The following is a 69646-nucleotide window of genomic DNA, read 5'->3' as shown; positions in this document are numbered from 1 at the left end:
GCTGGAGTTACAAGTAGGCTCTGACGTGAATGCTGTGAACCAAACTCATGTCCTCTCCCTCACTGCTGAGCCACTTCTCCAGCCCCAGCTTTAACTGTGAGAGACAGAGTCTGGCTACGTAGCCCAGGCTAGCCTTGAACTCACCCTGTAGACTAGGGAGCTTTCAAAACTCCTTATCTTCCCATTTCAGCATCTGTAACGGATCACAGGTGTGTGCCACTAGGTCCCTCGTTGATAATTTCCTCTTGTTATTCCTTGCTTCTCTGACATCAGGGATTCACCTTTTTCAGAGCAGAGTCCGAAGCTCCTACAATGAAGTCTAGAACGTACTAGAAACACAGTCAATAATGCCAGAGGCAGAGAGCCCTTGCTTAGAATCCTCTGGTGAGGAGCTAGGAACTTGTCTTAATGATAAAGCACTTGCCTAGCGTGTAAGAAGCTTTGAGATCCATGTCCAGAACCACAAAAACAATAAACAACAACAAAAATAGCTGCCGAGTGACTGGAAAGAGGAATAAACCGGACACAGCTGGAATCTGGTCTTGTGTTTGGTTGAGGGGTATGGCTGTGGGGTTCAAGCTGGTCTGAACTGATGAGCCTGTTAGAGAAGCTCATGTGGGGGCATCTGTGGTGCCTGAGGTGGTAGTTCCACTCCATGGGTTATGGCATTTAGTTTTCTTCTTCTTTCTTTTTTTTATGATTTTATTTATTTATTATTTATACAGTATTCTGCCCCCATGTGTGCCTGCATGCCAGAAGAGGGCACCAGATTTCATTGTAGATGGTTGTGAGCCACCATGTGGTTGCTGGGAATTGAACTCAGGACCTTTGGAAGAGCAGGCAGTGCTCTTAACCTCTGAGCCAACTCTCCAGCCCCGGCATTTAGTTTTCTAGAGCTGGAAGGAACCCACAGCCTCTTATATGCCAGGCAAGCAGCAGCTACCAGAAAAGTCTTCTCAGGGTGGTGCTGAGTGAGGTTGTGTTTCTCCATAGATAAAAGTTCTTTGCCAACCAAATGCCAAGCTGAGCACAGTGGTGTGACCAGTTGTCCCAGCAACGAGGAAGCAGAGGCAAGAGGACTGGTGTGAGTTCAAAGCCAGCCTGGGATGGTCAGAGAACCTTGTCTCAAAACAAAACAAAAAACCCCAAAACCCCAGGAACTAGAGAGATGGCTCAGTGAGTCAGAGCTCACCATTCCTCCAAAGGACCATAATCTGTTTCCCAGCACCCATGTCCAGGGATTGTAACCCTAGATTCAAGGAGAACTTCATACAGACACAGAGATGAAAGTAAACCTGAGAAGAAACTAACCCTTCCTTTTTGCAAAGGAAGAAAAAGAAAAAGAAAACAAAGGCGGCATAGCGGTGCACGCTTTTAATCCCAGCACTGGTGGAGGCAGAGGCAGACAGATCTCTGTGAGTTCAGGGCCAGCCCAGTCTACAGAGTAAGTCCAGGACAGCCAAGGTTACACAGAGAAATCTTGTTTCAGAAAGAGGGAAGGGATTGATTTATAAGAGTGTTTGCTTTGCAAGTGTAAGGGACCTAACTTCAAGTCCCCAGCGTCCATGTAAAAGGCTGGGCATGCAAGGACAATACGTGCAGTAAACTTCAAACCCCTACCCAGATCCAGCCGATGGACAGGACATTCTCCGCAGTTGAGTGGAGAGTGGGGACTGACTTTCACACGAACTCTGGTGCCCCATGTTTGACTATGTCCCCTGGATGGGAAGGCCTGATGGCACTCAAAGGAAGGATAGCAAGTTACCAAGAAGAGACTTGATACCCTATGAGCATATACAGGGGGAGGAGGTCCCCCTCAGTCACAGACATAGGGGAGGGGAGTAGGGGGAAAGCGGGAGGGAGGGAGGAATGGGAGGATACGAGGGATGGGATAACAATTGAGATGTAATATGAGTAAATTAATAAATTTTTTTAAAAGGCTGGGCATGACTGTGTGTGCCTGTATCCTCTGCACTATGAGATGGAGGCAGGCACCAGCCTAGCAGAAATAACATGCTCTGTGGTTATTGAGGGACCTTGTTTTGTTGAAATAGATGGGAAGCAGTAGAAGACATCAGATGTCTTGTTTGGCCTTCACATACATAGCTGAAAACGAGAGGGGGAGGGGGACGGAGAAGGTGGGGGAGAGAGAGACAGAGAGACAGAGGCAGAGAGAGTCCAGGCCCTGACTCCAGGATGCAGAGGTGACAGCAGAAGGGTCAGGAAATTAAGTTCACCCATCCCCCTTAAATCCAGCATGGTGACACACGCCTTTAACCCTAGAGCTGGGAAGGCAAAAGTAAGCAGGCAGAACTCTGAGTTTGAGGCCAGCTTGGCCTACAGAACAAGTTCCAGAACACCCAGGGATGTAAAGAAAAACCTTGTCTTGGAAAACAAAAACAAACAAACAAACAAACAAACAAAAAACCAGGTTTAGTGGCACAGGACTTTATCTTAGCACTCAGGAGGTAGAGGCAGGTGGACTTCTGTGAGTTCGAGGCCAGCCTGGTGTACAGTGAAAGTTCCATGACAGCCAAGGCTGTTACACAGAGAAACCCTATCTTAAATAACAACAACAACAAAAACCCAAACAAAACAACCAAACAACAACAACAATAAAAAATAAAATAAAGGCTCAGTGTGATAGCATACGCCTTTAATCCCAGCACTTGGGAGGCAGAGGCAGAAGCAGTTGGATCACTGAGTTCGAGGCCAGCCTGGTCTACAAAGGGAGTCCAGGACAGCCAAGACTACACAGAGAAACCCTGTCTCGAAAAACTAAAAAAAAAAAAAAAAAAAAAAAAAAAAAAAAAACTAAAAAACTAAAAAAAAAAAGGAAAGAACACACGCACACACCCCAAACCAAAAATCAGCCATTTTGCCTCACTTTCCTTGGCTATTGGGTGAGTCTGAGTCTGAGGCTAGCCTAGGCTACAAGAGACCCACAGAAGCAAAACAGGGCTAGAGAGATGATTCACTGGTTAGAGTGCTGAGCTCTGCCTGTTCTTTCAGAATACCCATTTGATTCCCAGCATCCACACAGTGGCTGACAACTGTCTGTAACTCCATTCCATGGGACCTGATGCCCTCTCCTGACCTTAGTAGGCACTACACATTTGCAGGCAAAACACCCATACACATAAAATAAATACATCTTAAAAAATCAACAGCCAGGAGCAGGGTGTGGTGGTGCATGCCTTTAATCCCAGCATTTGGGAGGGCAGAGGCAGGTGGATCTCTGTGAGTTCGAGGCCAGCCTGGTGTACAGAGTGAGTCCAGGACATCCAAGGCTATACAGAGAAACCCTGTTTCTTGGGGGTGGGGGGAGGGAATCAACAGCCAGGAGAGGGAGCATGTATTCTGTGGGATAGATTTACCTAACATCAATACTAAATGTTATCACTCACAGGCTGCAGAGTCCAGGAGCTCCAGGTCAGCCTGGGCTACTTAGCCAGAACAAATTTGGCAGGGGTGGGTAGACTCAGGGACAGAGCACTTGCCTAGTTTCTCTGCTGCGAAGAAACATCATGACCAAAGAGCAAGTTAGGGCAAAAGGGTTTATTTGGCTTACACTTCCCGATCACAGTCCATCATTGGGGGAAGTCAGGACAGGAACACAAGCAGGGCAGGACCAGGGAGGCAGGAGCGGAGGCAGGGGCCACGGAAGGATGCTGCTTACTGAGTTACTTCTCCTGGCTTGCTCAGCCTGCTTTCTTATAGAACCCAGGACCCCTAGGCCAGGGATGGCCCCACCCACAATGGCCCTCTCCCATTGATCAGTAATTGAGAAGATGCCTTCCAGCTGGATCTCATGGAGGTGTGTCATCAACTGAGGCTCCTTCCTCCCTGATGACTCCAGCTTGTGTCAAGTTGGCACACAAAGCCTGCCAGTACACCTAGCATATCTGAGGCCCTGGGCTCCATCTCCTCACAACAAAACAAAAAGGAATAATGCGTAAAGGTAAGGGAAACCTGGTCTGGAACCCATGGTGATGCTTCATGCCTGTTCTCTGTTTGTTTGTTTGTTTGTTTGTTTGTTTGAGACAAGGTCTCTTTGTGTAGCTTTGACTGTCCTGGACTCACTCTGTACACCAGGCTGGCCTCGAACTCACAGCGATTCGCCTGCCTCTGCCTCCCGAGTGCTGGGATTAAAGGCGTGCGCCACCACGCCCGGCCCCCATGCCTGTACTCTTACACCAGGGAGGCCGAAGCAGGAGGACCAGAGACTGAAGGGAAGCTGAGGCTGAGGGAGACCCTGTCTCAACAACAAATCCACATGTAAGGAATGCCTTGCTTGGGTACAGGCTGAAAGCTTGGGAGTAAACCCTGTGTGGACAGGGATTCCTGAAAAGAAGTTGTGATTATAAAGGCTGACTAGGGGCTGGAGAGATGGCTCAAGAGGTTAAGAAGCACTGTCTGTTCTTCCAAAGGCCCTGAGTTCAATTCCTAGCAACCACATGGTGGCTCTCAGCCATCTATAATGAGATCTGGTGCCCTCTTCTGGCGTTTAGGCATACGTGCAGGCAAAACACTTTATACGGTGCACGCCTTTAATCTCAGCAGAGGCAGGCGGGTTGCTGTGAGTTTGACACCAGCCTGGTCTACAAAGCGAGTCTAGGACAGCCAAGACTACACAGAGAAACCCTGTCTCGAAAAATCAAAAATATATAAATAAATAAAGGCTGACTGATTAAAACTCCAGTGCCTGTGCAGAATGCTGGCCGTCCAGAACCTCATCACAGGTCCTCTTGGGCTATCCTTCAACCTTAAAGAGCCATCCTCACCCACCAGAATGTCAGACCTAACATCCCGATAAACTGATTAAAAAAACAAACAAACAGGGAATGTATTAGCATAGAAACTCTCTTAGCTTAGTGGAAAGCTAAGCATGCTGACAGCGTCTGAGGCCTGTCTGCCTGGTGGTGACGGCTCTAATGTTTCCACTGTACGTATTTAAAATGCCTTCATTGGGATGGAGAGATGGCTCAGTGGTTAAGAGCACAACCTGTTCTTCCAAAAGTCCTGAGTTCAATTCCTGGCAACCACATGGTGGCTCACAACCATCAATAATGTAACCTGATGCCCTCTTCTGGCCTGCAGGTGTACAAGCAGACAACACTGTATGCATAATAATAAATAAATCTTTTTTTAAAAAATAATAAAATAAAATGCCTTCATTTAGCCAGGTGTCATGGCACAAGCCTTTGCTAGCAGCATCTGGGAGGCAGAGGCCAGGAGATCTCTGTGTGTTCAAGGCCAGCCTGGTCTGCATAGTGAGTTCCAGGACAGCCAGAACTACATAGAGAGGCTTTGCCTCAAAATAAAACAAAACACAAGAAACAGAACAGTAGCAAATAAAATATAAATGCCCTGATTTATAACTTTTTGTTCTGTTACCATAAAACCTCTGTGCGGCTGCTTCCATGTTGGAACACCAGACTTCGGAGCAACCTAAATCTGTGTTCCCCGGGCCAGAGTCACTCAGATTGGGCTCCAGAATAAACTATCACTTAAGCCGGGTGTGGTGGTGCACACCTTTAATCCCAGCACTCGGGAGGCAGAGGCGGGTGGATCTTTGTGAGTTCGAGGCCAGCCTGATCTACAAAGTAGTCCAAGACACCCAGGGCTACACAAAGAAATCCTGTCCTGAAAAAAACAAAACAAAACAAAACAAAACAAAAAACCACTATCATTTCTTTTGGGTGAGAACTTTGTTTTGAGGTTGACACCATACCAGCATTCCAGCCTGGGCTACATGTAGAGACTGTCACAGCCAAAAAGGAAACAAAACAAGCGATGCCTGGTGGCACACACCTTTAATCCCAGCAGAGGCCGACTTGCTTGAGGCTTGTCTGGCTTACTGAGAAAGTTCTAGGACAGCCTGGGCTACACAGAGAAAAAAAGCTGTCTTGAAAAACCAAATCAAACCAAACTAAACAAACACAAAAAGCCTAAATGTGTGATAAAAGCGGCTCCGGTCACGGGTTCCTGGCAGGCTTCAGTGGCTTGTGTTCTCTAGCACCCGAGCAGCAGGGCTGTAGTCACTGGCTAGAAGGCTCTGTGGGGACACAGGTGACCCCAGTCCAGGAGACTTTAGAATTCACTAGTTTAGTCCCCTCCCTCACTCCCCCACCCCCCTCCCCAGACAGGGTTTCTCTGTGTTAGCCTTGCTTGTCCTAGACTCGCTTTGTAGACCAGGCTGGCCTCAAACTCACAGCGATCCACCTGCCTCTGCCTCCTGATTAAAGGCGTGTGTCACCAAGCACATGTGTTTTGAAGTCAGAAGACGACTAGTAGGAGCTGGGTTTTTCCTGGGATTGACCTCTGGTTCTCAGGTTTGGCGGCATTCATCTTCAGCCACCATGGTATCTCACCAGCTCTGGAGCCAGTTTTCACATTAAAAAAAAAAAAGAACCACTCTTGTCTTTACTCGGCCTGCTCTACTGTAAACTCTGCTGCGCTCTTCCCAGGCCACAGAGGCCCCCTCACTATAAATGATCCTGCTCTCAGACTTCCCACATCTCCCTCCACTCAACATGGGTGGCTCCTTTGTTTGTTTTGGCTTTTTGGTCTTGGTTTTTTGAGGCAGGGTTTCTCTCTGTAGCCCTGGCTTGTCCTAGAACTTGCTCTGTAGACCAGGCTGGCCTCAAACTCACAGAGATCCACCTGCCTCTGCCTCCCAAGTGCTGGGATTAAAGGCGTGCACCATTGCCCGGCTCCGTAATTTTAATTTATGTACAGGTCTATGGCCCCGATCCCAGAATAATGCATGTGTGTTTACACACAGGTTATGATAATCATTTGCTGGAAACAACAAATACAGGACCATAAATGTTGAAATCAATATAGGGATACTGCAGCTGGGCGTGGTGGCGCATGCCTTTAATCTCAGCACTCGGGAGGCCAGCCTGGTCTACCTAGGGAGTCCAGGATAGCCAAGGCTAAACAGAGAAACCCTCTCTTAAAAAATATACTGCTTGATAAACAATAACATTTGTAACTTTTGCTACCTATGTCAGTTGGATTCACCGGTTTAATCCCTTGTAAAACTCTGTTAAAGATTTCTATAAGGTATCCTCTATTCCTTCCCCATGTGATGCTTTCTGTGCTGATCAATAAAAGAGGGTCTAGCTCTTTGTTATGGACACACACAGGGGCTGACTCACAAGACAGCCTTCAACTTAGGCAGATTCATGCTCTGACAACAAACAGACAGCGATGTCAGAAGACAGAGGAAAGCAAGGGAGAGAATTCACATCTGGGCTTGCTCTGGACTTGATGACGCCACAGGGGAAGCGCTTTGGGTTCTTCCTTACTGCCACACAGATGCGTTTACTGCTGACTCACAGCTAATTATTAATTTGTTCAAACCAACTGCACTTTTGAGGACAGGATCTCACTGTATGCCCAGGTTAATCTGGAAGTTATTTATTTGTTTATTTTGGGTTTTCGAGACAGGATCACCAAGATCCCCCTGCCTCTGCCTCTCAGAGCTCTCTCAATGGCTAACAGCCTTTGTTGCCTTTGGTTCCCAGAACCCATACCATAGCTCACAACTGTTTCTCTTATTCCACAGGATCCAAAGTCATCTTCTGACCTCTGAGGGTACCAGTCACACATATGGTGCACATGCATACATGCAAGCAAAAGGCTCATACACACAATATATATATTTTTAAAAATCTAAAAAAACCAAACCGCCAAACAAAGTCAAACCAAACAACAAAACTGGGACTGTCGCTCTGCAGCAAAGGGCTTGCCTGGCAGGTGCGAAGCTCTGATTCCATCCGCAGCACACTAAATAAGGAAAATGAAAACACTGACAACCTGATAATTGGAAAGCACCCAATCTAGCTGGGCAAGGCAGAGGCAGGAAGATAGGAAGTTCGAGGCCAGCCTGGTCTACAAAGTGAGTCCAGGACAGCCAAGGCTACACAGAGATACCTTGTCTCAAAAAAAAAAAAAAAAAAAAAAAAAAAAAAAAAAGAAGAAGAAGAAGAAGAAGAAAAAGAAGAAGAAGAAGAAAAGAAAGAAAGAAAAGAAAACCTCCCAAAAAACGTATGTTTGACGTGGCAGCACACAGGTAGACTCCAGCATTCAGGAGCAGAGGCAGGTGAATCTATCTGTAACTTGACTTTACTATTTTGTAGGTGCTTTTTTCTTCCATCTTCCTTCATCACTTTTCTTCCACCCTTTCAACCCCTGAACATTAGATAAGAGAGGAAAAAAGACAGAAAGGAAAAGAAAGCGATCCTTGAATAAAGTCAGGGGCTGGAAAGGGGGCGACGACTTCCTGCTCGTCAGGGGTGGCGAGCTCCTTGAGGCGAGTTTGATCTTTGCTGTCAGGAGATCTTATTTCTTCTTCATGACTACTTAACAAACCACAACCAACAACCAACCAACATACATACATAAATGCTTTTTCTTCTGAAAAGTCCCTAGAATTCGAAATGTCACTTAATTCAGAAACTATCTGCAGCTGGCAAAATCATGCCCCTGCTAGAGCAAAGCAGGCCCGTATTCTGACACCTAGGATTAACATGAAAACATGTTCTTATAATATTTCTTTTCTTTTCTTTTTTTTTTAAAGAAACCCAAATCCCAGAATTCTCACTACATGGATCTCTAAGTCTGAGGCCAGCCCAGTCTACAGAGTGAGTCCCAGGATAGCCAGGGCTACACCGAGAAACCTTGTCTAAAAAATAAAAAAATAAAGTTAAATCAAAAATAAGATAAAATAAAGCCAGGTGTGGTGGCACCGGCCTTAAATCCCACATTGAGAGGCAGAGGCAGGACCCATCATGGTTGTCATAGTAAGCCCCAGGCCACCCAGGGTTGGTTGACTAGTGAAAGCTTGTCTCAAAAATAAATAGGAGTCAGGTGTGGTGGCCTACCCGTTTAACCCCAGCACCCAGGGGGCAAAACCAGACATAGTCCTTTGAGTTTGAGGCTAACCTGGTGTACATAGTGATTTCCCAAAGCAGCCAGAGTTACACGGTGAGACCCTGTCTCCATAAACAAGTAAATAAAAGCAAAGAGCCAGTGAGATGGTGCTTGCTGCCAAGGCCGAAGGACCTGTGTTTCATCTTCAGGACTCACTGACCTCCACACACACTATGGCATGTGCTCCTTTGCCCTCAAAAACAACAAAGAAATGTAAAAAACAAAAACAAACAAACAAAGAACCACACACACATAAAACCCACTCTCAGTAATCCCAGGCCTCAAATTTAGGACCGCCTCTGGCGCCCAAGTGCTAAGATTAAAGGCTTGTACCACCACCACCACCACCTGGCTGAATGCTTTCCTTGATGAGTTGCTGTGGTTAAGAGTAGTTTTGGGGGGCTGGAGAAATGGCTCAGAGGTTAAGAGCACCGTCTGATCTTCCAAAGGTCCTGAGTTCAATTCCCAGCAACCACATGGTGGCTCACAACCATCTATAATGAGATCTGGTGCCCTCTTCTGGTGTACATGCAGGCAAAACACTGTATATATAATTAATAAATAAATCTTAAAAAAAAAAAAGAGTAGTTTTGGGGGGCTGGAGAGATGGCTCAGAGGTTAAAAGCACTGACTGCTCTTCCAGGGGTTATGAGTTCAATTCCCAGCAACCGCATGGTGGCTCACAACCATCTATAATGTGATCTGATGCCCTCTTATGGCATTAAGGTGTACATGGAGGCAGAGTACTGTATATGTAATAATAATAAATAAATAAATCTTTTTTTAAAAAAAGAGTAGTTTTGGTTCAGCAGGACTGGAACCCTGAATCCCCGGCATACTGGGCCAGTGCTCTGTCACTCAGCTGCAACCCAGATCTATTTGGGTAGGGGTTTTTTGTTTGTTTGTTTGTTTGTTTTTAAGACAGTCTATCTTGAGCCTGGCGGTGGTGGCCCACACCTTTAATCCCAGCACTTGGGAGGCAGAGGCAGGTGGATGCCTGTGAGTTTGAGGCCAGCCTGGTCTACAAAGTGAGTCCAGGATAGTCAAGGCTATCTTTAAAAAGACTTCTCTTACTTTTTTTTTTTTTCTTCTCGAGACAGGGTTTCTCTGTGTAACAGCTCTGGCTCTCCTAGACTCGCATTGTAGACCGGGCTGGCCTTGAATCACAGATATCCACCTGCCTCTGCCTCCCCAGTAGTGGGATTAAAGCCGTGCGCCACTGTGCCTGGCAAGAGAAGTCTTTTACCAAAGTAGTAGCTACTGCATGATTTCATTTAGGTGAACAAACAAAATTAGTCTCAACCTAATTCAAGTCACTTCAACGTTAATCTCTTCATCCTCAAAGCCTTTTCTGAGCTCCAGCGGGTGAGAGGATCAGGTGGCGGCGGATTAAAACGCAAGAGCCAGGGCTTTGCCACACCTTTAGTCCCTGAATTCCGGAGGCGGAGGAGGCAGGCGGATCTCTTGAGTTTGAGACCAGACTGATCTACACTTAGGTCGAGTTCCAGGACAGCCAGGGCTACACAAAGAAATCCTATCTCGAAGAACCAGGCTAGAGAGGTGGCGCAGAGGTTAGCATCACTGGCTGCTCTTCTAGAGGTCCTGATTTCAATCCCCAGGAACCATATGGTGGCTCATGACTATTGAGATCTGGTGCCCTCACCTGGCGCGCAGGCACACATGCAGACAGAACGTTGTATACATAAAAAGTAAGTAAATCCTAAAAAAAGAAGAAAGAAAGAAAGAAAACTGAGCAAACAACCCCCCACCCCCGAAAAAAAAAAATCAGGACTACGCCAGCCAGAAAGGGACACTTTAGAAGGGTGGGGCACACATAGGCGGGGTAACCTGCGGTTGCTAGTGTGGTAGCATCCATTCAACCTCACCTCACGTGACTGGGCGGGACCGCCGCTTAGCCCACGCCCCCTCGGAACACGCCCACTTTACGACTGCCCAATGAACATGAGGCTCTTAGGTACCGCCCCCTCCCAACCTCTTCGCCAATAGGCGGCCGACAGCGTCCTTATATTCCAATCATCACTCGCTCCTCTGTTGAGTGATTAGCCAACAGCCCAGTGAGCAGGACCGGAGTCGGCTCCTGGCAGGAAGCGGTGCATCTAGCCTCCAGGGGCGCGACGTACAACCAGACGGGTGGCTCTCCTCGCAGCTCGCGGAGTTTAACCGGGCGCCAGGTGAGTGGCGGGTGCCGACGTCCGGGGCCTTCGGTGCGGGGCTGTGGGCTAGCTCAAAGGGACTCTGCGGGGCGCGGTACAGCGGGGAGGGGACAGGGCGCGCGGCGGCGGGGCGGTTAGGCACCCACCTGGAGCCGGCGGCCGTTGGGCTCCCGTGAGCATGCGCCAGGGGCGGGCCAGCCGTTAGTGCGTCGGCTTCCGGGAACTGTGTGTCATGGCGGCGCTCCGAGGCCGGCCTGTGTACCGTGGTGGGCTTGAGGCAAAGGGCGGCTCCACGCCGGGGCGCGGCGGGAGGATCCAGGCTTCCTGCGGACAGACGTCCCGCGTCTGCAGTCCGCTCCGCTGCTCTCCCCAGGAAGCCTCCCCTCCAGAAGGCCGGTGTGGTGGCCCACAGGACCGCGGTCATTCACCCGGTGTGAGCCGGTTCCGTCCCGTCGCATCTCGTCTTCTCTGGGAACTTTAGGTCTGGGACAGCTAGTTTCTGGGTTCAGTTATTTCATTCTCCTGATGGAACCAAGGCCTGATTTTATTTGGGGGCATCCGTTCCGAGTCGCACCCCAGCTCGTTCCTGGAGCGTTTTGTGTATCACACACAATTCGTTTTTTATAGACAGTTCCGGCTGGCCTGGAATTCACTCTGTGGACTAGGCTGGCCTCGAACTCAGAGATCCGCCTTTCTCTGCCACTGGAGCGCTGGCGTATTAAAGGCGTGACCACCACACCTGGCTTCACATTAATCCTTTACTCAGAGCAAGAAACACGTTTTTAGAGTTGTACTGCCTAAAATCAAGAGGACACGTGTGAGAGGCCATAGGACAGGTTCTCACGAAGTCGAGGCTGCCCTTGAACTTGCGTGTGTATAGTGTGCATTGGACTGAAGATAGCAGAGCCATTGGATCTAGAGTTACAGACAGCTGCCAGCTGCCATGTGGGTGCTAGAAACTGAACCCCTGGTCCTCTGCAAGAACAACCAGTGCTCTCATTCGCTGACCCACCTCTCCAGCCCCTGAACTTTTTAATTTAGGTGTATATGTGTGGATGAATCACCTGTGTGCAAGTGCTTATTAGGGGCCGGAAGCAGGGGTCCTTTACCTGGAGTTAGAAGGTTGTGGTGAACTGAGAAACCTCACTAAGGTACTCTGAAAAAGCATCAAGCCATCTGCCAGTCGCCCGGCCAGTCTTGAACTTCTAAGTTTTGGGGGATTTTGTTTATTTGTTTTGTTTTTTTATGTTGATAGACAAGCACTCACTATGTAACTCTGGTTGGCCTGTAACTCCCACAGATCTGCCTGCCCCTGCCTCAGGCATTTTAAATACATTTATTTTAATATATATGAATAATCTGTCTTCACACACGCCCAGGAGAGGGCTTCAGATCCCATCACAGTTGGTTGGGAGCCACCATGTCGGTGCTGGGAATTGAACTCAGGACCTCTGGAAGAGCAGCCAGTACTCTTAACCACTGAGCCATCTCTCCAGTCCTGCCTTAGGCATTTACAGAGTTTAATATACTCTCAGCATTTGGAAAGTGGAGGCAGGAGGATAGGAAAATCAAGGCTGGTCTGAGCTACATAGCAAGTTAAGTTAGAGTGGCTGCATGAGACCATGTCCCAAATTTAAATTAAAAAAAAAAAAAAAACCACAGTATCTTGACCTTTTGGTTGTTTGAGCCCAGAGGTGTCTGGTTCTTCTCTACCCAAGAATGGTCCTGGTCATCTCTCCTTCAGTGCCACACTGCAGCTAGTCCCCTGCTGTTGGTCTCTTAACCTCTACTCCATCTTGTTGTTCTTTTTGGTTTTTCATGACAGCTTTTCTCTGTGTGGCAGCCCTGGCTGTCCTAGTCTCACTTTGTAGACCAGGCTGTCCTTGAACTCAGAGGTCCGCCTCCCAAGTGCAGAGATTAAAGATGTACACCACCATGCCTGGCTCCCTCCACTCCATCTTGAGCAAATTCTTACTGACCACTCAACCCCAAGCGAGGGGGGGGGGGGCCGGGCAGGGGGAGAATAAAGTTCTTTCCATTATGTGGATTTTGGGGGATCAAACCCTTACTATGGGGCTATGTTTCTGGACTGGCAAATTAACCTGTCCCTTTGCTGTGGTGGACATTTTCAGGACTGTTGTCAGTTTGCTGTCTAAGGCCTCAGTTGTGGTTCTGTTCATTTACCTCTACTGCTGACTGCCAGGTCCTCTTCTAGACATAATTGGGCTGCCTAGGACACTGCTTTTAAGTTGCTTCTAGAAGGAAGTACACTTCTGGAGAATAAGCACTTAGCTAAATGTGTGTTGGAGAGGGGAGGTCAGTGGCCCAGATGCAGGCAGCAGCCGCTCTGGTGGTAAGGAGTGTGGAGGTTTTGTTGAAATAGGTCTCACGCCGGGCGTGGTGGCGCACGCCTTTAGTCCCAGCACTCGGGAGGCAGAGGCAGGTGGATTGCTGTGAGTTCAAGGCCACCCTGGTCTATAAAGCCAGACCAGGACAGCCAAGGCTACACAGAGAGACCCTGTCTCAAAAAAAAGAAAAAAGAAATAGGTCTCACCATGTCGCCCTTGGCTATGCAGAGCAGCTCTGCCTGCTTCTGTCTCCTGAGTGCTAGGATTAAGAATGCGCCACCAGCCGACCTATAATGCCAGCACTCTGGGAGGCAGATCTCTGTGAGTTCAAGGTCAGCCTGGTCTACAAAGTGAGTCCAGGACAGCCAAGGCTACACAGAGAAACCCTGTCTCAAAAACCAAACAAAGTCCCACCACTTGGCATTTTGAAAAGGTGTTATTTGTGAGACTCTAATGGTCCATAACTTTAATCCCAGCACTTCTAGCATTGGAGAAGCAGGATCTCTGAGTTTCAGGACAGCAGGGCTACCCAGAGAAACCCTGCCTTAAAAAGACAAAAAAAAAAGTTTGTGACTATTTTACCTGCATGAGTATGTGTGTACCACATGAAGTGACTGGTGCCCAAAGAGGCCAAAAGGCATTGGATTCCCAGGAACTAGAGTTAAGATGGCTGTGAGTAGCAGTGTGTGGGTACTAAGAACCAAACTCCCTTCTCTCCAAAAGCAGCAGCTGCCGAGCCGGTCCTCCAGGTGCAAGCCAGGAATGCTTTAGTGGGATTGGGCTCCTGCCTGCTGTGGGAGTTGTGTGGCGCAGAGGGGTCAGTGGACACCAGAAGGCTGTTGGTGTAAACCAGACAGAAAAATGTTACCCCAGTGGCACCATGTGATACGCTTATATGCAGGAATATTGTTTGGCTATAAATAGGAACGAAGCATTCGTGTTTTATTGTGGATGAGTGTTGAGAATGGTGCAGAGTGAAGGAATCAAGAAGTAAAAGGCCACATGATGCTGTCTGAACCTATTTATAGAAAATGCCCAGAAAAGGCGAGTGTGCAGAGATGAGAAGCAGATTAATGGTTCTGGGAGTTAGGTCATGACTAAAGGGTACAGAGGTAGTTTTGCTTTGTGGTTTCAACCCTGGGGATGAAGTCCAGGGCTTTCTCACAGGCTAGGCATCCGTCACTGAGCCACACCCCAGCCCCAGAGCATTTAAGATTTATTCATTTTATGTAAGTGTTTTGTTTGAATGCGTTTATATTCGCTGAGTGAATGCTTTATGCCGATGGAGGCCAGGAGAAGTCGGATTGGAACTGCAGGTATGGATGGTTGTGAACCATCATGTGGGTGGTGGGAACCCCAGCCCTCTGAAAGAGCAAGTGATCTTTTCTTTTTTTTTTTCTTTTTTCTTTTTTCTTTCTTTCTTTCTTTCTTTCTCTGTTTCTTTCTTTCTTTCTTTTTCCTCCAAGACAAGGTTTCTCTGTGTAGCTTTGGCTGTCCTGGACTCACTTTGTAGACCAGGCTGGCCTCGAACTCACAGCGTTCCACCTGCCTTTGCCTCCTAAGTGCTGGGATTAAAGGCGTGCACCACCACACCTGGTTTTTGATTTTTGTTTGGGTTTTTTGTTTTTTGTTTTTTTGGGTTTTTTTGGTTGTTTGTTTTTTGAAAGGTGGTAAAAGGTGACTATGCTGGTGCCAGCATGTTAGCGACTTGTGATCGTGTACTTTGGTGAATTGCATACCATATAAGTATTTCGTAATGTGGTTGCAATTTTATTTTTTTAATGTGCCTTTTGTCTTTTAATTTCCTTTCTGGTTCAACATCTCCCCCTCCCCCTCTGCGTCCAGTTACCCAGAAAGGCCAGGACTGGGCTCTTAAACAAGAGCCCTCAAAAAGCCAAGGCCAGCCCGCCCAAGATTAGCAGGCTCCCTCCAACAGGCCCCACGGTCTGGATGCTAGTGTGGCCACCCAGAGCCTGGTAGTGAAAGCTGGTACAGAATAAGGTGGTTCCAGAAGCTACCAGTAACTCTGCCCAGAGGGGCCTTCTGCAGTGGGGTACCCCTTACAAGGCAGGCTGTGTAAAAAGTGGTGTTTGTTGGCCTTGTCAAAAAGCCATCCTGGAGCCGGGCGTGGTGGCGCACGCCTTTAATCCCAGCACTTGGGAGGCAGAGGCAGGCGGATCACTGTGAGTTCAAGGCCAGCCTGGTCTACAAAGGGAGTCTAGGACAGCCAAGGCTACATAGAAACCCTGTCTCGAAAAAACAACAACAAAAAAGCCATCCAGAAATTGGGCGCCACGTGCCCTGTAGGTGGCCAAACCCAAGGCCTCAGTCCAGACAAGGCACCTAGACGGCAGAAAGCAGCCCTACCCACCCCCCACCCCCCCATGGCTGTGGGTGATCAGGCACGGAACTAACACCTCCCTGGCCACCGAAGAAGCCAGCCAGTCTGGATTGCCCATGCAAATAAAATCGCAATTTTAAAGAAACAACAAAAGACTGCTTCAACTTGGGGCCAGCATGGTAGCCTGTGGGAGGAGAGGCTAGGTAGGCCTAGCTGGATTTCATGAGTGGCATTCACCACATAGTGTTGGTCAGTTGAGACTGCCCCTGAGAATGCAATGTTTCTGAGATGGGGTGCAGACCTTGGGGAGAAGAAACAAAAGGCTTTGCTGTAGGCCTCTTGAGTTTAACTTGTAAGGATATGGTAAAGCAGTGGCAACTGGAGTAGAAAAGGCAGTGACTGGAGACAAAGTTGGGGGATCTCAACATAGATGTGGCTGGATGTCATTGAATAAACCATGGAGAGACTGCATGAGGCAGCCAGAAGGGGCCTAGTGTGTCAGCATCTGACCTCAGGAAGATGGAACTATTTCAGCAGGCTAGGGAGGACAGGAGGCACGCCTGCCTGGTATATGCCTTGTACTTCTAATAAAGTGAGGTGAGCGCTCCTCTCCTGCGAATTCCAGTTAGCATCTTGGCTGGCTGGCTTTCTTGCTGGTCTGGCCCATTGGGAATCCTCTCCATAAGAGCTCTTAACTATTCCCCTGTGTAGACCACAAACAGCAGGGGAGGCTGGGCTAAGCTGGGCATGGCCGCCTGCTCCTTTGCCCGCCACTTCTGTCTCAGCACCCGATAGCCACAACTTCCGTGTGGGTACCAGGAGGTTCTTGGGAGGGTTGTTTGAGAAGCCTTATTAGTGCCAAGACTTGAATGCCAGGGAGGACACATGAGCCAGGCAAGGTGGTGTCTGCCTATAACTTGAACATTTGTGAGGTGAAGGCAGGAGGATCCTGCAAGTTCTGGACCAGCCAGGACGGTGTATTAAGGTCTTAAAAACAAAGGCTGAGGGTGTTCCTTGGTTGGTGGAGTGCTTGTCAAGAACACATACCCCTAGCAGGGTATAAAAACAGAAAACATGAGGTGGCACACACCTGTACTGCTGTCACTTAGGATGCAGAGCAGGCAGATCTTTGACTTTGAGGCAACCTGTTAAACAAACCAAGTCTCAAGCGGCAAGGGTAATATAGTGAAATCCTGTCTCAAAAACAATTGTGTGTGTGCAGAGACTTGAGGACAGGGTACCCTTGGGTGGAAGTCCCATGGACTGATCAGATGATGCACAGGGAAGTGAGCAAGGTCCAGGCCGGGACGGCCATAGCGAAGAACCCTTGTGATCACCATCCCTGTCTGATCTGCGTGCTGGGGACAAAACTTCCTAGGTAAAGGCTTTGGACTGATCCGTGTCCCCAGCTGTAATATGGAATTGGTATTTCACTGAAGACCTTAGAATGCTTATAGTAGGTGGGTGGTATTGGATGAGAAAGTGTGGTTTGTAGCAGGTGGGAGGTTGCTGAGAGGGGCAGGGGATGGTATTGTCCAGGTGCACCGCCGAGCTCTGCCAACTCCCTTCCTGACCTGCTTTCCTGTCTTGTGTTCTCAGTGCCATGGCAGAACAGGATGTGGAAAATGAGCTTTTGGATTATGATGAAGATGAAGAGCCCCAGGCACCCCAGGAGAGCACTCCAGCTCCCCCGAAGAAAGATGTCAAAGGGTCTTACGTCTCCATCCACAGTTCTGGCTTCCGGGACTTCCTGCTGAAGCCGGAGCTCCTGAGAGCTATAGTTGACTGTGGCTTCGAGCATCCCTCAGAAGGTATGCTACCCTGGTGTCAGTCCCAACCACGCCCTCTTCCCAGAGCTAATCCTGCCCATCTTGAGCTTCTTCCAGGCCTTGGGTAAGGGGTATGCCCTCACGTGAGTCCATTACATTAGCAACCCTGTGCAAGCAGGTGGTTGGAGCCTGACCCTACAGAACCTCCTCTGATAGAGGAGTGTGCAGGGAGGCAGCATCCAGGCTCTTACTCAAACACTGTTTTCTTCCTCAGTCCAGCATGAGTGTATTCCCCAGGCCATTCTGGGTATGGATGTCCTGTGCCAGGCCAAGTCTGGGATGGGCAAGACAGCTGTGTTTGTGCTGGCCACCCTGCAGCAGATAGAGCCCGTCAATGGCCAGGTAGGTGTAGGCTCCTTTCTGGGCTGGGGTCCCATGTGGCAGTGCAGCCTTGGATCTCTGAAACTGCTTCCATATTCCTTTTGCGGGCTTTTGGATTTAAGCTGGGAAGTGAGACTAAGCAAGGTGTTCTAATGCCACCATTATAGGTAAATCCTAGGGTCTTAAGAGAGTTAAGAGCATGCTGGGCGTGGTGGGGCACGCCTTTGATCCTAGCACTTGGGAGTCAGAGCGGATCTCTGAGTTCAAGGCCAGCCTGGTCTACAAAGTGAGTCCAGGACAGCCAAGGCAACACAGAGAAACCCTGTCTCAAAAATAAAAATAAGAAAATTATGTGTTGGAGTCCAGTATAGGAAGCTGAGGCAGAATTGAGAGTTCCAGACCATAGGAAGACCTTGCTTAATAACAAAAATTTCATGTGATGGTAGGCTGGAGTGTGGCTGTGTGGTAGCACTCTTGGGTGGCATGTGTGAGGCTTTGCTTTGTATTCTTGTCTGCTTGTGTTTCCAAGGCCTGGTGTGAGCATGAGGATTCAGGGAAGGGCTGTGCTCTGGGGGTCAATGTTGCCCTTCTCTCTCCCTGGCCTCTTGTGGGAGACACGCCTTGTTAGCCATGAGAAAGTTTGAGGATAGGTTAAGGGTAAGAGACCTGGAGTTGTTTGAGCCTTCAGATGGAAGAAGCTATTTTAATAGGTACACTGTGGGCTGGGGTGGGTAGAGGTGGATTCTGGGAAAGAAGACCTATTCCTTGCCCACTCTGCAGGTATCAGTGCTGGTCATGTGCCACACGAGGGAGCTGGCCTTCCAGATCAGCAAGGAGTATGAGCGCTTCTCTAAGTACATGCCCAGTGTCAAGGTAAGCCTCCTCAGGGAATGGGCTAGGGACCACGCGGCCATCTAAAGCCTTGCTGGCCTCAGCTCCAGCCCAGACAGCATTTAGCAAGCTTGCGGTTTGTGGTAACTTAAATTCCTTAAAAGCCTGACGAGTTATGCCCAGCCCCACATGTGTTGGTCCCACATATTCTCCCCAGCAGAGCAGCCTCTTGGTCTTACCCCTGCTACTCTTCAGGCTCCCCTGTCCCCTGAGGGAGAGAGGTTAGAGTGTCAGGTGCCCTTGGGGTGGCCGGGACTGATGCTGTGGATCACCGCCCCCGTGGGTGGAACAGCTTCCTTTCTGTCCCCCACAGGTATCTGTGTTCTTTGGAGGCCTCTCCATTAAGAAGGATGAAGACGTGTTGAAGAAGAACTGTCCCCATGTTGTGGTGGGGACACCAGGCCGGATCCTGGCGCTTGTACGGAGCAGGAGCCTCAACCTGAGGAATGTGAAGCACTTTGTGCTAGATGAATGTGACAAGATGCTGGAACAGCTGGGTGAGCATCTACTGGCCTATCCAGCCAGTTCCCCACTCACAGAGGCATGGCCATTTTTCTAGGGGGCCTGGTACGGCAGGCAGTGGCTCTCACAGTGGGTCACATGGGCGGCCAGAACTAGGGCTCCTGGGGAGCCTGCGGGAAAGTTGGGGTGTTGACAGTGTGTGCTGCTTCTGAGCCCAAGTTGGTTGGTACCATAGGCCCCACGAGCTGCCATCCCTGTAGGACATGTAGGCACACCCAGGGGATCTGGAGGAGTAGAGTGGCCTCTGCCACACATCAGGGGCTGGGAGAGATGGGCATGTGTCCTGGGAAGCAGCTGCAGCTCTCACGCCAGCGGCTGTCTCTGCCTCAGGCTCCCTTTCCCGAAGCGTGGCTCAAGGCGCACTGGCAGGGCCGCTCCATGCTGGCAGCGAGTAAGTGGACCGCGGCTCCTCCCATGCCTGCGCTCCCGCACGCCCGCCCATCCGAGCCCAGTCCCTCAGGCAGTGGGGACACACCCCTGGCCCCACTCCACCATGGCTTTGGTGCCATTGTTCTCTGGCCCAGGTTGGGAAGGGCTGGTTCCTCTCTGGTGTGGGTCTGCTCAGTCAGACAAAGCACTCAGGCTTGCTGTATGTTGGCATCCTATGCAGACATGCGTCGTGATGTGCAGGAGATCTTTCGCCTTACACCCCATGAGAAGCAGTGTATGATGTTCAGCGCCACCCTGAGCAAGGAGATCCGGCCAGTCTGCAGGAAGTTCATGCAGGATGTGAGTAGGGTGATGTCCCAGCTGGCCACCTGCCCACCGTGGCTGACACCTCAGCGCAGCAGCTTTGGTCCTCCCTGAGGGCCTGGGCCACTCGCGACACCCACTGCTCTCTCATGGCCTGGAGGATGCTGGGAGGCCGGCGTAGCTCCTTCAGACGGGGAGCTGAGTGTGTTCCACAGCTGAGCCAGAGCAGAGCTTACATCCGGCTTTTGGGAGAGAATTGTTTACTGAGGTTGGGTACAACAGGCCCTCTGGGAATCATCAATACAGAGGAGCTGCTCCCTGGAAGGTTGCGGGCACATGAGACGCCCAGAAGTGAGCTCTACTCGCCCCTTCCTGCTTCCCTTCCCACACAGCCCATGGAGGTGTTTGTGGACGACGAGACCAAGCTCACATTGCACGGGCTGCAGCAGTATTACGTCAAGCTCAAGGACAGCGAGAAGAACCGTAAACTGTTTGACCTCCTCGACGTGCTAGAGTTTAACCAGGTGATGCTGACACTTGCTCACACCAACATCTGGGCCTGGGGGGTGATTCTGCATGGGCCTAAACAGCACTCTGCTTCCTCGTCAGGTGGTGATCTTTGTCAAGTCTGTGCAGCGCTGCATGGCCCTGGCCCAGCTTCTGGTGGAGCAGAACTTCCCAGCCATTGCTATTCACCGCGGCATGGCCCAGGAGGAGCGGTGAGTACATAGCTGCCATGGCCAGGGTTGAGTATGTGATGCCCCCCATGGCCAGGGTGGCCCCAGGACTGTGTGTGATGCCTCTGTCTCCCGTTCTAGCCTGTCCCGCTACCAGCAGTTCAAGGACTTCCAACGTCGGATCCTGGTGGCCACCAATCTGTTTGGCAGAGGTATGGACATTGAGCGAGTCAACATTGTCTTCAACTACGACATGCCAGAGGACTCGGATACCTACCTTCACAGAGTGAGTGCTTCCTCCCAAGGGGGCTGGGTCAGGGCCCCATCCTTCCTCAGATCACAAGGAGTGCCTTCTCCTGACCCCCATCTCCCTGCAGGTGGCTCGTGCTGGTCGCTTTGGTACCAAAGGCCTGGCAGTCACTTTTGTATCTGATGAGAATGATGCCAAAATCCTTAATGATGTTCAAGACCGGTTTGAAGTGAATGTGGCGGAGCTTCCAGAAGAAATAGACATCTCCACATACAGTAAGTGGCTAGGGCTATCCTTGGTACAGAAGATCTGGGCTTCAGGATAAGGCCCTCCTCCTCACTGCCTCACTCTTGTCTTTACAGTTGAGCAGAGCCGGTAACCACGCGTAGCCAAGGCACCCGACCACCCTCTTTCCCACCTGCTACTTCAGATCCTCTTCATAGATGACAAATAAATGTCTCTTTTTATTGTTCCAAAGCTGTGTAAGAATAAATTTTTATTGTGGATCCCTGGCTTCCAGTCTCATCCTGTCAACTCCTTGTGGACCCGGGGGCCAGCAAACCCCTCCTCCACAGGCAAGCCATCTGTTTTTCATCAGTATGCTATTTAATTTTGTGCGTCAACATGAAAGGCTTACAGGTTTAAAACTTTACAAAACATAACCTTTTAACTATGAGACCATTCTGCCCTGGATGTGGGGCAACTGGGCCTCTGTACCGTGAGTGAGCCTCAGCAGCAGGCAGGATCCTTGATCATGGCATCAGTCTTAGCTTAAGGAAATTGAACCCAGCACGCCTCTTAGGCGCCAAGAGCCCAGGCCAAGGGACCTTCACCTCTGTCCTAGGTCTGCTCATCTCTTGTACCAGGTCAATGGGCTCGCTGGCTTCTCTTTCTGGGGAGGCAGTAGCTAGTGGGGCAAAGAGACAACCGGAAGCAGGGCCAGTGGCTCCTTTGTCCCACTGCAGGGCTCAAAGCCAGGTATAATCAAAATGGAGCCAAAGATCAGAAGATGGCAGGAACACAAGGCAGAAGAGTATGTGCTGCTGTCTTGGCTGGAACTTCCTTTCACATCCCTGATTCTGAGGGCCTGAGAGCCTGCAGAGGAAGGAGCCTTTGAGGCTAAGCTCACCCAGGCCTGCCCTCCCAGCCCTGCCCCAGGCTAGCCCCTTACCCGTGTCTGACTCTGGCTTGTGCCAGTCCCCATTGTGGAAGAGCTGAACTCTGAGTACTTGTTCCCAGCAAGCAAGCAGGCCCACTTGCGGTATTCCTCTCTCACCTGTGAGCCCAAGGTGCCAGGTTACAAGGAGAAAGGAGCTGGGCTTGGGGCTCAGGCCTGGGCCTGCCTCCCTCCCCACCCCTGCCACACTCTTCCCATAGCTGGCTCTGGTCGGCCTACCTTCTTATTGAGCAGGCAGAGCATCACGTACAGGTAAAGGCCCTGCAGGCAGTTGAGCAGGGTAAAGATGTAGGATAGCCATTGGCTGTGGGGGTTGAAGAGGAACAGGCCGAAGACCCAGGTGCAACCCAGCACGAAGAGTTGGGCAGTGGCTGTGATGGTTAGCACCCTGCGGGGGTGGGCAGTTGCAGCTAGCAGCCTGGTCTCCAGCCCTCGCCTGCTCAACCCTAGCCCTCCTCTATATGGCTCTGTCCAAAGCCTCCCTCCCCTCCCCTCTCACCTCGCCTTCCTTAATTTCTTCATGTTTGGGTTGATTTCAGAAAACTTCATCATGAGCTTCCAGACAGTGATCACAAAAATGGCAGCGTTACACTGGGAAGGGACCATGGAGCTTAGGTTAGGGGGTGCACATAGGTAGGTAGTAATAGTCTCATTGCTTAGGCCTCCAGCACCCAGAGACTGCTTACCAAAATGATGAAGGCCAGGGGTCCCACAAAGCTCCAGAGAAAGCCATCCTTCTTGTAGTTAAGCCAGCAGCTGAAGGAGGAGGAAGTGTTGCGTCAGTGCCCCGTCACCAGGCCCCAACACCCAGCTGTGGCCTTACCTCGACATGCAAACACTCACTATGTCGGATGCCCATATCCCTCTATTTTGACAGCAGCTGAGATGGCCACAATGAGGAGGGGCACCCCGTAGCCAGTCAGGCAGCGACACCATGTATTCAGGCCTTGGCCCTGGAACACGCGCACCACAAGGAAGTAGAGCTCAACGCCCTCCAGGGCCATCCAGCAGAAGGCTGCCAGGAAGCAGTAGTGCAGCAACACTGCCACCAGGCGGCAGCGCAGGCTCACCTGTGGGTGCAGAGGATTGGGCCCTGTCAGCGCAGGCCAAGCCTCACAAATGCCCCCTCGCAGCTTTGCCTCCATCAGGTCCTGTTTCCACACTGAGCCCCAGGCTACCCAGGGCACGACATACCTCACCCCCTTCATTCTCGACGCCCACCAGGAATATGACAGAGCCCAGGAAAAGGCAGATGCACAAGTGCAGGTGCACCATGGTTCGAGAACTCTGGATGGGCTTCACCAGCAGGAAGGTCAGGATACACAGCAGCAGGCAGGCCAGGGAAATGGACAGCCCCACCTTGGTGATGAAGGCCAGCGTCGGGTCCTAGGGGCAGGCAACTCAGGATGAGTGGCGGTCCCTCACCCCCCTCCCGGGGCAAGTCAGCCCGCACTCCTGCCGTAGACCACAGCTAATTTCAGATGACCATGTGGCTCCGGTTATGGCCATGTTCAGACAGCTGTACTTCCTGGGATAGTCTATTCCAGGTCTTTTTTTATTTTTATTTTTAATGACATTTATGTATTTGTGGGGGGGGTCTGGAGCTAGACCTCAGGTTATTAGGTTGGCTGCCTGCAGGCACCTTTACTCCTCTGACCCATCTCATCTGCCGGAACTGGTGCGTTTTTAGCAGTCCTGCACAGGGATTCAGGCAGAGGTCATAGGAACTGAGAAGCAAGGCATGGGACCATCCGAAGCGACCTATTTTGGTTCTGCCTCCTGCCTGGCTGTCTACGGGTCCAGGGCTTACCGCTTACCTGCACATTGTATTGGGCCATTAGGATGGCGAAGCTGGTCAGGTGGTTGCAGTGGCAGAAACCAGTGCTGTTCATCGAGCAGCCGTCGGTGGCCCAGGCCCCACTCCCATTGTCATGGGCTCTCCAGAAGGCACATATCAGCTCTTGGCGTGGCTTAATGGACTTCTGTGGGCAGAGAAGTGGGGAAGGTGTCAGGAGCACACTTAGGGTCAGGGCCTGGTGTAAGCAGAGACCCTCGCTTTTGGCTGCATAAATAACATATCTACTGTGTACTTGGAGAGCACAGAGAGCCAGCCATGGAAGACAGAGGACACCAGTCCCTGCTCTGAGTTGAAGCAAATCACAGGCAGCAACAGGTAATAAAAACCAGTGGGGAATGGTTGCTTACAGATTGTAATTTAAAGACACAAACCAGGTTTATGGAATGTTCTACAAGTGGAGGGTCCCCAGCTATATGTATATAGTCTCATATATTCCAGGGTGCCCTCACAGTCACTGTGTGGCTGAGAATGACGCCTACCCTTTTCTTCCTGCTTCTATCTTCTGAGCGTTTATGTAGTACGCTAGACTTTGAATCCAGGCCTTCATGCATGCTAGAAAAGCACTCTACCAGCAGAGCTATCCCACCAGCCTAAACTAATTTGTTTTTGGTTTTTTGAGACATGGTTTCTCTGTGTAGACCAGGCTGGCCTCGAACTCACAGCGATCTGCCTGCCTCTGCCTCCCAGGTGCTGGGATTAAAGGTATGCGCCACCACCGCCTGGCTAAACTAGTTTGTTTTTTTTTTTTAACTTTGAAAGTTAACATGTATGTAGCTAGGTATGGCACACACCTTTAATCTAAACCCTGAGAGTAGGTATAGGTGGGTCTCTGAGTTCCAGATACACAGTGAGACCTTGTCCCATAACAAGGGTTGGAGGTGGGAGGCAGGCCTGGAGAAACGTCTCAGGAGTTAAAGGAGTATTGGCTGTTCTTCCAGAGGACCCAAGTTTACGTTACAGCACTCACATGGTAGCTCACCCACAACTGCCTTCATTCTCGTTCCAGGGAGTCCTCTTCTGGCCTCCAAGGGACTAGACATACACACAGCTCACAGATAGACATGCAGGCAAAACACCTGAACACATAATTTTTTTAAACTGCATTGATAAACCGGGCGTGGTGGCGCACGCCTTTAATCCCAGCACCCGGGAGGCAGAGGCAGGCAGATCGCTGTGAGTTCGAGGCCAGCCTGGACTACAAAGTGAGTCCAGGGCAGTCAAGGCTACACAGAGAAACCCTGTCTCGAAAAACAAAACAAAACAAAACAAAAAAGGGCCGGGCGTGGTGGCGCACGCCTTTAATCCCAGCACCCGGGAGGCAGAGGCAGGCAGATCGCTGTGAGTTCGAGGCCAGCCTGGTCTACAGAGTGAGTCCCGGATTGCCAAGGCTACACAGAGAAACCCTGTCTCAAAAGACAAAAAAAAAAAAAAAAAAAAAAAAACAGCATTGATGGGGGCTGCACTTGTATTCTAGCATGCATATGGAAGATAGAAGACACACTTTTAGGAGAGCCACCAGTTTTATCCTGCTATGATGTAGGTCTTGGAGATCCGACTCAGGTTGGGAACTAAAATTGAGGCTTAGTGAAAAGGACCTTTGTCCACTGACCCATCTTGTCAGGCCTAGACTGAGAAAACAATAATTTTATGGTACTGAGTGAGGATCAAACCTCAGGCCTTACCATGACAGGTGAGCATTTTACAATCGAGTCAACAACTACTGGCCTTGCCTGCCAAGTATGTTTGTTCATTCATTCATTTATTCACTCACTAATTCATTCACTCATCCAATTCAACAGTGGGGCTGAGCCCAAGGGCTTTCTGAGTGCTAACCAAGTGCTGTACCATTGAGTTTGAAGAGAAGACCCGGCCAAGTGGCTCAGGCTGGCCTTCACTCTAGTTCAGAACCTTTGAGTCTCCCTGCCTCCCAGAAGCTGAGAGTAAAGTGCCTATGCCACAAGATGAAGCTCAGGTTTGTTCTTTTTGCTGTTTATTTTTTGAGACAGGGTCTCTCTAGGGAGCTCTATCTTGAACTAAAGGTGTGTGTCACCACACCCAGCTGTAACTTTTATGTATTTTTAGTGGTTTTTTAAAAATTAAATTGTGTGTGTGTGTGTGTGTGTGTGTGTGTGTGTGTGTGTGTGTATGTATGAAGGAAGGAGTCAGGACAACTTTTGGGAGTTGGTTCTCTCCTACCATGTAGGGCAAGAAGAGACAGTTTAGGGGGCTGGAGAGATGGCTCAGTGGTTAAGAGTGCTGTCCTGCTCTTCCAAAGGTCCTGAGTTCAATTCCCAGCAACCACATGGTGGCTCACAACCATCTGTAATGTGATCTGATGCCCTCTTCTGGCCTGTAGGTGTACATGCAGGCAGAACACTGTATATATAATAATAAATAAATAAATCTTAAAAAAAAAAAAAAAAGAGCCAATTTGACTCTGGCTGCCGTCCCAGCCCTTACCTCCCATTCAGGAGTCACAGAATAGAAGTTGAGCGTGACATTTGAGGCGAGCTTCTCAGTGTCCGTGTTGGTCAGAAAGATGGAACTGATGTTCGAACGGAGCTCAAGTGAAACATCGAGAACTGGGCTTCCGAAGCGTTCCTCCAAGGCATCCCACCTCCTGTCCAGGCTCAAGGAGGCATTGGCCAGCAACTTCTGTATATTTAGACTGGACAGGATGCCTGCCACGGAGTAGCCTGGGGGCAGACATGGAGGCTTGCCCCTGTCCTCTCTGTACTCCATCCTCCCAGCCCTAGTTTGTCAAGTTCCTCCCGATGGGCTGGTGTCTACCTTCCCTACACACCAGACCTCACCCTGGCTTCCCTGGGTGGCGCCCTCTCTGGACCCCTACCATTTCCTGAGCTTTTGGCTCCAGCTGTCACAGCCCAGTCCAGCATCATCCAACCTTGTTTGGAGTGCACTGTGGTAACATCTTTGTTGTTTTGCTCCTTGATCATTAGGGACAGTTCTGAAGAGACAGGGACAGTGACTGGGGAAACCAAGGACAGGATGGTGTCTGGGGGGTGGAGCAAGAGGAGGACAGCTTACCAGTGTTTGAAGGGGACATATAGGTGAAAGGGCCTTTGGGTAAGAACTTAGCCAAGGTCCGAAGGCTTTGTTCCATGATTGAGAGCAACTGGGTGGCCACTTGGTGGCGGGCTAGATGCTCGATATCCATGGGGGCTTCCAGCAGCTTGTCCAGGGCCTCAATGAGTTTCTAGGAGGATGAATAATAGAGTCATTAAGGTTTTGAACCACAGAAACCGACCAAAGGACCCATCCCACCAGCAGACAGTGGAGAGCCACATGGGCTGCCTGGGCAACCAGCTGGAGGAGTACATGAAGACTTATACAGTAGGGGCTGGAGAGATGGCTCAGCGGTTAAGAGCGCTGGCAGCTCTTCCAGACGTCCTGAGTTCAATTCCCGGCAACATTTATAATGTGATATAATGCCCTCTTCTGGCACACAGGTGTACATGCAAATAGAGCACTCATACACAATAAATAAATAAAATCTTTCTTTTTTTTTTAATTCTTGGTTTTTCGAGACAGAGTTTCTCTGTGTAGCCTTGGCTGTCCTGGACTCGCTTTGTAGACCAGGCTGGCCTCGAACTCACAGCAATCCTTTTGCCTCTGCCTCCCGAGTGCTGGGATTACAAGCGTGTGCCTGGTTTTAACTCTATTCTTAACTGCTCCAGTCACTGCCATTATAACCCATGTGTCATAGCCACACACATGGCTGCACATGTCAGACCCATGTATCCCAAACCAGAAGTACTACTTGGATGGATGGAACTGTCAGTCTACACCGAAGCCTGTGGCTCGTTCCCCACTGCACTGGCATCCCCAGAGTCCCCCTCACCTTGATGGTGTAGTTGGCCGTAGCTGGATTGAAGTCTCTAAACAGACTCTGGACTTCAACAGAGAAGCGAAAGAGACTCTGAGAAGGGAAATGGTGGGTCAAGGATGGGCAGCAGCACAGTTGAAAGGACCCAACCTCCTGGTCCCCACTGGCTACTCACCTGACTATGGGCTTTGGGCAGCAGTGTCCACTTAGGAAAGGGTAGTTCTGTGGAGACAGGACTATGGTTCAATAACCTCAGAAGTGCATTTGCAGGGCATGGAGGTGCTGGGTGGCTAGGTCAGGTACCTTGGCACTTGGTGTCCATTGGTCTTCTGAAGGACTCAGTAATTTTCTCCCAACCCGGACGGCAGTGGCACTTATAAAAGCCCTGGGTGTTGATGCAGATGGTGGAATTGTGACACTGATGCTCCCCAGAGCTGCACTCATCTATATCTGGGGATACAGACACACACACACAAAAAAAATAAGGGCTTGGATCTTTTCCTGTCTGGCCCCAATCCCTGGCCTGAGGTACTGATCTCTGATGACCTCGGCGAGTGGTACGTGATGGGTGGGGGGTGTGCAAAGGCCTAAGGTGTGTAGACGTACGACTGAAAATATGGACTAAGGACTTTTTAGTAACGGAAGGCCAGCTGGGGTCTCCAGCGCCTTTCCTGGACGCCACAGCTTTTTCCAATTCTGGCCCAACAGAGAGCTTCCTTTCATTCCTTTGGTTAAGCACCGGGCTGAAGAGATGGCTCAGAGTTAGCCTTTGGGTTCAGTTCCCAACAAGTGCATCAAGTGGCTCACACCCACTTCCGGGGGACCTGAAACCTTCCTCTGGCTTCCTTGGGCACCTATACCCATGCGGTGCTCATAGATACACTCAAGGCACACACATATAAAATTGCCCTAAAATTCACTCTATATAGACCAGACCGTGCTGGATCTGCCTGTCTCCTGCTTGCCTTCCAAGTGCTGCAATTAAAGGCATGTATCACCACACTTGGCTAAGATTAAACCAAACAAACAAAAACTCCAGCTACGTGTGGTGGCGCACGCCTTTATTTGTTTGTTTGGTTGGTTGGTTTTGGTTTTTCGAGACAGGGTTTCTCTGTGTAGCCCTGGCTGTCCTGGACTCACTTTGTAGACCAGGCTGGCCTCGAACCCACAATGGTCTGCCTGCCTCTGCCTCCCATGCCACCGGGCGTGGTGGCGCACGCCTTTAATCCCAGCACTTGGGAGGCAGAGGCAGGCAGACCGCTGTGAGTTGGAGGCTAGCCTGGTCTACAAAGTGAGTCCAGGACAGCCAGGGCTACACAGAGAAACCCTGTGTCAAAAAACAACAACAAAAGGTTACATCTGCACCTTCGCACATTGTGTTGGTTGGGCCATTGGGGGATCCAGGAACAGGTTTCCAGCCTTTACGACAGATGCAAGAATAGTGGCCCAACTTGTTGATGCAATGCGTGGATTTGTGGCAGTTGTTTTGCCCAGTGGTGCATTCATTCAGATCTGGGAACAAAACCAAAGGGTCACTCCTGCCCCGACTCACAGCTCCGTGCACTGTAAGCAGTGCTCCGTCTTCTCACTACCCAAAACTCAACTTTACCTGCAGGGTACCTTATGGTGGCCTCTGCAGGACACTCCCCTGCAAGGATCAGGGGAGCCAGCTTATGCGTCGTCCCCAGGAAGGGGACTGGACTCTTGTTGCTTTCTAATCTTCCTCAGAACAGGATGCAATACTGTTCTCACAGTTGAGGAAGAGCTCAGATCCGGGGAGGCTCCACAGAGCTCCTGGCCTCAGAACAGCCTAGAGCCTCACTACCACGTAGAAGAAACATGTTGCTGGAAGCTGAGTCTTCAGAGGAATCTTCATCGCTCTTGGGGCTCCTGGGACCTTGCAGATCTTCTCCCTCTTCAGGCTACCAACCTGCCTTGCCTCCTCCCAGCTCCTGTCCACTCTTGCAGGTTCTTCTGGGGGCGCTTACACCTGTGCGTACCTTTGGGGGCTTCAGCCTGGCCTTGAGGTCAGGTGACACCCACACGAGCAGCTGCCCTGGGTGTTGGTGAAGATGCTGTGCTCCCAGAGACTCTAGGCCTCTGACCCTCATCTACCTCATGAGAAAAAGCAGAGGGATTGTGCGCTTGATGTTGAAGCCTCCGGCTCAGGGTTGGCCAGGTTTGACGACATAGAAGTATCTGGAACATTCCAGTCTTCCCTTGAGGGAAGAGCCCTTCTAATTCATATGAAGGCATCACAGGAGGTCCAGATGTGGAGGGAAGCAGAAGAGGGGGGTCCCCTAACTGCCAACAATCAGGGTGTGGCAGCTAGCAGTGTCCCAGCCTGAAGATCTGGAGCAAAGGCACATAGGACTCTCAGGAGCCAGGGCAGGGGGCACAGCCTCTGTCCAATTCTTACAGGGCACTGTTCCTTTGCAGAATCCCACATGGAATTCCAGGAACCTTGGGGACCGTGCTGCCTCACTCACACTAGGTGCCAGACCTGCCCTGAAAGGATTGAGACTTGCTCCCGAGCCACACTCCTCCCTCTAGAAAGAAACTCCACGGGAAGGTCACTAGATAGGCTTTGGTGCCACATAGTGCCCAGAGAGGGAGCTGTGCCCATGGGGCTAAGAGTAATAGGTATTTCTGTCTTCTCGCCTGTCATGGCCGCAGCCCATTTCCTTCTTGTACTGAACTGCCTGGCCTGGCAGCTGTGGGTTGACATCATGAGGTATGGGTAGGTCCCGGAGCAATGGTCCTTCATGACCCCCTTCTCTTGCCTACAGCTCTCTGAGTGCCTGTGGTGTGTGTGTGTGTGTGTGTGTGTGTGTGTGTGTGTGTGTGTGTGTGTGTGTGTCTCGGGGGTGTCGATATCACCTTGCCCGCCCAATCTGGCTACACCATTCCATGCTGTATTCAAGGAACCAGAATTGCTAGAGATAGTCAGAATGGTGATTGGGCAGAGAGCAATGAATGAAGCTGACCAAAAAGGGAGTCCAGGTACCAAGTGCTGTCTTCCGGCAGGAGTAATAGCAGGGAATGTGACCTACCCTTGGGTGTCCTTTCTCCTGAGCCTCTAGACCTTAGCTGTGTCCACGGGTGCACTGTAGCTGGCTGCTCAGGGAGACTTCCAGGCGCAGTAGCAACTGTGTGGATCCCAGAGGGGACAGATGTCATCCCAGTGTCCACTGATGCTGGGAAGAGGACAGATACTGCAGTGGAACGTGATTGTGGTAGAGGCAGAGTATTTCTGAATGCCGTCCCGTTGGTTGATGCAAATGAGATGCAGATGGAGGTTCATGCAAATGAGATGCAGATGAACAGAAGAATGGTGGCTTATGAAAATGAGATGCAGATGAGCAGAAGGAGGTTCTGATCTTCTAGAACCGAGTAGTAGAGAAGGAGCAGAGGCTATGGCCCAAGGAATCCTCCCATCCTTTGGGATCCAGGTGGGCGTGTCTTCCAGTCCACGCAGGATGGCTCAGCACCATAATGAGTTCTTTTCTTCTCTAAGCTGGACGTTTTCTGTCACCCTCCTTGGGGCCCACAGAGACTCTCCCACGTGTCATCTCATATAGTGATACAATTTTTTGAAAAATCCATCTCTCTCTTTGAGACAGGGTCTCGTTAGGTAGCTCTGGCTGTCCTGGAACTCACAAAGTAGACTAGGCTGGCCTCAAACTCTGTCTGCTTCTGCAGTGCTAGGACTCAAGGCATGTGCCCCACACCTGGCTTTGAAAATGTCTCTTACATTCAAAGAGAACAATCTGCCTTGAGCTCACTTAAGACTATGTCCTACTGTGTGCTCAGTCTGTAACCTACTACCCTACTGTGTGTGGCCTGTTTAGTTTAGCCTGCCTTTAGGAGAACAGTGTAAGCAACCTTACTTGCCTTAGATTTCCCACATATTCAGGGGTTTTTTTTGGGGGGGGGAGTTGGGTTTTTTTTTCCGAGACAGGGTTTCTCTGTGTAGCCTTGGCTGTCTTCGACCAGGCTGGCCTCGAATTCACAGTGATCCCCCTGCCTCTGCCTCCTGAGTACTGGGATTAAAGGTGTGCTCCACCATGTATTCAGTTTTACAACCTAAGCTCAATGCATAGCTTTAATCTTAAATTAGCTCCTGGCCCAGAATAACATATGTGTATGTGTGTCTTCGTGTTTCTGAGTGTGTGTTGTGGTAACCATTTGCTGAAAACAACCACTGGGCTGAAAAAAAATGTGACTCAACAAATACCCACCAGAAATGCTGCAGACAACATGTGGCTATAAGTCAGTAATGTCTGTTTGCCATTATGTTTGCTGTTCTGAGTTAAGTAAAGTTATTTTTCCTTTGTCAAATTCTGTTGAGATTTCTGTTGAGAATCCCTAATTCTTTCCCCATGCTGTGCTCTCTGTGCTATTTAATAAATACAGAGCAAACCCCGCTGTTAGGGACAGACAGAAGACACGGGGAGAGAAGCCTGGAGACTTCTTTTTGTTTGCTTGCTTTGTTTTTGTTTTTCAAGACAGGGTTTTCCCATGTAGTCCTGGCTGTCCTGGAACTCGAAATCTGGCCTCAAACTCAAAGATATCCCCCTGCCTCTGCCTCCCGAGTACTGAGATTAAAGGCGTGCGCTGCCACTGTCAGCGCCACCAGGCTATTTTTGTTGTTTTGAGATGGTGTCTTTCTATATAGCTCTGGCTGTCCTGGAACTCACTACATACGCGTTACGTTCTAGCCTCACGTTCCAGTCTCAAACTCCAGAGTGTTGGAGCATAGATGTATGCCACAATACCAACTAAACAGGGCCAGAGCAAACCACAGGGGCCCTGCCTTATGGCTGCTCTGGTAATTACAATGGTGACAACGAAGCTGACAGTGGCACGGTGACATCAGCAGGCTCTTACCTCGACATGTGTTCTCACTCTCGTTAGCAAAGACTTGTGCTCCAGAAAGGAGCCTATATCCTGGGAAGCAGATGCAGTGGTAGCTTCCAATTGTGTTTTCACACTTGGCAAATGGTCCACAGGACAACTTCAAACACTCGTTGACATCTACAAGACAACAGGGGTCACATCCTGAAGCTACAAGACTCCCATCCCCACCTGACTGCCAATACGTGAACTGCTGATGACTTAGTATCTTTTGGGGGAAAAGTATGGGCCGTACTCAGGAAGCTGTGCGAGAGCTTAAGCAAGCTATCCCTGAAGGCTGATTGGTCAGCTCTGCTCCTCCCAGTCCTCTGGATGGAATCCTGGGTTAGGACATTACCAGTGTTGACGTAGAATGGAAGGCCAACCTTCTCCTTCCCAGGCCTAAAGCCATATTCAGGCACAGGATCCCGGGAGCCCAGGCCACCTCTCTCAGGAAACCCTAATTGTTCACTCCTTGCCTCCCCGTCTTGGGTTCTTTTTCTGTCTTTGATGAAGACTAAAATCCGCACCCTCCCCCACCCCAGGCCACACCTTATCAGCTCTCCACGTGTCCATCTCCCAAGCCTTTGTACCTTGACAGCTCCCCGAGGGTTTGTTCACGACGATCCCCGATGAAGAGTTGAAGCCTGCCTTACAGTGACAATCTCCATCGACACATTCAGAATTTTTAGGGCACCAAGTGGGACAACTTTCTGCGGGGGACAGATACTTCAGTAAGAAAGTAAAAAGGAAGCCCAGGAGAGGGGAAGTGCTGCCTAGAACAGAAATTTTAGGAAGGTATGAGAAAAGCCTAAACTTCCCCAGCGGCCACCCACCTCCTTGCAAGGCTCTGTGGTTGGCAGTGGGACACCCCACCCCACCCCCGCTCTGGCTGGGGAGCCCTTGGCTCCAACGGACTTACTGTTCTCATTGTTTTGTGTCCTAGCTCCCGACAGACTCAGTAAGATGCACACCACTGCAACAAAGCAGAAACTGGTCAGTTAGAACCCAGAGCAAGGACAGGAGGCCAATGTTGTGCATCTGTGGGCACTGGGTGCTGACCCTGCCAAAGGCTGAGGTTCTGTAGCTAATACTCAAAAGCAGACCAAGGAGCTGGGTCTAGTGACACTTGCTTATAAGTCAATCCCTCAGGACGCTGAGGCAGAGGGATTAGGAGTCATCCAACCCTGGTTCCATCTCAAAAGAAAAAAACAAAACAACAAACAAACAAACAAAACCACCCAACCAGCCAGGGCTGGAGATATGGATCAGTGGTTAAGAACACTGGCTATTCATCCAGAGGACATGAGTTCAGTTCCCAGCACCAGCATGGCAGCTCACAACCATGTGTAATAGGATCTGACACAGTCTTCTGATGTGCAGACATACATGCAGACAAACATCCATATACATAAAGTACATAAATAAATAGACCTTTTTAAAAATAAAACAACTCCCCACCCTGAGGATATGAGAACAGGAGAGCTGGTCCTGCCCTGAGAATATGGGAGCAGGAGAGCAGGCCCTGCCCTGACGACAAGGGAAGGGGCCGTGATCTAGGGTTCTGAGTCAACCTCACCCCAACATCTACCCCTGTATGTATGTATGACCTGCTGGAACACATGAAGGGGCCAGACCTGCAGATTCAAAGATTAAGAATCTCCTTGACACACAGTAACAACAGGATATCTGACAGCAGTCCCAATGAGGATCCGGTAACCATAGTGTAGGCCTCAAAACAGACCCATGACTCGTAGCAGTGAACATTTGAAAGTAAGCATATGTGAAGCCGGGCGGTGGTGGCACACGCCTTTAATCCCAGCACCCGGGAGGCAGAGGCAGGTAGATAGCTGTGAGTTCGAGGCCAGCCTGGTCTTCAAAGGGAGTCCAGGACAGCCAAGGCTACACAGAGAGGCCCCGTCTCGGAAAAAAAACAAAAACAAAAAAACCAAAAAACAAAACAGAGAGAAAAAAATACATAATGCAGGGGGGTCACTTCCTGCGGCTCAAACACCCACAGTCAGAGGATCAGTATCCATGATTGCTTGTGGGCAGTCCGGGACCTGGGGACCAGAGAGGTCTGGACAGGAAGCTGGGCTTTTGCCTCTTCAGGCCTATGAGGAAGTTGACAAAGGAACCCACAGGCCCCAAATCTATGTCAGATATGTCTTCCTCACTTTCTCCCTCTGTTTCCCTTTCTGTGGGGATGGAGGTGATGATGTCCTTCCATTGTGGGGACAAATCCTACATGGCAAAGTGACTAACACTTTTTTTTAGTTAGGTAATTTATTCAGATTACATCTCAATTGTTATCCCCTCACTTGTATCTTCCTGTCCCCCGTCTGTGTCCCCCCCCCTCCCCCCCCGCCGCCTTCATCCTATTACCCTCCCCTAGGTCTGTGAAAAAAAGGGACCTCCTCCCTCACCATATGGTCACAGCCTATCAGGTCTCTTCCTGGTTGCCTGCTTACCCTTCCTTTGAGTGCCAGCAGGCCTCCTCACCAAGGGGAAGTGGTCAAACTGGGGGCACCAGAGTTCATGTCAAAGTCAGTCTCCACTCTCCACACAACTGTGGAGGATGCGCTGTCCATTGGCTAGATCTGAATAGGGGGTCTAGGTTTATTGCATGTATTGTCCTTGGTTGGTACAGCAGTTTGAGCAGACCTCCCTGGGTCTAGATCTGCCAGCCTTGATCACTTTTTTTTTTTTTTTTTTTAAAGACAGCATTTCTCTATACAGTCCTGGCTGCCCTGGAACTCACTATGTGGAACAGGCTGGCCTTGAACTCAGAGAGATGCACCTACCTCTGCTTCCCAGAGTGCCACCACACCCCCAGTTTAACACTGTCCTTTACCCATACTCTGTTTGGTTTCTATCATTTTTTTTTTCTCAAAATGCTAAGATGAAACCCACAGCCTTTGCATGTAAGGCAGGCGCTCTACCCCCGAGCCTCATCCCCAACCTCTCTTCCTACTTTATTCCTAAATTGTTCAGGACGGGTTTGAACCTGAAATCCTCCTGCCTCAGTGTCCTGAGGAGCTGGGACAAGCCACGCTCTGACACTTCAATACCACACACACCTACCCACTGTCAACCACATGACCTGGTGGTGACATGTCAGGGAGGGCGCCTCACACACAGGAAGTGGCTGTGGTGGAGGGTGGGTGAGTCCTGAACACAGCCCCGAGGCCTTGTTGGTGTTGGTAGGCAACCTACCCAAGACAGGACTGGAAACCTGAGGTAACAGGGCATTCACTAGAGACAGACACCCAAGAAAGCAGAGAGGTGGAGAGAAAAGAAATGACAAGAGCCCAGAAAGAGAAGCAAGGCATGAAGCGAGGCCTGTGATCCCAGTAACTTGAGGCTGAGGCGGGAGGCTCCTCAGTTAGAAGCTATATAAAGGGCTGGAGAGATGGCTCAGCCGTTAAGAGCACTGGCTGTTCTTCCCAGAGGTCCTGAGTTCAATTCCCAGCAACCACATGGTGGCTCACAACCATCTGTAATGTGATCTGGCGCCCTCTTCTGGCCTGCAGGTGCACATGCAGACAGAGCACTCACACATAAATAAATAAATAAATATTTTGAAAAATAAGCTGGGCATGGTGGCGCCAACCTTTAATCCCAGCACTCAGGGAGGCAGAGGCAGTCGGATCACCCTGAGTTCAAGGCCAGGCTGGTCCACAAAGTTAGTCCAGGCCAGCCACGGCCATACAGAAAAACTGTCTCAAAAAAAACCAAAAACAATTTTTTAAAATGTTTAATCTTAAAAAGAAATAACCAAATAAAGAAAAGCTACCACAAATAAAAAGTTCAAGGGCGGCTGGGTAACTTAGTGGAAACCTGACTGAAGCAAGGTCCGGGGTTCCATCCACAAGACCAAAAAAATGAAGGTGGGGGGAGGACCCCACAGGATGGAGGAAGAGAGCTGACCTCTTTTTGGGTGTCATGACATATGGGCACGCGCGCGCGCGCGCACACACACATACACACACACACACACACACACACACACACACACATATACATACCCACCTATACAAAAACTAAAAATGAAATTAGAAGAAGAAAAAGAAGAAAAGAAGAAGAAGAAGAAGAAGAAGAAGGAGAAGAAGAAGAAGAAGAAAAAAATGGCAGTGGGAGAGACAGCTCAGTAGTTAAGAACACTGGCTGCTCTTTCAGTGGACCCAGGGTTCAAGTCCCAGCACCCACGTGGTGGCTCACAACAGTCTGTAACTCCAGCTCCAGGGACTTTGGTGGCCTCTTCTGGTCTTCAAGGGCACTATGCATACCTGTGGTGCAGTACATACATATCCAAGCAAAGCATTCCTGAACACTAAATAAATCTAAGGAGAGAGAGAGGGAAACCGGAAAGCAAGGGCAGTGGTGCCGCCCTGTAACGCCAACTGCTTGGGGTGCTGACGCAAGAGGATTGGAAGTCCCCAACCGGGGCTACAGATCCTACAGAGCGCAGGCACAAGAACCTGCTTCCCGGAATGAAAATAAGAAAAGGCCAGCGGAGGCCGCGAGGGGGGGGGGGGGGCACACAAACGGGGGGGGGGGCGACGGCGGGTGTATGTGGCAAGTGTGCAAGTGTGAAGGTGCAGGCCTGGCAGGTGTGAAGCCCTGGTTTCCCTCTCAGTACAGAAGAGGAAAAGAGCGGGAAAGGGGGGTGGACGGTGAGGACAGAAAGTGGGCAGGAAGTCGGCTCAAGAGCAGGGGGGCCCTGGGAAGAATTTAGGGGACCGAGTTGCTCCCACTGTGGGCAATACGACACCAAGCAAAGAATCCCAGCAATAGCAGTCCTAGAGAGCCCTAGGGTGACGGGCTGGGGGGGGCGGGGGGGGGATGGGTGAGTCATCCGGGAAATGACTCATCCACCACGGGGCTGGCTGCATGCCAGGTTCTCAGGGGCGGGCCAGAGAGGGGCTCCAGGGGTCAGGTGGGGCAGGGACAGCCTCTCTCAGAGGGTCCCCTGAAAGTTCAGTCTTTGTCTGACTGGGTTCCCCTCAGGCCCCTCGTAGTGGTGACCAGTCAGGCGGCTGTCCGGTTCAAATCAGAATTCCTCTTTCTCCTCTTGGGCCACAGGGCTGGACTTCTTGTCCCCACAGCCCCAAAGGAACCCAGTTCCTCTTTGCGGGACAAACCACAAAATGACCTTCCTTCCAGGATGGGCCCCAGGGCGATTCACAGTTCCTAAAGTCTAGTGGTACCAGTGTGTGCCTCTGTGTGAGCAGCCTCAGGGCCTTCCACTTTGATTTCTGAAACAGGGTCTCACTGAACTGTGAGGCTCATTGAGCCCCAGGAATCCAAAATGTGTGTCACCACATCCAGTTTCCCTCACAGTCGTCATCTTACCAACTGCCCTCTTCCCGGACACTTGAGTAACTTTTTACCAAATAATATTGATTTATTTTTAGGTGTCTGGATGTTTTGTCGGCGTGTATATTGCCTGGTGCATAGGGAGCGCAGAAGAGGGCATTGGATCCCCCTGGAAGTGGAGTTAAGGATAGTTTGAACCTCCATCCTCTGAAAGAACAGAGAGTGCTCCTAAACCACGGCGAGGCACCGCAATACCCACTTTCAGTTCCCACACTGGTGAGGCAGAGGCAGGCAGAACTCTGATAGACCTCAGCCTGGCCTACCTAGGCAGCTCCAGACCAGCCAAGGCTACATAGCAAGACCCTGTCTTAACAACAACAACAACAACAACAACAACAACAACAACAACAACACAGAAGTAGGGCGATTACTACAAATTCAAAACCAATCAGGGCTACATAGCTACAGTGCCAAACCCTGTCTCAAAACCAAAAGAACCAAAAAAAAAAAAAAAACAACCCTCAAAAGGAAGATACTTTGTTTCAAAAATCTGTAATCTCAGCCCCCGGGTGGAAGCAGGAGGCCAGAAGTTTAGGGTCCTCCTTAGCTACCAGGAAACCTTGTTTTCTTTCTTCCTTTGTTTTTTTTGTTTTGTTTTGTTTTGTTTTGTTTTACTTTGCAGACATGTTTCTTTGTGTAGCCTTGGGGGGAACTCTCTTCGTAGACAAGGCTGGCCTTGAACTCACAGCGATTAAGTACCTCTGCCTCCTGAGTGCTGGGCTTATGAGTGTATGTCACCACGCCCTGCGAAACCATATTTTTGGTTTCTTTGTTTTGTTTTGTTTGTTTTAAATGGGCTGGGCGTGGTGGTTGCATGCCTTTAATGCTGGGAGGCAGAGGCAGGTGGCTAGCTGTGAGTTTGAGGCCAGCCTGGTCTACAACGTGAGCCTAGGACAGCCAAGGCTACACAGAGAAAGCCTGTCTTGAAAAACTAAAATAAATAAGTTTTTAAAAATTTCAAAAAACAAAACAAAACAGAAAAGACTCAGAGGCCACATCAGAAGGTAGAGGCTAGGGTTATGTCCAATCTACACAAAGAGAAGTTGAAATTGAGGCTTGGAGTTTGGGGGGGGGGGGAGTGGTCAAACCAGGGCAGGCAAGGGAAGATAAACGGTGGCAGCAGAGTCACCCAAACTTTAGTGAGCTCCCTGACCTCTCACCCTGGGCGGGGCTCAACCCTCCATCCTGGCTGGAGCCACCGGCCAGGCCGCCTACATCTGGAGACTTGGAAGTCAACCAAACAGGAGCAGAGCTGTTCCCTTCTGCTCCCGGACACATCTGGTTCAAATTCCCAGGCTCAGACTGGAGCCACGGGACTCCTGCTCAGGGAATCCAGAAGTGGGGGTGAGGGCAGCCTTTGTGCTTCCCACCAGAGACACCCTGACCAGGAAAATCATCATCATCACAATGATAAAACAGTATATCCACCTTTCTCTCTCTCTCTCTCTCTCTCTCTCTCTCTCTCTCTCTCTCTCTCGTGTGTGTGTGTGTGTGTGTGTGTGTGTGTGTGTGTGTGTGTGTGTGTAGTCTTGAGACAGTATCTCATTGTGTAGCTCTGGCTGGCCTTGAACTTGCTATGTAGACCAGGCTGGCCTCTAACTCACAAGGTCACAGAAACCGCCCGCCTCTGCCTCCCAAGTGCTGGGATTAAAGACCCGAGATACTAGCTAAACTGTTAGGTTGGTTTTGAGACAAAGTCTCCTGTGGCCTCAAAGTCCATATGCAGCAGAGTGACCTTGAACTTCTGACCCTCCTGCCACCACTACCAGGGTACTGGGGTTGCAGACATGAATACCACACCGGTGTTAGCTTAGCTCATTCAAACTGCGAGCTAGAAAGTTGATGCACAACCTCTTGGCCCTTGAAAACAAAATGCAGCTGGTCTTGTTCCATTTTACAGAGGAAGAAACTGCAGCCCAAGGTCACTGTGACACAACCCAGTGACAGCCAGGCAGGCCCCTGCAGCTGTCTGCCACCAACTGTGCCCCACTGGGGACTCTATTCCCTGACTCTAGAGCCCACAGGCCACTGAGCTGCCTGCCACTTGCCACCTGTCGCTGGCACACAGGCCCGTCACTGTGGTTGGGGTAACCCCAGCTTGTGCCCCAAGTTGCATTTCTTCACTGTTTGTTGTCAAGTTACTTAGGTAACTTAGCAGTCAGATAACGGTTGGAGGCACCCAGGGGTAGGGTGGGAAAGATCAGAAAAGTCACAGCAAAAGCCAAGTTCAAAGCACGGTCTGGGAAGATCCCTTCAAGCCATCGGCTCAGGCCCAGGCAGGTCCCAAAGAGGGTCTCTGCAGTGTTCAGGGGAGACACAGCCCAGGACACAGTGGGGGGTGGGGGGTGCAGGGAGGCTGTTCCCACGCTCACTGAACCGAGCAGTCTTCCACGGGCGGTGCCTCTCATTAAGAGCCTCTGTGTGAGCCACAGGCAGCTGACTTTATCCAACATGTCTTTTTATTTTTTATATTACTAGTGTATGTGCGTTTTGCCTGCATGTATGTTTGTGCACTACATGGACTCTTGATGCCTGCAGAGGCAGAAGGTGTTGGCTCCCCTGAAACTAGAGCTACAGGGGGGGCCTCCATGTGGGTGGCAGGACCCAACAGGTCCTTTCTCAACGCTCTAACCCTCTGCACTATTTCTCCAGCTCCCGGCCTGCAGTTCTTTTTCATTTGTTCCCCCCCCCCCTTTTTTTTTCCATTTGTTCTTTTGAGACAAGGTCTTGCTTGTGTAGCCAAGGCTGACCTGGAACTGGTGACCCTCCCGCCTCAGCCTCCCTAATGCTGTGTGACACCAAGCCGGTTTTGCCGCTCCCTTTTTTGTGTCCTCCGCCCCCCCCCCCCCGCACCTCAGTTTCTCCCACTTAGACTCCAAATTGGCAGCAGTCAAGCCCATTAAGGGCCTTCTCGGGGCGCAGAGGTGCGAGGGCTTTGCCTGTCCCTGCCCCACCTGGCCACGTCCCGCGAGCTCCCTCCCGTGCCCCGCACAACCCCGAGGTCTCACCCAGCGGGAGGAGGCAGTGGGCGCCTGTCATGGTGGCACGGAACGGACGGCGGCGTCTGAGCTGACTGCGGTAGCGGCCGCCTGGGCTGGGCCTTTCTTTATGCACCGGGCGTGGGCAGGGCCCTCCCCGGAACTGTCCTCCCTGCAGGAAAGTAACAGGAAAGTGCCGGGGAAGCAGACCCAGGGCGCGGCGCGCGCCCGCGTCTGGAACAAACTCAACCCATCGCGAGCGCGGCCCCGGCACCCGGCACCCGCCCCCCCACCCCACCCCGCGCCGACAGGCGACAAGCTGCAGAACGGGGTGGCGTCGACAAGGTGTCCCGGGACAGGGACTTTGGAAAGAGCTGGGTGGAGCTTCCACCGCAGCGAAGCCCTCGGCTCATGTACGACCGACTCCCCCCCCCCTCCCGCCCCCGTTCCCACTAGCAGGACTTTCCCCGCTTCTTTTCCAGGAGGGAAACTGAGGCTCAGAGAAGCCAAAAGCCAAATAAGAACCAGAGGAGGGCAAAGGTCCCTTGCAGGATGCCAGGCCCTGAGAAATGTCAAGGTTTAGAGATGGGGCTCAGTGCGTGCAGTGCTTCCTTAACTTTGCCTAAGTGCGGGAGCCTGTAATCCCAGCACTGACCGGGAATTCAAGCCATCCTCTTTGTCGTTTTTGAAGCCTGCCGGGACTACAAGAGACCTTGTCTCATAAGGAAAAAAAGAGGTGTGACATGGTTGCATATGCCTATAAAAAATAATTTCTAAAAAAAAAATAAGAATAATAATTCCTGCATTCTGCAAAGCTGAGGGCAACCCGAGGTTACCTTTGGACATAAGAGTTCTAAGCCAGCCAGGCCTATGCAGTGAAAGCATATCTCAAAATACACACATACATAAGAAAAGAAAGAAAATCAATAATGTTGACCCGAGTGTGGAGGCGCACACCTTTAATCCCAGCACTCAGGAGGCAGAGGCAGGTGGATCGCTGTGAGTTCCAGGCTAGCTTGGTCTACAAAGTGAATCCAGGACAGCCAAGGCTACACAGAGAAACCCTGTTTCAGAAAGAAAGAAAGAAAGAAAGAAAGAAAGGAGAAAAAAGATAGTACTACCAAGATGGCTCCACAGGTAAAGGTATTTGAAGATACGAATGCATGAGTGAATAAATAAATAAATAAATAAATAAATGAAAGAGAAAAAAAGAAAAGAAAAAGGGACACTAGCAAGATGGCTCTGTGGGTAAATGTACTTGCCCCCAAACCTAATGATTTCGATACCCAGGCCCTACATGGTGGAAGGAGAGAATTAACTCCTGAAGGTTGTCCTCTGACCTCCACAGACACCCGTGCCACACATATACCCAAGCACTCCATCAGTCAACCACCCGTAATAAAACAGGTAAAGTCAGCTGGGCGTCGCCTTTAATCCCAGCACTAGGGAGGCAGAGAGGCAGGTAGATCTCTGTGAGTTAGAGGCCAACCTGGTCTACAAAGAGAGTCCAGGACAGCCAGGACTACACAGAGAAACCCTGTCTTGAAAAAAAAAAATCATGCTGGGCATGGTGGCGCACGCCTTTAATCCCAGCACTCGGGAGGCTGAGGCAGGCAGATTGTTGTGAGTTCGAAGCCAGCCTGGTCTACAAAGTGAGTCCAGGACAGACAAGGCTACACAGAGAAACCTTGTCTTGAAAAACAAAAAACAAAAAATAATCAACAATGTTGACCTAGAGAGATGGCCCAATGGTTAAGAGCACTGGCTGCTCTTCCAGAGGACCTGGGTTCAATTCCCAGCACCCACATGGCGGCTCACAACTGTCTGTAACTCCAGTTCCAGGGATCTGACACCCTCACACAGACACACATGCAGGCAAAATACCAGTGCACATGAAATTTAAAAATTAAAAAAATCAAATCAATAATGATTTGTAAAGTCTCTAGATATGTCTTGGTGGGGTGCTTGCTTACCCAGCATGCATAAAGCCCTGGGTTAGGCGTCCCTCGACACACACCCCACATGAAAAGAAATGATAGTTACAAGATTTGCTCTAACAGGAAGCCAGTGTGTATCACATGACTCTATAGATTGAGGTAAGGTTAGGGCACGTAACCAGAAAGCCCTGCAGTGGTTACAAAGGTCCAGCGGTTAAAGCTCTATTTGACTTGAGACCTTCTTCTTCTTCTTCTTCTTCTTCTTCTTCTTCTTCTTCTTCTTCTTCTTCTTCTTCTTCTTCTTTTTCCTCTTCTTCTTCTTCTTCTTTTTCCTCTTCTTCTTCTTCTTCTTCTTTTTCTTTTTCTTCTTCATTGTTGTTTTTTGTTTTTTTCCAACACAGGGTTTCTCTATGTAGCCTCGGTCATCCTGGACTCTCTTTGTAGACCAGGCTGGCCTCGAACTCACAGAGACCCATCTGCCTCTGCCTCCCCGAATGCTGGAATTAAAGGTGTGTGCCACCACACCCGGGTCAACATTATTGATTTTCTTTTTCTTTTTCTCTGAAACAGGGTCTTAGATAGCCCAGGATGGCCTCGGACTCCTGATTTTCCAGCCTCCAAGGCCCGAGTCTGCTGGAATCACAGGGCATAAACCGCCAGGAGCTTTACACCCCCTTTTTACCGTAAACCATTCCAGATTCAAGTGATGACTGACCCTGACTGTTTGGCACACAATCAATAATGGCTGTGAGTTTGTGGCTCTCCTGTTTGACAGTGTAAGAGAACAATAAATAAATAAATAAATAAAAGGAAGTTGTAGAAAATGTGGGCTACTGGGGGGCTGGAAAGATGGCTCGCTGGTTGAGAGCACTGGCTGCCCCCCCAGAGGTCAGGGTTAGACTCCCAGCATTCATATGGCAGCTAACAACTGTCTCCACCTCCAATCCTGGGGATCTGGTCCCCCTTTTCTGGTGCACTGGAGTTACACAAGCACAGCACACACTTGATGCACAGATATACAGGAAGGCAAAACTGACAACGTATAAACTGAACATTAGCAATGAGAATAAAGGCATGGGCCGGGCAGTGATAGCTCACACCACCTGTAATCCCAGCAGATGAGGCCAGGACCGCTAAGGCTACACAAAGAAACCCTGTCTTCAAAATCCAAAGACAGAAAAGGGGGGGGGGGGAGGGAAGGAAGACACAATATTTTTCTCAGATAAACATACAAAAAAAAAAAAGAAACATTTTGTAAAAATAAATGCTTTATAAATGCTTTCTTTGGAAAAACCTTTTTTTTTCCCCCCCAAGACTCGGCTTCTCTGTGTAACAGTCCTGGCTATCTTGGACTCCCTTTTGTAGACCAGGCTGTCCCAAAACTCACAGCAATCCGCCTGCCTCTGCCTCCCGAGTGTTGGGGGGGGGGGGGTTGAAAAGCTTCTTATACAAGTTTGAAATTTTAAATTTAAAGTTTAAATCCTTTTTTTTCCCCCACCTTGTCAGTTATAATGGTATTTTAAATGCATTGGGTACAGTTCATTGACTGTCATATACATGTATCTTTCCTCCTCTCTTGAAAGGGTTTAAATGTATTTACAATTCTACAATTTACAATCCTGGTGTACCCTCCCTCCCGTCCTTACACTAACCCCACCCCCACCCCCATGTCAGGTAAGTAAAAAGGCCATGAAGCATAAGGTTTGTGGAATGGAGACTATGGCCAAGAATTCTTAAGCATGGTAGAAGTTTCTCTTTAAGCCTTGCTGTGCGAACGTAAAAAAAGAAAAGGAAAGGAAACTGTGGCCAGTGGCTCCACTGGGAAAGCACTGCTGTGAGATGGCTGGGCCTCAGTTCAGGACTTAATCCCTGGGGCTTTGAGCAAGAGCCAGCAAGGGAGGAGACAGGGCTCTTCCAAGTCTCTAGTGGAATTTGCGCCTTTTTTTTTTTCCTTCTCCAAAAAAACGGTGGAACCTCAGGGCTCAGTGTCCCCACAGACTGGCAGACAGGGCCTCCCTGGGACTCAGTTTTCCTGTCTTGTTGAATAGAGATTAAACCAGGCAGGGTGCCTATTTTTTTTTAAATAATAACACATTTTTATTGAAAATTAAAAATAATTCCTATTACATCTCATTTTCTATCCCATCCCATGCATCCTCCCATTCCTCCCTCCCTCCCACTTTCACCCCAATCCCCCTTCCCTATGACGGTGGCTGTGGGGGACCTCCTCCCCCTGAATATGGTGCTAGGGTATCAAGTCTCTTCTTGGTAGTCCTCTATCCTTCCTCCGAGTGCCATTGGGCCTCCCCAACAAAGGGACATGGCCAAATATGGGGCACCAGAGATCCTGTGAAAGTCAGTCCCCAGTCTCCACTTAGCTGTGGAGAATGTTCTGTCCCTTGGCTAGATCTGGGTAGGGGTTTGATGATGACCAGGCACGGTGCCTACTATCCCAGCAGAAGGATGGTAGAGATGGGGTGGGGGTGGGGAGAGAGTTAAGGAGAATTTTTAAAAACTGATTCCAGTGTTTTGAGGGACAGGGGAAAGGCTTCAGGCTGGGTGCTCTATGGCGTCCCCTCCTTCGCCACTACCCCAAGTCTGACCCGTCTGCAGGTGGAAATAGACCCCTGGTTCCACTTCTCACGCCCCACCCTGGTCCCTTGCCTCGCTCCCGTCCTCAGTCTCTCGACAGGGCACACTTGAGTCAAGACACAACCTGGCTGGCCTGGAACTCCCTTCATAGACCAGGCTGCCCTCAAACCCACTGAGATTTGCCTCTTCCTCCTATGTGCTGAAATGAAAGCATACACCGCCCTGCCCGGTGAGTTTCTGATCTCTTTGTTGTGAGAGGTCTTACAGGATTCTCTGGTACTTACTGTGCGCCTGGCCTGTGTTCCCGTGCTTTTCTCAACACCAGGGGAGAAGCTCAGGCTTTGGAGCATCTCTGGCAAATGCTTATCTAAGTCCCTAGCCCCGGGCAGGGTCTAGCCTCAGGGTCATTGCTCAGGTGGACAACTCTGACTGCAGGGCTGGCTGAAGGTGACCCCTGAGGGCCCTCCCTGCCATTCCCTTTATGCCTGAGTATCAGTGGACCTCCCGCACCGTATCTAAACAGTAAGTCCACTCCAGATGTCCCTGACTTGAACCAGCAATTCTTCTGGGTCTTCTTTCTTTCTTTCTTTCTCTCTCTCTCTTCTTTTTTATTTTTTTCTTTTCTCTTCTCTTTGTTCTTGTTTATTTGCTGGCTTTGTTTCGTTTTTCCTTTTCATTTGCTGGGAGAAATGTCCATGTATATGTGTGTGTGCTTGCCTGTGCATGCTGGTGCAGAGACCAAAAGTCCAGTGTCTTTCTCAAGCATGTTTTATGTTATTTTCTGAGACAGGATCTCTCACGGAACCTGGAACTTAGCCATGATACAAGCCCTGAGAGAGCCACCTGACTCTGCCCCCTTCCAGGATTGACTGCTCTTCTCTCTCTCTCTCTCTCTCTCTCTCTCTCTCTCTCTCTCTCTCTCTCTCCAGAGTTTCTCTGTGTAGCTCTGGCTGTTCTGGAACTCACCACTTTGTGGACCAGGCTGGCTTCTAACTCACAGCGATCCGCCTGCCTCTACCTCCCGAGTGAGTGCTGGGATTAAAGATGTGTGCCACCACGCCCAGCCTTTAATTTAAATTTTTAAAAACTCATTTGTATGTCTGTGTGTGCGTATGTGTATGCAGACTCAAGGAGGCCAGAAAAAAAATGCTTAAGTCTGAACTCATGTCCTCTGCCAGAGCAATCACCACTGTATTTTTGTTTTGGGAGACAGGGTCTCAGTGTAGCCCTGGCTGCCCTAGAACTCACTCTGTAGACAGACCATGTTGGCCTTGAATTCCTCCTGCCTCTGCCTCCTGAGTGCTGGGATTAAAGGTATACTCCACAGAAGCCTGAAGAGCCAGCACTTTTGGGTTTTTTTGTTTGTTTGTTTGGTTGGTTGGTTGGTTGGTTTTTTTTGTTTGTTTTTTTGTTTGTTTTTTGTTTTTTCTCCTTTATTAATTTATTCTTGTTACATCTCAATGGTTATCCCATCCCTTGTATCCTCCCATTCTTCCCTCCCTCCCATTTTCCCCTTATTCCCCTCCCCTATGACTGTTCCTGAGGGGGATTACCTCCCCCTGTATATGTTCATAGGGTATCAAGTCTCTTCTTGGTAACCTGCCGTCCTTCCTCTGAGTGCCACCAGGTCTCTCCCTCCAGGGGACATGGTCAAAGGTGAGGCACCAGAGTATGTGAGAAAGTCATATCCCACTCTCCACTCTACTGTGGAGAGGGTTCTGTCCATTGGCTAGATCTGGGTAGGGGTTTAAGGTTTACCGCCTGTATTGTCCTTGGCTGGTGCCTTAGTTTGAGCAGGACCCCTGTGCCCAAATCTGCCTATCATAATGTTCTACTTGTAGGCTTCTAATATTTTTGGTTTTTTTCAAGACAAGGTTTTTCTGTGTAGCCTTGGCTGTCCTGGATTCGCTTTGTAGACCAGGCTGGCCTCGAACTCACAGCGATCCGCCTGCCTCTGCCTCCTGAGTGCTGGGATTAAAGGCGTGAACCACCACCACCCAGCCAGCCTGCCCTTTTAACTGCTTAGCCATCCAGCCTCCCTCTCACATCATGCTTACTCTTATTACCGTTGAACCAGTTACTTGCTATCTACTGTGCACCCTGCCTCCTCCCCCCACCCCCCCGCCCCACCCTGCAATGTTGGAGATGGAGTCCAGAATACAGCGCTCTTTACCGACTAGACCTGACAGCCATTTTTATTTCTTTGTAGCCTTTCACTGCGATTCAACCTTAGAACTCATTCACCCTCCCCAGGAGCTCCAGGAGGCAGGCAGTATGGTTTCCACTTGACAGACGGGAAGAGAGGCACGCGTGAGTATAATTACTCGCTTGGTGGCTCAAAGCGCTCCAATCTCCTCTGTATCTGAGGGTCTAGGCAAAGTTCTGCCCTTTGGGGAAGTGATGTGGTTTCTTCTGTTTTCAGTGTCCCCATCTGTGAATAGAGCTTCTCCAGGCGCCATGGGAGGGGGGGGGGGGATCCTGAGGAAGTGACCCTGTTGCGTGGGCATCACCTAAAGACCAGCAGCTGCCTTTGGGTTGTGGCGAGCAGGCTGGGACCTCGATGTCCCACCAGCGCGGGACCAACAGCACATGCACAAACCTAGGCAGGGCAGGGGTCGGATGGGATCCCGGGAGGAGGGGGCCGTAACAGGATGCCACCCGCTGGAGACAATGGCAAAGGAAGGGGCCGGGCAGCTCCGTGCAGACGAGCGAGCCCTGGGCTCCAGCAGGGCAGCCGCGCAATTGTGAGCCCTGGCCGCTGTCACCGTGCCAGGAAGCCCCACGGGAGAGGGAAGAGGGCGGGAAGCCCGCTCTTCCTCCTACGGTCCCCATGCCCCGGGTTCCCCCCACCTCTGGCGCCTCACAGCTGCAGACTCCTCCTGGCCGCAGCGGTCTCCCCCTCTCCGGAGCCTAATGAATTCCAGTCTGCCTGTGTGTGCAGGCAGTCAACGTAGCGACTGTATTTATAGTCACTGACAGTGCTACGACAGCGCCTAAATATAGAAGTTAGGCTATTTGGAGCCCCTTGCCTGAAGTAGAGTGAAGGAAACACACCTGCCACCTGACTTGTCACTGCCCTAATGTCACCAGGCCTGACAGTCAGTGCCATGGGGCTGGAGCTGTGGTTCCATCCCCCCAACCCCCACCCCCAGGACCAGGAAAATGCTGGTGAGGGATGCACAGGAGCAGAGGTGAACGCTGAGGTGGTGAGGGAGGCCTGTTATCCTACTCAGAAGATCCTGAGTTCAAGGTTAGCCAGGCTCCATAGTGAAAGCCTGTGAGAGAGGGAAGCACGGAAGGCCAGGGGAGGGGCAGGAAGGAGCCCTCAGTGTCAATTCTACATATAAGGAGAGGAACTTGGGGTGATGGTCCCTGGAAGAGAGAAACTAGTTTGGGGGGAGTGCACCCTTTAGTGCTCTGGGTCCCACACCCACCTCCTCTTCTCCCTGCCTGGGCTAGCCTGGGGATAAGGGGCAGGTGAACTTTGACCTTGAGTGTACCTAGCTTCTAAGAACTGAAGGCTTCAGGAAATTGCAGGGGGCATCCCCAAACCCCAAACCCCAAACAAGCCCAGCACCTAGCAACACACTTCCCCTTTCCCATGGGTCTTAGCTCACTAGTGGCAAAGCTGGGGCAAGAGGGGGGGGTGTGGTTTATAAATAGATCGAATATAAGCGGCTGCTGCCACACAGTTCCACAGGAAGCCCTTCAGAGAAGGTTCTTCACAGCCAGCTGTGCCCTGTCCAGACAATCATTGATCACCAAGATTTGGGGCAGGCTGGGAGAATTCAAGCAGGAAAATCATGGTTTTTTTTCCCCCCACCTCCTCTCCTTCTGTGCTGGGCCCATGCGGAATCCAGACTCTCACTTGGGCTACATGTAAGTTGTACCCAGAGCCACAGCCCTGGCCCCTGTGAGTGACTGTTGAGACTTTAATGTAACCCCACCTCGGGAGTACTGCAAAAGTACTTTGGAATGCTATACAGCTGTGAAAAAGGGGCAGTCAAAAAGATGGCTGGGTCTCCATAAAGTATTCCTTTTATTTACTTTAAAATCTGAGGGGCTGGAAATGTAGCTCAGTGGCAAAAGCACTTACCCAGAATGCACCACAAACACAAGAGCCAGACATAGTCCAGCATGGCTAAAATCCCCTTTCTGGGGGATCTTTTTATTTAATTTTAATTTATGTGTGTTGGTGTGAGGGTGTCAGATCTTGGAGTTACAGACAGTTATGAGCTGCCATGTGGGTGCTGGGAATTGAACCCGGGTCCTTTGGAAGAGCAGGCAGTGCTCTTAAACCACTGAGCCATCTCTCCAGCACCCCCCCCCCTTTTTTTTTTTGAGACAGGGTCTCTCTGTGTTAGCCTTGGCTGTCCTGCACTCGCTTTGTAGACCAGGCTGGCCTCGAACTCAGTGATCCGCCTGCTTCTGCCTCTTGAGTGCGGGATTAAAGGTCTGTGCCACCATGCCTGGCCGTTTTCTGGGGATTTTAAGGCGGAAGGATTAAGAACTTGAGGTTCTACATGGTGAGAACTTTACTCAAAGTTACAAAAACAAGCTGGCTGTGGTGGCACACATCTTTAATCTCTGCACTTGGGAGGCAGAGGCAGGTGGATCAATGTGAGTTCGAGGCCAGCCTGGTCTACAGAGTAAGTCTAGGTCAGCTAAGGCTACACAGAGAGACCCTGTCTGAAAAAAAAAATCACAAAAACAAACAGGGCGTGGTAGTCCACGCCTGCAATTCCAGCACTCAGGGAGCAGAGTCCAGCAAATCTTTGAGTTCGAGGACAGGCTGGTCTATAAAGTGAGTCCAGGACAGCCAAGGCTACATGGAGAAACCATGTCTTTAAAAAAAGCCAGGCGTGGTGGAGCACGCCTTTAATCACGGCACTTGGGAGGCAGAGGCAGGCGGATCGCTGTGAGTTTGAGGCCAGCCTGGTCTACAAAGGGAGTCCAGGACAGCCAAGGCTACACAGAGAAACCTTGTCTCAAAAAAAAAAAAAAGGCAGGATGCGGTGGTGCACGCCTTTAATCCCACCCAGCACTTGAGAGGCAGAGGCAGTAGGAGCGCTGTGAGTTCGAGGCCAGCCTGGTCTACAGAGCCAGTTCCAGGACAGCCAAGGCTACACAGAGAAAGCCTGTCTTGAAAAAACCAAAAACCAAGCCAAACAAACACACACACAAAATTTACAACTAACTAACTAAATAAAGCTTTAGGGAGTTGCAGAAAGAGCAAAGTTGGGGTGGGGACATAGTTTAGTCAGTAAAGTGCTTGTCACCTGAGTCTGATCCCCCAGAAGGCACATAGAAATCCAAGCTGAGGTGACCCACACCTGTAATCTCAGCACTGGGGAGGCAGAAACAAAGGGATCCCTGGGGCTCACTCTCTGCCAGCCCAGCCTGATAGGCTCCAGGTTCTCAGTGAGTGGCTATCTCAAGAACACTCAAGGGCTGCAGACACGGCTCAGAGGTGAAGAGCACTGACTGGTTTTCCACAGGTCATGAGTTCAATTCCCAGCAACCACATGGTGGCTCAGAGCCATCTATAATGTGATCTGGTGCCCTCCTCTGGCCTGCAGGTGTACATGCAGGCAGAGCACTGTATACATAATAATAAATAAATCTTAAAAAAAAAAAAAGAACTCAAGCTTGGAGACTGGTCCTCAGCTCCATCAAATCACAGTCAAGATGGAGAGAGTGATTGAGGAAGACACACTCCTCTGTCCTCCACACACATGCATACATTTATGCACACACATGAGTATGTAGAAAAAGAACTCTGGCACACATACATATACTTGTGCATACAGAGGAATATGTGTACACACTTTTATCTCTCTTATTTTCCCATACGTTTATTTAATCACCTCTTTTCTCTCCTCTGGGCTCTTTTTCACCCTTGAGATAGGTTCTTATTATGTAGCCCTGGCTGGCTCAGAACTCTCTATGTAGACCAGTCTGGCCTCAAACCCACAGAGATCTGCTTTCCTTTGCCTCCTACATAATGGGAGGAAAATTTGTTCCTGGTAAAAATTTATTGTCTTCTGGTCTACAAAGTGAGTCCAGGACAGCCAAGGCTACACAGAGAAACTCTGTCTCGAAAAAAAAAATTTTTTTTGTCTTAACTTTTTGTTGTTTGTTTTGTTTTTCAAGACAGAGTCTCTCTGTGTTAGCTTTGGCTGTCCCAGACTTGCTTTGTAGACCAGGCTGGTCTCGAACTCACAGCGATCTGCTTGCCTACACAGGGAAACCCTGTTTTGAAAAACCAAAAAATTTAAAAAGTTATTTTTGCATCAGGCATGATGGTACTGGGGTTCAACCCCAGTGCTGGGAGGCAGAGGCAGGCAGACATCCAAGGTCAAGTTTAACCTTTACCCCTGACCCATCTCACTTGCCCCAATCGCGCCCCGCCCCCTGCCCGCCCTTTCAAGAAGAAACACCAAGAGCTGTGGGCGTGGATAGGTACCTCCCTTTGATCACTGCACTTGAGAGGCTTTGTAGGAGGCAAGAGAACCACAGTCAGTTAAAAGCTAGCTTGAACTACATTGTGAGATTAAGGTCATCCTGGGTGACAGAGTGAAATCCCGTTTCGAAATAAGCAAACCAAAAGAAAGAGGAGGAGGAGCTAACAAGGCTGCCAAGGGAAGAGCTGGAGAGGGGGAGGGGCGGGGCCGGCTGGCAGCCGAGGGGACAGCTGCCAGTGGTGGGAGTCGGGCTGGGCGCACGCAACTTAAAGCTCTGGTGCCTCTGTGACTTGCAGACGCCTGCGACAAAGTCAGGGTGAGGGTCAGGCTGCTGTGGGGGGTGTCCTAGGCCTTACACCTGCCCACAGGATGCTAGGGAGGAAGGGGTTTACAGTGAACTCCAGGGTCAATCTCTCCCAGTGGTACTCCCCTCTGTGGAGTTTCCTGGGTGGCGGGACTAGGGAAGGTGTCGTCACAACCATCCCAGAAAAGAGGCAGGGGCCAAGGAAAGAATACGATCGCCTCCCCATCTGTGCATCTTGTGGGGTGTCTGCATGCAGCCTTGGGGACCCTGTGTCAGATCCTAAAAGGGAAGGTGTCAGCCAGCAAACCAGCACACACCAGCAAGTTCAGCAACCAAAGGCTGAGGCAGGAGGATCATAACTTGGAGGTCCCGATAACTGATACACACTAAGATCCTGCCGTTATCACCATCCTCACACACAAACTGTCCTTTGGCTACCCAGAGAGACCGCCATCTCATTCTGTGGCGCAATGTAAGACTTGGGGGGGGGGGAAGGGGGCAGGGGGGGCGGGGGAGAGGGCTAGGTCCTACTTCCCGGAGCCCAATGAGACGAGAGTCCAGTCCCATGCAATAAGCAAGGGATGCTTTATTAACCCATAGCGATGGAGTCTACCAAGCAGAAGCAGAACTTAGTACAAACATGATTGGTTAGTTGACCTTTAAAATGATTGGTTACTAGTTATTTTATCCTTGATGGGGGCAAGAGCTCAGCTTGGGATATCAAACACTACTGTCAGGTGCTCCGGACAGGTAGGAGGCTGTGGTTTTAGGACAGCCCTGAGGCCATCTCGGAAGGTACTGAGTGGCCAGGGTTGAAAAACAACTCTTCTATCTTTTCACTTGACACAACTGAAAGCAGAGGTGGGTAGGGGTGTGTGGCTCAGGACAGAATACCTGCCCAGAATACACTGGGTGGGGGGTGGGGGGTTGATGGTGATGGAAACATGATTTAAAATAATTGGGCTAAAAATAAATAAATAAATAAATAATTGGGCTGGTGAGATGACTCAGTGGGTTGCTTCCAAGTCTGAGGACCTCAGATCCCTAGAAGCCACACGGTAGAAGAGAAACCCAACACCTTGAAGCTCTCTTTGGACACAAGCACCATGACTTATGCATCCCCAAACACACATACATCAAAACAGACGTAAAACATTTTTTCTAAATAAAATCTTCCACAGCAGGGACTCCAAATCTGTTTACTCACAGGTGCACAGTTCACAGACGCTCACAGAGGGAACAGTCCAAGTGTCAATCAGCGGACTGATGGATAAACACAATAGTTCGTTCTGTCCCATTCTTCTCCATGACCGAAGGGGGCAGAGGGAAGAGTGAAAACAAGAGGTTTTCTTGTTTGTTTTTTTTTCAGTTTGGGTCTAGCAGCATTGGAGTGGGATTCAAACCAGTTAGCACAGACTGCCTTGCTGGTTTGTGGTCTGGTTTTGTTGTTTGTTGTTTGCTTTTTTTTGTTGTTTGTTTTTGTTCTTGTGGAAAGAATGTAACTTTGCCTTAGGCTGGGCCCAAGGTGAAAGTCGTCTTGGGTGGCTTGACCCCACTGAGACCTTGTCTCTACAAACTGATAGAGATCTAGAGAGAGGAAGTTTCAGGCCAAGACAAAAGACAGGCTGCGGTGACTCTGCCCCAGGTATTGTATTGCAAAAAGGACCACAGATTAGGAGGAGAAAGGCATTTGGGGACTCAAGGAGAGAGAGAGACCAGAGGTCCCTGCTCAAGGCATATGGAGTTGGAAGATTCACCAGTGAGCAGCAAGCTCGGTGGAGTCCTCCAGGTTCAGTCCATGGATGGTGCAGCTTCTTCTGTCAGATAGAGGGTCTTCTAGACTCCTGAGACAACTCCTTCCACTTACTAAGGTATTTCAAGGGTCTGGGGAAGCTTTCACAGAATTTTTGCAGAGACTGGGTACAGCTTTAGATAGAGCCATACCAGACTCTGAGACCAAGCAGGCACTGAAAGTCATCATGGCCTATGAGAATGCAAATACTGAGTGTAAGAGGGCATTTAGACCATTAAAGGAAAGAGGAGCTCCATTAGATGAACGGGTAGGAGAGACAGTTAATATTAACTACTCAGGAGCATCAAAACAATATTGTAGGGCAAGCTATAGCCAGAGGTCCCAGATATCGTAACACCTGATGCTTTACTTGTGGTAAAGTTGGTTATGTGCAAAGAAACTGTAGAGGTAAAAGTTCCAGCCTCAGAATAACCAACGCAATAACCCGGAAGAAAATATTACTCATAGGAAAGAACAAAGAGCTTCTGGCCATGATGGTTCTGAGGTGTCAAGACTTCCAGGGGACTGTAGCCGCTGTGGGACAGGAAAGCATTGGTCTAGGGATTGTCAACCTAAAAGAGATGTGCAAGGTAATATCTTGCGGACTGGAAATGGCAGGAGAGACCCATCGCTTCAGGGCCCCACCAACGGTAGAAATAGCCAAACACCACTAAGAATGTAACATTTATATAATTCCTGATTGTGTCATGGTTCTTCTAGCTATAGGTAGTATATTGTACATATGTATAATAATGTAGATATTTAATATATGTAAAAATTTTTAATGTTTAATTTTTTAATTATTTTTAGTTTTTTTGGTTTTTTTCCAAGACAGGGTTTCTCTGTCCTGGACTTGCCTTGTAGACCTGGCTGGCCTCGAACTCACAGTGATCCACTTGCCTCTGACTCCCAAATGCTGGGATTAAAGGTGTGCACCACCACTGCCTAGCTCAAAATTTTTTTTAATTAAATTTTTTAATTAAAATTTTTTTTAATTAAAAAAAAAAAAAAAGGAAAAATAAATAAATAAAAGGACCACGTTTGGGTGGGGAGATAAACATGCAAGCAGCATGCCTTTCACATTGAGAAGGGGAGAGACAAAATACCCACAACAAATGTGAAAAGCCAGGTACAAGATGACTATAGTATATATACATAAACCCTAAAATAAAATGGGAATATATATTTTTTTTGCAGGGGGTGGGGGGCAGTTTCCAGACAAGGTCTCTCTATGTAGCCTTAGCTGTCCTGGACTCACTTTGTAGACCAGGCTGGTCTTGAACTCACAGTGGTCCACCTGCCTCTGCCTCCCGAGTGCTGGGATTAAAAGCGTGCACCACTATGCCCAGCTGGTAGTTTATATAATTTTTATTTAAAGCTTAATGTCTTTTCCTTTGCTCAGGACAACCACCTGCCACTGCCTCCTGATTGTTGGGATTAAAGGAGTGCACCACCACACCTGGCTGCTTTTTTAAATTTGTTTGTTCTGTTTTTTCGAGACAGGGTTTCTCTGTGCAGCCTTGACCTGGACTCTCTTTGTAGACCACGATGGCCTTTAACTCACAGTGATCCACCTGTCTCTGCCTCCTGAGTGCTGGGATTACAGGAGTGCACCACTGCACCTGGCTTTCAGATTTTTTGTTTTTTTGTTTTTGTGTTTTAAAGGACTGGAGAGAGATGGCTCAGCAGTTAGGAGCACTGTCTGCTCTTCCAGAGGTCCTGAGTTCAATTCCCAGCAACCACATGGCGGCTCATAATTGTATATAACTTTAGTTCCAGGAGATCTAACACACTTTTCTGGCCTCCATGTGGTGCTCAGACATACAGACAGACAAAACACCCACACGCATAAAAATAATAAATGTTTTTCCAAAGACAAGAGAAAAGGTGTGAGTGAGGAAGGACCTTAGGACAGTCTAGGAAGAGTGCCCCAAGCTTGGAGAAGGGCTCATGCAGAGGCCTTAGTGCTGGGGCACACCTGGTGTGGAAGAGCAGGACAGTCCCTCATCTAGAACCAGGAGACAAGAGGGAGCCCAGGGGGTACACGAGAAATGTGTTTGCTACCCACAGACCTCTGTGCTGGTTGTGACCCAGTAGCACAGTGTGTGCCTACCAAGCACTGGTCAGTAACTGGGATCCCCAGGCCAGGCATGGTGGTGCACGCCTTTAATCCCAACAATCAGGAGGCAGTGGCAGGTGGATCCCTGTGAGTTCGAGGCCAGCCCAGGTCTACAAATGAGTCCAGGACTGGCAAGGCTACACAGAGAAACCCTGTCTTGAGAAAGAAAAACAAAAAAACAAAAACCCATTATTTCATCTATTTTGTGTAGCTGGCATTTGCTACTTTGTGGGTTCTTTCTTCCATCCTTCACCCCTTTTTCTTCTTCCCTTTCAACCCTCTAACACTAAATAAGAAAGAAAAAAAGGATAGAGAGGAAAGGAAAGAGATCCCTGAGTAAATCCAGGGGTTAGGAAAGGGGGCAGCGTTCCCATTAGACTACTTCCTGCTGATGAGGGCCATGGAGTTCCTTGTGTCTAGTTTGATCTTTGCCATCAGGATATCCAATTTCCTTTTGTTTCATCTTCTTTGCATATGGCTGCTTAACAAACCACAATGAACAACAACCCACACTGCCTCCCCCAGGCCCTAGCATTTATACTGCAGAAGCTCTCTGCAGCTGGCAAAACCACGCCTCTGCTAGAGCACGAGGCAAATCAGTTAGCCGCTGTGAAGCAGCCTCATAGCCCACACCTGGGATTAAAATGAAAACATAGTCTTAGGATATTTCTGCCGTTTGTTTGTTTGTTTTTTTGAGACAGGGTTTCTCTGTGTAGCCTTGGCTGTCCTGGACTCAATTTGTAGACCCGGCTGGCCTCGAACTCACAGAGATCCACCTGCCTCTGCCTCTGCCTCCCGAGTAATGGGGTTAAGGGCCTGTGCCACCACACCCAGCTCTATTTCTGTGTTTTTTAAAGAAACCAAAGCTCCGAAATCCTCACTACAATTTTGTTAGCATGCTTAAGCTGAGGCCGCCTTCCTAGGGGGTGGTTTCTTGCCCAGCGCATGGACTTGGCCCCCCTGGAATGTTAAGTCCCAACCCAGGCCAGAGATTCTATTCTCATGACCCAGGCCAGTTTTTCCTTAACAGGCTTTCATTGCAACTTTAACATTCTATTTATGTAGAATCTTTTAGGAACCAGATCAGAGCTCAGAGCTCCCCAAACACTTTGACATCTTTGGCCTCTGGCAAGGAGGAAGCTGCCAAGAGTCCCAAGGACTTTTCTGGCTTTTAGCCAAGAAGGAAATGGTTTACTTTTCTTTGCACTCTTTTTGTGGTTGTTTTGGTTTTCGAGACATGGTTTCTCTTCGTAGACTTGCCTGTCCTGGTCTTATGCTGCAGATCAGGCTGGCCTCGAACTCACAGAGCTCCACCTGCCTCTGCCTCCCTACTGCTGGGATCAAAGGTGTGCGCCACCACATCCGGCTTCTTTGCACTCTTTTTTTTTTTTTAAGAGATTTCTTTATTTATTATGTATACAAGATCCTGCCTGCAAGCCAGAAGAGGGCACCAGATCTCATTATAGATGGTTGTGAGCCACCATGTGGTTGCTGGGAATTGAACTCATGACCTTCGGAAGAGCAGTTGGTGCTCTTAACCTCTGAGCCATCTCTCCAGCCCCCTTCTTTGCACTCTTTATACCCTCAACTGCCAGGCCGTATTCTACCTCCTGTTCTTTTTTTTTTTTTTTTTTTGGTTTTTTTCGAGACAGGGTTTCTCTGTGTAGCTTTGGCTGTCCTAGACTCGATTTGTAGTCCAGGCTGGCCTCGAACTCACAGCGATCCGCCTGCCTCTGCCTCCCGAGTGCTGGGATTAAAGGCGTGCGCCACCACGCCCGGCTCTACCTCCTGTTCTTATTGCCCCTCACTCCCCTAAATGCCATGATGGGGGATGAATGATCTAATTTGGTCCAGCTGCATTTGGGGTGTCAGATGTGGCGGTTTGGGAGCATATCTAAAAGGCCCCAAATTATCAAATGTAGGGAGAAAAGGAGGTGCTTGGTTGGCATCACAAATCCTAAGCAGAGAACCCAGGAGAAGCCAGAACACAGACAGTTTTCAAACATTCCAATCAGCTGGGCATGGTGGTGCGCGCCTTTAGTCCCAGCACTTAGGAGGCAGAGGCAGGGGGAGTTCTGAGGGGTTTGAGGTCAGCCCGGTCTACAGCCAGGGATACAGAGAGGGTCCCTGCCTCAAAACAAACAAACTAAACTAAAAGGAATAAGACCCCAATTGGAGTAAATCCATTACAGCCTATAGGCTCTAGTTTCCCCCAAGAGCTTGAGGCCACCTGTGATTAGGGCAGAGTTGCTACAACTGGCTCAGAGAGAGGCTGGACGCTCAGGTGAGGGTCCCCTCACCTTCCCTTACCCACTCCTTCTATGACAGAGCACCAGTAGTCAACAAACCCAGCTGTGGTCATCTTTGTACACAGGCATAGCTGAACATAGCCAGAGTTTGGCTCAGGGATAGTGCCTGTGCGATACCAGTTTAGTGCAGCAGGATAGAAACTACGTAATAAGATAATGAAAGCAATTAAGATTTATTTAGTTTATGTATCAGAGAACAGAGTACAGAGGGCATCAGATCCTATTACAGATGGTTGTGAGCCACCATGTGGTTGCTGGGAACTGAACTCAGGACCTCTGGAAGAGCAGCCAGTGCTCTTTCTTAACCACTGAGTCATCTCTCCAGCCCCGTTGCAGCCAATTAATAGTACTGGGTACACACTGTTAAGCTATGAGGTTTATAGAAAGCACAAGACAGTGTATATACCGCGCATGGGGTCATGGCCACAGCAGTGTGCAGATACACAGCAAACCATCATCAAACCCAGGGTACAGCATTGCAGTGCACACAAGGGACCCCACTTAGACTGTGATGCCGGAGTTACTCGTGAGAGGTTCTTTTTTTGTTTGTTTGTTTGTTTTTTGAGACAAGGTTTCTCTGTGTAGCCTTGGCTGTCCTAGACTCACTTTGTAGACGAGGCTGGCCTCGAACTCACAGCAATCCTCCTGCCTCTGCCTCTCGAGTGCTGGGATTAAAGGCGTGCGCCACTGTGCCCAGCTGAGGTTCTTATTTCTACGCAGAGATCCCCTTTCTCCTCTCTATAGATGAGCATCTTATTAGGTGTTTTCAACACAGACAGCTTTATCTCATGTGATGAATACCAGTGTACTCACGTGATAAATACTAGTGTGCTCACGTGATAAATACTAGTGTCCGCAAAAGTATTGTTCCTTGGCAAACCTGGGCCCACTGGTTTACGCTGGGTCCACCTGTCTTCCTCCTCACTTCTTTAGCGCTGGCATAGATTTGTCCAGACGGGTCTTTTACCATCTGTTGGGTTGTGTGCTGGGAAAAGGGATTAGGAGGAGACAGGAATGCATGTGCACGTGTGTGCGTGTGCACGCGTGTGTAAGCGTGTGTGTGTGTGTGTGTGTGTGTGTGCGCGCACGTAGCGTGAATCCTATATTAGGCAGAACATCTGTTTTGAAGGGCCATCCTCTGATGCCTCGCCCGCTGGATCTCTGTGAGTTCGAGGCCAGCCTGGTCTACAAAGGAGTCTAGGACAGCCAAGGCTACACAGAGAAACCCTGTCTCAAAAAAAAAAAAAGAAAAGAAAAGAAAAAAGAAAAAAAAGAAAAAAGAAAAAGAAAGGAAAGAAAAGAAAAAGAAAGAGGCCAATAGAAATATCCGCCTTTACAAACATCCAAACTGGGAGCCTCCATGACTAGACTTGGGGTGACCAATACCCCCAGTCAGTTTGAGTACATCTGCAAACAAAGGCAAACACCCCCCCAAAAAAAGCTTAGTAAGTACACGCCTTCCCATAAAGAGACTGAGCCGTAGAACAATCTAGCACTCTGACTACCGTTTTCTATAGAGGCCGCCTTTTATCCTTTAGTATATATCCAGGCCAGACCTGTGTACAGAAAAACATCAAGCATTTCTTTTTCTTCTTCTCTTATCTGTGTGTGTGACTGTTTTGATGACATGTGCCGTCTCGGCATGTGAGTGCAGGGAATCCAACCTGGTCCTCTGCAGGGGCAGCCAGCGCTGACCACTGAGCAAACATCCATGCTCAGGGCATTTCTTCCTTCCTTCCTTCCTTCCTTCCTTCCTTCCTTCCTTCCTTCCTTCCTTTTCTTAGATGTATTTATTTATTATTTAGTCTTCTGCTTGTATATACACCTGCATACCAGAAGAGGGCACCAGATCTCATTATAAATGGTTGTGAGCTGCCATGTGGTTGCTGGGAATTGAACTCAGGACCTTTGGAAGAGCAGACAGTGCTCTTATCCTCTGAGCCATCTCTCCAGCCCAACATTTCTTTCTTTCTTTCTTTCTTTCTTTTTTTTTCTTTCTTTCTTTCTTTTTTTTTTTTTTTTTTTTTGGTTTTTCGAGACAGGGTTTCTCTATGTAACCTTGGCTGTCCTGGACTCGCTTTGTAGACCAGGCTGGCCTCGAACTCACAGCTATCCGCCTGCCTCTGCCTCCCGAGCGCTGGGATTAAAGGCGTGCGCCACCACACCCAGCCAGCATTTCTTTCTTAAGGCCCATGGATGGAAGCAATCCCAATGGGTAAGATACCGTGCCTGAGGGTTTACCCATCTGTAAGACACGAGAAGACATATTGGAAGGGTGTCCCCATCTTTGTCTTCCTCTGTGAAGCATCCTCCCATCAGGTTAGCCGATGTACCAATGTCCTTCATCCCTGAGTCTTCTTCCCCTTCCTCATTGGCCACCATGAAGAAGACCAAAGTTCCATCCAATTGTCTCCGTCTACAGCCGCGACCCCAACACCTGTGGCCTTACTGGATTCTCTCTGTCTTGTCTGGCTGATTTTAACATGTTTGTGCTGGATCCTTATCTGGTAAAACTCCGGAGGCAAAATATACCGTCACCTGTCAGAGAAATCAGTTAACTCTTACTGGTCATATAAGGTAAGGAGGGATTTGGCGCCTGGGTGCGCTGAACTCCCACTGTTCCCTTTTAGTATTCCTTCTGACCATTTCCCTCCAGCGTATATCCTGTCAGTCCGTCTTACATTCCTCAGTCTAGACAGGAGGCGAGCATGAGAGCACACGGGCTGAATCCTCGCTTTAACAGATAGCTTCCTGAGACCGGGCGTGGTGGCGCACGCCTATAATGCCAGCACTCAGGAGGCAGAGGCAGGCGGATCACTGTAAGTTCGAGGCCAGCCAGGTCTGCAAAGAGTCCAGGACAGCCAAGGCTACACAGAGAAACCCTGTCTCGAAAAACAAAAGCAAGCCGGGTGTATTGGCGCATGCCTTTAATCCCAGCACTTGGGAGGCAGAGGCTGGTGGATCGCTGTGAGTTTGAGGCCAGCCTGGTCTACAAAGTGAGTCCAGGACAGCCAAGGCTACACAGAGAAACCCTGTCTCGAAAAACCAAAAAAAGAAAAAAAAAAAAAAAGAAAGAAAAAGAAAAAGAAAAAGAAAAAAAACATGGCTTCCTGGAAGTCAGGCTGCCTGAGTTAGAAAGGGCCTCAGCATAATTTAACCTGAGCTGTCTTGGATCAAGTACCATAGTTTAGAGAACATGAGACACAGAAAACTTGGAAAATAAAATAAAATGTTACTTTCTAAGTATACTATAGAAGGGGAAATCCCCTGAAGGCTGGGGGGCACCTTGAAGTTTATGGGTGCTGCCATTTTAGTTTACGCCATGCAGTCACATCAATTAAGACGCTGATGAACTTGTGTGACAGCCACCACTTTTCTGATGTCACTGGAAAATAATTCAGAAGGAGATAGCATCAAAATGTTCTTTTTCTTTAGCCTGTTTATGTCACACCACCACCACCACCACTACCACCTAGAAAGTAAAACACCAAAGCAGCTCTTTTGACCTAGGTGGTTTCCCATCCTCGCTATCTTGTGCTCAGTGCCCCTTTTTGGAGGCTTCTGGTACCCTGTGTTTCATGTCAAGGGCGTGTCTTCTCAACCCCCAGATGAGCCAACCTCCACAGGAATGCTTTGCTGTTCCCTGCAGCATTTCTTTCTTTCTTTTTCTTTTTCTTTTTTTTTTTTTCTTCTTATTTTTTTGGTTTTTTTGGGGGGGAGGTTTCAAGACACGGTCTCTCTGTGTTAGCCGTGGCTGTCCTGGACTCATTTTGTAGACCAGGCTGGCCTCGAACTCACAGCGATCCACCTGCCTCTGCCTCCCGAGTGCTGGGATTAAAGGGGTGCGCCACCACGCCCAGCTTCTTTTTTTGGTTTTTCAAGACAGGGTTTCCTTTGTAGTCCTGGCTGGCTGTCCTGGACTTGCTTTGTAGACCCGGCTGGCCTTGAACTCACAGAGACTGCCTGCCTCTGCCTCCCAAGTGCTAGGATTAAAGGCATGCACCACCAAGCCCAGCTCCCTGAAGCATTTATTACCCTTGGTTTGTGCATGGGGTGTTCCTGGCCACGGCTGTCAATTCCTTGGGCCTACCATTCCTGCATTGCCAGAGACTTCCAAAGCTTTGCCAAATCAGAGTGCACCAGAGGCCCAGGATACTAGGGCCACAATACATAAACAAACAAATAGCCAGGGACACCAGAGTGTCCCCTGGGTGAGGTCTGAAGCTCTCCCCCATGTAAGCTAGGATCCCAGATAAGTCCCCATGGTCGGGGAAGCCACCATTGTGTGGCAAACTCCAGAGGAAGTGTAGCTTGTCACCTGAGAGATAGGAGCCTGCGGGAGATTTAACGAGCATCCAGCGTTACAGGGGCAGACCTGCTCTTAGAAGATCTGCTCTCCCTGGTCCCACTCTTACCAATAATCAAGATTAGATTTCGCCGGGGATGGTGGCGCACGCCTTTAATGCCAGCGCTCGGGAGGCAGAGGCAGGCGGATCACTGTGTGAGTTCGAGGCCAGTCTGGTCTACAAAGCAAGTCTAGGACAGCCAAGGCTACACAGAGAAACCTTGTCTCAAAAACAAAACAACAAAAAAAGAGATTTCAATTGGAAGGGTGGGGTGTGGATCAGAGAAAGCCTCCACCTAGTGTCCCCTAGTGAGGGGCTGGGAGTGTGGCTCAGTGACAGAAAACCTACTAGTGTATTCCATGCCTTGTATTCCATCCCTACCATGGCAAAATGCAGATAATATGTCACTATGAAGGGCACATCATTAAACACAGACTAGCACACCAGATAGTGACTCTTTTTAGAAGCGTTTATTTGGAGGCTAAAGAGATGACTCAGTGGTTAAGAGCGTTAGCTGCTCTTCCAGAGGACTTGGGTTCTTTTCCCAGCACCCTTGTAGCAACTCAACCATTTCTAACTCCAATTCCAGAAGATCTACCGCCCTCTTCTGGACAAGACAGGCACTGCATACACACGGCGCACAGACTTACACACATAAATTAAATATGAATACATCTTCTTTGTTGCTGTTTTTATTGAAGACAGGGTCTTACTATGCCTCCCAGGATAACCTGGAACTCACTACATAGTCAGGCTGACCTTGAGTGCACAGAGATTTGTTGAATAGTAATTAATTAAGCAAGTTTCCTTTAACCCCGCTGGCTTCTAAAATGATAGACAGAGACTATGATTTATTATTAAGCTGTAGGCACCATGCTGGGCAGATGCTGAGCTATTCTAATCCCAGTGTCCTTAAAACCCACATAAAAGCTGATCACTTCCCAACCTGATGATTCCCAGGCAGCTCCTGCTCCATCTGTCTGTCCTCACGGCCACGTGTTGGCCACGTGCTCATCATTGTTTTTGCCTCGTGGCGTTTGATTCCTTTCTCTCCTGCTTCTCTCGCCTCCAGTCCTCCTGCTCTCTCAGCCCTAAGCTCGGGAATTTAAAACTCCACCTACCTCTCTTCTGCCCAATCATAGGCTTTAGCATCTTCATTAGCCATCAGGGAGAACTGAGGAACATTCCTTACATCACGAGGATACAGGAGATGGTTCCATGTTCATAACAATGCCTGTGGCGGGACAGTACTGAGACCTGAGGGCTCTGAGGTCAGCATCTGAAAACACTAAATGCATGAGACCCTCCTCTGAGAGAGATTCACCAGTCTCTGCCTCCTGAGCGCTGGGATTAATGCCAGGAGCGACCATTTCTGGCAATAATAAAGAATAGTTTTTAAAGCTTTTAACTTATTTTTAATTACATGCCTGTCAGATGGGACCTGTGTATGTGTGGGGGTGAGGGTTTGGATCTCCTGGAACTGGCCATTAGAGCTGCTGGGTATGGGTGGGAACTGAATTCTAGTCCTCAGCAAGAGCCATCTTTCCAACCCCACCCAATTAAAAAACAAACAAACAAACAAACAACAACAACAACAAAAAAAAAACCCCACAGGATCATCTGTGTGCCAAACTCACATCACACATCTACGTAGCTGGGGATGACCTTGGACTCCAGAAGGTGCCTCCGCCTCCTGAGTGCTACCATACTTGTGAGATGAAACTCAGTCTAATGCATGCTAGGCAAGACTCGACCTGCTGAACCCCAGCCCTTTTCCTTTTCTTTCAAGATTTATTTGTATTTGTGTGTGTGTGTGTGGTATGTGTGTGTGTGTGGTGTGTGTGTGTGTGGTGTATGTGGTGTGTGTGTATGTGTGTGTGTGTGTGTGTGTGTGTGTGTGTGTGTGTGTGTGTGTGTAGGTGCCGGTAGAGACCAGAAGAGGGCACCAGAATCCCCTAGATGTGGAGTTAACAGGTGGCAAGCGGCCTGATAGGGTTCTAGAAACCCAGCTCAGCATAATCCCCAGCATTAGCAGCAAGTCCTCTGTACTCCCAGCTGTCTCTCCAGCCCCAGGGGAACCTTTTCTTAGCTTAAATTTTCTTTTATTTATTTTCTTTCTTTTTTGTTTGTTTGTTTGTTTGGTGTTTCTGAGACAAGGTTTCTCTATGTAGCCCTGGCTGTTCTTTGAAGACAGGCTGACCTCGAACTCACATTAATCTGCTTGCCTCTGCCCCCGAGTGCTGGGACTAAAGGCCACCACAACATAGCTATTTTTTTATTATTAAACTATTTTTCTAATTTAAATTTCTGGACATGCGTGTGTTGAATGTGTGTGCACATACCCATGCAGGTATGCACACACAGACATAATTCCTTATTTTTGTTTGTTTTTACAAAAAGTATGTTTTGGTGGAGGTGCTGGGGACTGAACCTCCCAAATGCTGAGCAAGCACACTGCCACTGCTCTACTTCCTACCACAAAATAAATTAAACCAAAAAGAAAACAGAAGGAAATGTCAGCCTTTTGTAGCCCAGTCTCAGAAGGAGCATTCCCTCAGGGTGGCATTCTGTTCTCAGAGTCACGTCGAAGGCGGGGAGGGTGGCTCTGCTGGGAACTGGCTTACGGGGCAAATGCTAGGACCTGGGTTCGAGCCCAGAACCCGTGTTACAAGGACAGGTGTGGTAGGGTAAACCCAACGCTGTGGGTGGAAGGAAGCCGAGTCTTGATGCACCTTGGGAAGTCAACCTAACCTACTCGGCCAGTGTCAGGTTCAGCAGTGTATTCTGTCTCAGGAAACAAGGTGGATAGGATGGCCCCTAAGGACCGACACAGGGGCTGTGGACGGCCCCCAAGGACCGACACAGGGGCTGTGGACGGCCCCCAAGGACCGACACAGGGGCTGTGGACGGCCCCCAAGGACCGACACAGGGGCTGTGGACGGCCCCCAAGGACCGACACAGGGGCTGTGGACGGCCTCTAAGGAATGACACAGGGGCTGTGGACGGCCCCCAAGGACCGACACAGCGGCTGTGCTCTGGTCAGCACACACATAGGCACGCATGTGTAACTCCCACACAAACATGCAAACTTAGGTAGGTGCATGCACTGAGGTGTACACTCAAACATAAACACAGGAAACACAGGCACAGAGGGGGGGGGAGAGGGAGGGAAGGAGGGAGAGAGACAGAGAGACAGAGAGAGAACAAGTCACTAAGTTCAATCTACTCAGGAGAGAGAATCTCTTAAGGTGGATGTGGGGATCATAGGGAATTGTAGCCATCTGTACTTCTTTTTTTATTTTTTAAATATTTATTTATTATACAGTATTCTACCTGCATGTGTCTACACGCTAGACCTCATTACAGATGGTTGTAAGCCACCATGTGGTTGCTGGGAATTGAACTCAGGACCTTTTGGAAAAACAGACAGTGCTCTTAACCTCTGAGCCATCTCTCCAGCCCTCTTTTTTTTTTTTTTTTAAACCCGGATTTCATTTTTTATTTCTTCATGAGGAGTCAATACATTTTAGCAAAGGCAGCTTCTCAGTGCATATTTAGCATGAGGTATACCTTTGTACTTTGGAGTATTATGTTATATTCAAGTTACTTAACTGTTTTCCGTCTCCCTCTAGGGTATTTTAATAACAGCTATTTTTTATTTAAATAAATTATTCAGATTACATCTCAATTGTTGTCTCCCTCACTTGTTTCCTCCCGTTCCCCACTCCCTCCCTCTTTCACCCTATTCCCCTCCCTTAGGCCTGTGACAGAAGGGGACCTCCTCCCCCACCATATGATCACAGCCTATCAGGCCTCATCCTGGTAGCCTGCTTCCCCTTCCTCTGAGTGCCACTAGGTCTCCCCACCAAGAGGAAGTGGTCAAAAAGAGGCCACCAGAGTTCATGTCAGAGGCAGTTCCCGCTCTCCCCACAACCATGGAGAACGCGCTGTCCATTAGCTAGATCTGGATAGGGTTCTAGGTTTACTGCGTGTGTTGTCCTTGGTTGGTATAGCAGTTTGAGCAGACCCTCCCCCCTGCCCTCCCCCACCCGGGGCCAGATCCACCAGCCTTGCTGGGCTTCTTGTAGCCATCCGTACTTTTTGCTATCACTAAATATCTGACACTTGAAGGGCTTTTTTGGTTTGTTTGTTTGTTTGTTTGTTTTTTAAATAAAGAAAGGGCTATTTTCTGGGTGGTAGTGGCAGCAGATGCCTTTAATTCCAGCACTTGGGAGGCAGAGGCAGGCAGATCTCGGAGTTCCAGGCTAGCTTAGTCTACAGAGCGAGTTCCAGGACAGCCAGGGCTACTCAGAGAAACCCTGTCTCAACCCCGCCCTCAAAAAAAAAAAACACGAACGAACAAAAAACAAAACAAACAAACAAACAAAACAAAAAACCCCACCACCAACAACAATCCAAAGGCAAATAACAAAAAAGGACATTAGCCGGGTGGTGGCGGCGTACACCTTTAATCCCAGCACTCAGGAGGCAGAGGCAGGTGGATCGCTGTGAGTTCGAGACCAGCCTGGTCTACAAAGTGAGTCTAGGACAGTCAAGGCTATACAGAGAAACCCTGTCTCGAAAAAACCAAAAAATAAAATAAAATAAAATAAAAAGGTATTTAGCTCACAGTTCTTAGAGTTCAAGGCTAGCATAGTGCTAGACCTGGGTCAGGCATGGTGAGAGAAGCCTGTGGCTGATGCTATCACAATAGTGGACGTGCGTGCTGAGGCAGGAGGACCACATGACAGGACAAGACGCCCGAGGGAGACTGGGTCCCACAGCCCCTTCCAGGGAGTAGATGACCTAAGGATCAGGCACTAAGTCACCTCCTCTACCCTCTCCTGGGGTGTGTGTGTGTGTGTGTGTGTGTGTGTGTGTGTGTACTCATGTGATTGTATGTAGTGCATGCACATGGGTAGGTGAGAGGTCAGCCTTAGCTGTCACTCCTCAGGAGTTGTCTCATTGGTCTGGAGCTCACCAAGTAGGCTAGAGTGGCTGCCTGGGGTCCTCTTGTCTCTATCTTGCTGGAGGCTAGCACTATAATAAACACGAAACCCCCATGCTCAGATTTTTTTTTTTAAGATTTGTTTGTTATGAGTACAGTGGTTTTTTGTTTTTGTTTTTTGTTTTGGTTTTGGTTTTTTGAGACAGGGTTTCTCTGTGTAGCCTTGGCTGTCCTGGACTCGCTCTGTAGACCAGGCTGGCCTCGAACTCACAGCGATCCGCCTGCCTCTGCCTCCCAAATGCTGGGATTAAATGCGTGCGCCACCACGCCCGGCTGTGTACAGTGTTTTCAACCTGCCTCTTCCCCTTCCTCTGCAGGCCAGAAGGGGGCACCAGATCTCATTCTAGGTGATGGTGAGCCGCCATGTGGTTGCTGGGAACTGAACTCAGGACCTCTGGAAGAGCAGACAGTCCCCAGCCCTCATGCCCAGATTTTTAAGTTATATTTTTAAGTTATATTTTTTATTATTTTAAACTATGTGGATGTGTGTGTCTGTATGTGGGTATGTGCACATGCGTACAGGTTACCCAAGAGGACAGTAGGCATTTGCTCCTCTTGAAGTGGAAGTGGCCTTACAGTCAGCAGTGTGCCAGCTGATTCGGGTGCTGGGAGCTGTGGGGGGCAGAGGAAGCCGGGAGTCAATGTGCAAGCCGCAGATTAAATCCTGAGTGAGTCTGTATTGTTGACATAGGCGTGGCCACGTTTGGAACCGCAGTGTCTCATGGGATTGGCAAGATCCATCCCGGGTGAAGGCAAAGTCTTCCTGTGGCCCAAGCTCAGTGTTTATGAACAATTCACTAGATGTGTAAACACTGTCAACCGCAGCTTCCTGCTCCGGGATGACTGCATCCTGAGAAGGCTCCTGCATGGAGGGCTCCTCCTGAGCTTAGCTGTGTGGAAGGAACCTGCCTCCCCAGTTCAGATACACAGAACAAGCAGGCTGAGTTTCCGGACTGTGTTGCTGTAGCGGTGGATGCCCGCCTTCAGAGCCAGAACACACACACACACACACACACACACACACACACACACCGATTACAGCATCTCTGGGCATGGGTCTGTGTGTGTGTCCCTTTCTTTGTTTCCTTGTTGCCCCGAGTAGATCAATCCTTGAAGCCATGCAGAGCTTGGTCCCCTGGAAGAGCACACAGATCTAACCACTGAACCATCTCTCCAGATGCCCAACTTCCGTTTTTAAAGGTTTATTTATGTGTGCGGGTGTTTTGCCTGCACATATGTATGCACACTGTGTGGATGCCTGGTGCTCTCAGAGGACAATGGATTCCCCCTGCCCCCAAACCCCAGAACCAGAGTTAAGGATGGTTTTGAGCTACCTTGTGCTGGGAACAGAACCTGGGGCAGCAAGTGCTGAACCTGTGAGCCACCACTTCCGCCCACATGGCCAGCTTTATGTAGGTGCCGGGGATTGAACCCTGGTCCTTAAGCTTGCACCATCTCCCATCCCCCACCAAGCTGTATTTCTCAAAGTTACTACTACTTCAACGCCCACTCGCCCGGGACCAACCCTCTAATACAGAAGCCCGTGAGGTCAGAGGCAGCTAAGTTAACCCCAGGGAGGGCAGGAGCGAGAATGCCTCACCCATCCTCCTCCGTTTCCCTTCCTGGTGTGTGCCTCCATCAGCAGCCCAGT

The 69646-nt window shown here is 49.6% G+C and overlaps 2 protein-coding genes across 10 annotated transcripts; one reads left to right on the top strand and one right to left on the bottom strand.

The window, feature by feature from the left end:
- Window positions 1-10978: 10978 nt before the first annotated feature.
- Window positions 10979-21495, top strand: DDX39A (DExD-box helicase 39A). 2 transcript variants are annotated; one of them, XM_084757515.1, is made up of 11 exons: window positions 10979-11135; window positions 17406-17617; window positions 17850-17977; window positions 18737-18829; window positions 19161-19344; window positions 19980-20098; window positions 20455-20586; window positions 20672-20781; window positions 20881-21025; window positions 21117-21264; window positions 21352-21495. In XM_084757515.1, the coding sequence occupies exons 2-11, from the start codon at window positions 17410-17412 to the stop codon at window positions 21366-21368; spliced, it is 1284 nt and encodes a 427-aa protein (XP_084613641.1). In that variant the 5' UTR covers window positions 10979-11135; window positions 17406-17409; the 3' UTR covers window positions 21369-21495. The 2 variants fall into 2 exon arrangements, with proteins under 2 accessions (XP_084613641.1, XP_084613642.1); XM_084757516.1 differs by lacking the exon at window positions 10979-11135 and adding an exon at window positions 11382-11598.
- ADGRE5 (adhesion G protein-coupled receptor E5) lies at window positions 21468-41411 on the bottom strand. Of its 8 annotated transcripts, none has more exons than XM_084757508.1 (20): window positions 41155-41411; window positions 33690-33743; window positions 33361-33543; window positions 32762-32908; window positions 30925-31086; window positions 29237-29383; window positions 28175-28321; window positions 28047-28093; window positions 27887-27964; window positions 27073-27241; window positions 26876-26992; window positions 26485-26720; window positions 23984-24145; window positions 23361-23552; window positions 23010-23236; window positions 22853-22922; window positions 22666-22757; window positions 22386-22554; window positions 22161-22265; window positions 21468-22084 (listed from the first exon to the last, which is right to left on the bottom strand). In XM_084757508.1, exons 1-20 carry the CDS (start codon window positions 41183-41185, stop codon window positions 22055-22057), a joined length of 2565 nt encoding a protein of 854 aa, XP_084613634.1. In that variant the 5' UTR covers window positions 41186-41411; the 3' UTR covers window positions 21468-22054. The 8 variants fall into 8 exon arrangements, with proteins under 8 accessions (XP_084613634.1, XP_084613633.1, XP_084613635.1 ...); XM_084757507.1 differs by having other exon boundaries at window positions 23984-24148; window positions 41155-41410; XM_084757509.1 differs by having other exon boundaries at window positions 23984-24148; window positions 30925-31068; window positions 41155-41409.
- Between the last annotated feature and the right edge of the window lie 28235 nt (window positions 41412-69646).

Source organism: Acomys minous (genome assembly GCF_964271855.1).
Source record: "Acomys minous genome assembly, chromosome: 14".
NCBI lineage: Eukaryota > Metazoa > Chordata > Mammalia > Rodentia > Muridae > Acomys > Acomys minous.
The sequence above is the reverse complement of the archived record's forward strand: the minus strand, read 5'-3'. Positions and strand labels throughout refer to the sequence as shown.

What these genes read in the sequence shown, in the direction of transcription:
- ADGRE5 (XM_084757507.1), bottom strand. Translation starts at nt 41,185, where the DNA reads ATGACAGGCGCCCACTGCCTCCTCCCGCTGG. An exon ending in GAGTGAGAACACATGTCGAG is followed by an intron (nt 31,087 to 32,761) that starts GTAAGAGCCTGC and finishes GTTCCACTGCAG; the next exon opens with TATCTGTCCTCTTCCCAGCA. An exon ending in CAAGCCAGAGTCAGACACGG is followed by an intron (nt 22,085 to 22,160) that starts GTAAGGGGCTAG and finishes CTTCCTCTGCAG; the next exon opens with GCTCTCAGGCCCTCAGAATC.
- DDX39A (XM_084757515.1), top strand. Translation starts at nt 17,410, where the DNA reads ATGGCAGAACAGGATGTGGAAAATGAGCTTTTGGATTATGATGAAGAT. An exon ending in TAGAGCCCGTCAATGGCCAG is followed by an intron (nt 17,978 to 18,736) that starts GTAGGTGTAGGC and finishes CCCACTCTGCAG; the next exon opens with GTATCAGTGCTGGTCATGTG. An exon ending in GGCATGGCCCAGGAGGAGCG is followed by an intron (nt 20,782 to 20,880) that starts GTGAGTACATAG and finishes CTCCCGTTCTAG; the next exon opens with CCTGTCCCGCTACCAGCAGT.